This window comes from Xyrauchen texanus, chromosome 22 (genome assembly GCF_025860055.1).
Source record: "Xyrauchen texanus isolate HMW12.3.18 chromosome 22, RBS_HiC_50CHRs, whole genome shotgun sequence".
In the NCBI taxonomy this organism is placed as follows: Eukaryota; Metazoa; Chordata; class Actinopteri; order Cypriniformes; family Catostomidae; genus Xyrauchen; species Xyrauchen texanus.
Window position 1 is genome coordinate 8,665,767 of NC_068297.1, and position 67,794 is coordinate 8,733,560.

At 37.4% G+C, this 67,794-nt stretch overlaps 2 protein-coding genes across 3 annotated transcripts; one reads left to right on the forward strand and one right to left on the reverse strand.

The window, feature by feature from the left end:
* The first annotated feature begins 10,738 nt into the window (after nucleotides 1-10,738).
* Nucleotides 10,739-44,430, forward strand: clmna (calmin a). The gene is made up of 13 exons (XM_052154274.1): nucleotides 10,739-11,118; nucleotides 26,974-27,035; nucleotides 32,437-32,532; nucleotides 32,633-32,716; nucleotides 35,689-35,781; nucleotides 36,257-36,450; nucleotides 37,188-37,381; nucleotides 37,836-37,918; nucleotides 38,832-40,763; nucleotides 41,654-41,811; nucleotides 42,227-42,305; nucleotides 42,408-42,463; nucleotides 42,931-44,430. Exons 1-13 carry the CDS (start codon nucleotides 11,034-11,036, stop codon nucleotides 43,091-43,093), a joined length of 3,279 nt encoding a protein of 1,092 aa, XP_052010234.1. The 5' UTR covers nucleotides 10,739-11,033; the 3' UTR covers nucleotides 43,094-44,430.
* A 2,447-nt stretch (nucleotides 44,431-46,877) lies between these two features.
* On the reverse strand, nucleotides 46,878-58,346 carry map7a (microtubule-associated protein 7a). Of its 2 annotated transcripts, XM_052154068.1 has the most exons (15): nucleotides 58,087-58,346; nucleotides 54,686-54,799; nucleotides 54,403-54,477; nucleotides 53,913-54,076; nucleotides 53,199-53,310; nucleotides 52,947-53,060; nucleotides 52,603-52,751; nucleotides 52,355-52,470; nucleotides 51,989-52,221; nucleotides 51,417-51,567; nucleotides 50,538-50,709; nucleotides 50,238-50,339; nucleotides 50,040-50,090; nucleotides 49,767-49,959; nucleotides 46,878-47,817 (listed from the first exon to the last, which is right to left on the reverse strand). In XM_052154068.1, the coding sequence occupies exons 1-15, from the start codon at nucleotides 58,217-58,219 to the stop codon at nucleotides 47,807-47,809; spliced, it is 1,890 nt and encodes a 629-aa protein (XP_052010028.1). In that variant the 5' UTR covers nucleotides 58,220-58,346; the 3' UTR covers nucleotides 46,878-47,806. The 2 variants fall into 2 exon arrangements, with proteins under 2 accessions (XP_052010028.1, XP_052010029.1); XM_052154069.1 differs by lacking the exon at nucleotides 52,947-53,060 and having other exon boundaries at nucleotides 52,603-52,727; nucleotides 58,087-58,345.
* Nucleotides 58,347-67,794: the final 9,448 nt, after the last annotated feature.

Below are 67,794 nucleotides of genomic sequence, written 5' to 3' on the forward strand. Positions count from 1 at the left end.
GTTAACGTTTTTGGCCAATGAAACTTTTTGAAATTATTTAAAATGCATCTGATTACTCTGCACAATAATCTATAAACAATCTGAATTTATACCACAACAATTGAAGCAGAACATTTGCGAAACACATAAATGTATGTCACTATCAATACTTTTTGCCACGGCTGTACAGGAAGTGTGGGGTGAAATGTCTCCTGAGTATCTGGACAAACTGACAGCTAGAATGCCAAGGATCTGCAAAGCTGCTATTGCTGCACGTGGAGGATTTTTTTAATGAGAACTCTTTGAAATAGTTGAAGTTTTTGAATAATAGTTTAAAAAAATTATAATTGTAATTATAATTTTTCATGTTATTAATGTCCTGACTATACATTGTAATCAGTTGAATGCCACTTTGGGGAATAAAAACACCAATTTCTTTCCATAAGTGCAAAATCTTATTATTGCAAACTTTTGGCCACCAATGTAGGTCCTTTCCACTGGGAAATCTAGTAAATCCAAATTGACCGCTCCTTAAAACAAGAGTTTTAACTGGCCATAGAATTACAGAGAGATATATGAATGTAAATTCTCTAAAAAAGTTAGGTTTGATTTGCAGATTAGAGTAAAAATATAAAGTTAGTGGATGGTCCTTTTTCAGGGCCCATCCAGCTCAAGGATTATAACTTGCTATTTGAGGTTTCGAACAAACCCCTAGTGTGAAATTTGTCTCATGCTGTTTGTGTAACACACATGAATGATACATTCAATGTTGAGGAGAGATGTAATCTTTTCTAAGCAATTACAGCAAATACGATTTTCACTTGGCAGACAATAAAACAGACAAAAGAATCCCTCACATTTTCATTCAAGCAGGCTTTGTCATTTTGACAGACATATGTGTCCGGTTCAGTGCCATTAGATCAGCTTTCTGTTTGATAGTGGATGTCAGTCCAAAATGTTTACAAAATTATTTCCCAAATAAATTAAAATGACTCAAATTAGAGGTAGACCGATTTAACAGGTTTACCAAATAATATGTGCTGATAGTGGCTTTTTGTAGCTACCATTCTCTGCAACATAAAAAGAAACTATGCAGATTCTTCAGTTTCTTCATCATTTAGTCATTTCAAAATAAGAGTCCCAGAAGTTTTTCGGCTTGTTTATACTTAAAAGTCCCAAATTATGCACCAAATCTTAATTTTTTTACTCTTTATTTTGGTTGAACAATAAACTGTATCTTGGATTTTGTTCATTTAGAACTCTTTGTCTGTGCCTGTCATAGTAAGGAAAGAATAAACATTTTCTGACATTCTATTAGTCAATTTTAAAAACGAATCGGCCGATTAATCGGTTATCTGCCTTTCCCACCACCTTAGTTTTCTGTATCGGCAAAATCCACTATCGGTCGACCTCTATCTCAAATAATGTGACATCACAGGTTTAGATTAATATCTAGTTAGTATATCATTAACTTTTATTAAAATATATCATTTGAATTATAAATAAGTAATGTAAGTTGAATGTGAATTAGTAGCTATATATAGTAACTATGCATCTAGCAATAATATAATGATGAAATTCCACCTTTGTGTAATGTTATGAACTGCTGTAATACTGATAAGTGTGTTTTTACTGCAGTGGTTAGATATGGCTGAGAGCACTTTTATTTGCACATAATTTACCATGAGAAAATCACTTGATCTTAAGCTCTTTATTGAAGCTACTGGAGTTGAAAATTCTGCATACCAGCAAGTAGGTCCGCCTATTTGAATCTGCCTTTTTTAGTACATAGCAGGATTGTTTCATCTTTGGTGAATGCAAACACTAATCCAGGAGGGCTTGGGTTTGGCTGACCTAATGTCTTCCTCATTATGGAATGACCCTTTTAATTACATTTACATTTATGCATTTGGCAGACGCTTTTATCCAAAGTGACTTACAGTGCACTTATTGTAGGAACATTCCCCCTGGAGCAACCTAGAGATAAGTGCCTTGCTCAAGGACACAATGGTGGTGGCTGTGGGGATCGAACCAGCGACCTTCTCATTACCAGTTATGTGCTTTAGCCCACTGCACCACCACCATCCTTAAAAAGTCTTAAAATGTCTTCAATTCAGTTTTTCAAAATGTACGGTTATAAAAAGTCTTAAATATCTTAAATGATACAGCAAAAGTCTTAATTTTTATTTAAAGAGGTCTTCAATTTTGAGGCGGAGAGACAGGAATCGTGATATGACCTTTTGTGATTATCAAACTTCAAAAGAATATGATTTAATTAAATGAATGCATGTGCTGCCCTGATCGTTTATGTATGTATGTATGTATAAGTTCTGCAATAAAAAACAAAATCTATAGCTGACGCATCACATATACCATCTAGAGCGTTGCGCAACTTGCGAATTAAGTCGATAACCGCGCATCAAATGACTGTTTAATTTAGAGTAGAGGTGCTTATTGATGTTTTAGGAGAACTGTATGCCGGTATGAATGTCGAAGCACATCCTGGATTGTTAAACTCTCTGCAAAACTTCCCTGCATATTCCAAATCTGTGCGAGTCAGAGGGTGCTAAGGTGGGACGTCCATCTGCTTCTGATAAATAACATTGAGCTCTCAACCAATGATGCACTGGAGCTACGTAAGGATCGCCTCCCTCATTTCCAGGTTGGACACAGAAAAGTACATGTATAAATAAATAAATATATATGGGAATATATAAATATGGAAATAAATATATGTGGGAATAAAAAAATATAAAAAATAAATGAATACATAAATAAAAAATATGCACAATAAATGAATAAATTATTAAAAGTTAAAAAGAATAAAAATAAATATAGACAATAATAAAGGAATAAAGTCATACAATAATAAATTCAGGAATAAATGTAATTAAAAAACTAATTATATTTGTTTTATCAAGACATTTTTCTTTCTTTTTTTGGTATACATTTGTATATATTAATTAAATTCTGACTCTTGTAGCCTCTGTCTGGCACTCCCCATTACAGGAAGGAAAGACTAATAACATTTCATATAGGCTACCAATTTTAATTTGCAGATTAATTTTATTTATTTTACACGTTATCAAATCAGCACAATCCAATATCGGTCAACTTCTAATTTGTATTTAGTTAAATAATGGTACATAAACCAATTACAATGTGATATATATGTGGAAAACATGTCTCGAGTATTTTAAACTTGCATATCACCTACCCTGATTTACTGATAAGCAATGTTAAGGCCATGTTGAATGTGTCCCTGCCTGTTTAAGTAAGAGTCTGTGGTACATGATTCATTTTGAGATTGTGTTGGTTTGTTTCTGTATGTGGATACGGTATACATTTGATTTGTTCAGGACTTGAAAAAGGTCTTTAAAAGTCACAAATTTGATTTTAAAACTCGTTTTTAAATTGATCTTGTTTAAGGTGGTATGTGTTATGAGGCACATGAGGGCAGATAAAGGTGTGGCTGGGGGGCAAGTATTTTCCACTCCCATTTGTGGTGAACAACAAAAAAGGTTTAGGATCTAAGCACTAAACAGCTGCCAGATGGGATGATGTCAAATTATTTTGTTTGTCTAGAGATTATATAATACCATTAGTCTTGTGATGAATTCTCCAACTCAACAAAGTATTGTACTCCATTAGAGTAAAAAAGACATAAAGAAATCATGTCAGACATTAGAGGATGTCATTTTGTTCCCTGTATATTTTACAGTTCATAATCATATATTGGATAGCTCACCCAAAATGAAAATTCTCTCATCAGTTACTCACCATCATGCCTTTCCAGATGTGTATGACTTTCTTTCTGCTGCAAAACACAAACAAAGATTTTTAAAAGAATATTCAGCTCTTTTGGTGACCAGAACTTTGAAGGTCTAAAAGGGATATAAAAGTAGTATAGATGTAATACATATGACTCCAGTGGTTAAATCCCTATCATCTAAAGCGAAATGATAGGTGTGGGTGAGAAACAGGTCAAACTTTATGTCCTTTTTTTTTTTTACAGAAAATCTACACTTTCCCATTCTGGTATGGAAGTGACTCACTTTCACATTCAGTCACTTACTTTTAACAATTTTGTAGATGTAAATGTCTTGTTAATTATAATAAAGATATTCACTGTCAGTTATATGATAATTAATATATTTTACTTTAAAAAAAACTATTGCACAGCAATGCACAGTAAAGAGTACAGTATATGGTAAGGTAACTTGCAGGTAACCAATAAACAGCACTGTACAAAAACAGCTTTAGTTGCCAGAAATTTTGAACAAAAAATATTGCCCATGTTTCAGATATTACGGGATGTCATTTTGGTGTCAGCATTTTTTTTACAGACCACTGCCGTATATGTCATACAATTATTTAATGTTAATATACTAACTTACATACATTTTCAACATAAAAAAACATTTCATACATTTGCCCATCCCACTTCCACTGTGAAATCTCTGTACTCCTCCACATTACACAGAGGACAGATGGTCACCAACAGTGTGTTGGCAGCATTAGCAAGGCACTTGCTCTGAGCAGCAGAAAGAATAAATCCAATCAGAGCTACAGCAGCAACTAGTGGCACGCTGACACCACATCAGAGCCTCAGGTCAATACACAAGATACATGCACCAGCTGCGGCCAACATCAAAATAAGGTGACTGTCAACATTAGCCAAAGAATTTCTTTCTAACATAAATATAGAGTCACTTGATGTTGTCACTACTAATCAAAATCTAGAGCTTAGTGAAAATATTTCACCTTGATGTTTTAAAGGAGTCATACCATGAGGAATGAAATTTCCCTTGATCCTTTAACATTTAAAAGTCCATTATACTATAAAAACATACTATAAGTTTCAGAACTCAAAACGTCCTACTTAATGCAAAAAGAACATTGTTGAAACCAAGCAACCAAAATGACTTGTTCTCTACTTCCTCCACATTGTGATGTCACACTGCAGTAGACATTTACATCAGATCGCCTCCACAACAACACATTACTTTATCACTTCTGTAGCCCCGCCCAGAAGTGGTGTGCAATGAGATGGCAAGGAGAGAGTGGTTTAGTCAAGAGCAGAGAGCCAATCGTAACAGTGGGCGTTTACTGTCATGTCTTAAATGAGAAGACATTTTATACAGTTCATTTTGACCCTCATATCTGATTGATATGTGACATGCAATGTTTGATCCTGCTATAGCTTCATTTCGAACCATTTTCGTTAGTGGGGCCAAAACAAATAGACCAAAAACTGCTCATATTGAGTCCAAAATGTAAGTTACTATGTATTAGCTTCTTGTTAACAGAACTGTTGTAGAAAAGTAATATCACACTCACAATCGGGAATATTATTCAGCATGGTTGTGATTCTGCTGCAAGCACAAGACTGCAGACCGAGAGCTGCAGGTAATCACAACTGCATTCTTGCTTATGTGATGTTGCTCCATAAAAGCATTCACCTACACTGCAAATCAAACCAACAGATTTTATTTATAAAGTAATTTGTTGTTGGGCTTATAACCTGATAAGCATCGAGAGGAAAGCGAGTTCCAGTTGTGCATTAGTTATTACAGCAATGCAACTTTCTTTACTTTAGAACCCCTATTTCAGTCTGCCCTGGTTTTCTAAGAGATTGATTGACTGCATTAACAAAGTTAGCACAATACCTATAGTGAAGCCCTCAGGCTGCTGTAATTGAACCTCAGGATGGCTTATAGTGATTGGTTTCAAGTACAGCATTCATGTCTGGTTATTACAAGATAAAAGTATTTGCCGATAAGACGAAATGAGTTACTGAACACCATGGGCAATAGATGATTATCCCCAATAGATGGTTATTAGGTCCCCTAAACAGATGATTTCAAAGAATGTTATTTGTTCCTTCAATATGAACTGATATTCTTTCCTGAAGTACTGTCGCATTTCTTTCAAAAAGAAAATAGAAACTTGAACATATTTTAGCTGTCAAACTTCTGCTACTATTCAACTCGCAGAAAAGGCCGGAACTATATAGGTAAATCAAGGGAAATATCTCAAATGAATAACTATGATAATTTTCCAGGAAGCATGCTGTAAAGCCTTGATGGTCTTAAAGAATCTTGGGAAACTTGAAACTGAATCTGAATACTGAAGTCAAATGTGTCAAAGAATTTTGGATTTTGTTCAAGCTTTTGTTTGTGGGTGGTTTTACTTTCCATCTTTTTCCCTGTTACACAACAGCCGCCTCTGCCTGGAACAGAGGGCAGATTAACGCTGCTACCCATCAATCTTAATGAATATTCCACATAACTGACTCACACAGACTTGTTTCATAATATTCTTTGCGATGCAAAAACAAACAGTGCCGTTAGACCTCTTGCTCGCTCTCTTATGCACATGGAGGTTAGAAGAACTCAGTTGCACCTTTACAGGAAATCCCTGTTAATATAATGGCTTGCTTTGGGCCTAAGTTGTGTACCTTAATACAGTTGAGTTGTGTACCTTAATTTATATACCTTATTACAGCAATACATTTTCTAAAGGAAGCCGTTAAGTGCTGTTGTGAGGAATGGCTATTATTTGTAACTAAATCAAAAAGCTCTTATATCTTATACAGTATATGACATAATTTAGGGACTAAAGATTATATATATATATATATATATATATATATATATATATATATATATATATATATATATATATATATATATACCCCTAAAAAAGGTTTAATAAATATCAATAAATAAAGTCCAAGTACAACAATATGAGTATAACTTTGCACAACTTCACAATGGATTGTACTCATGTTCTTGTATTTGGACTTTATTAATTTGCAATGCATTTAAATTGTTATTTAATCTTAAACAGAATCAAACACAGTTATAAGTTGGAAGAAGAAGTATAAATGGTGTAAGAAGTACATTTCAGCATAGAGCTGCCTTTCTTCAAAAAATTATTCTGTGAACTACACAAGATTATGGTTAGGCATGGTGTGGTCAACTGTGGTGACCGATGAAAGCAATAATAGAAAGATGCATTATGTCATTATGTAAGGTGTCACAGACACGTTTTTATATAAGCAGAGGCCCGTTGCACTTGCAAGAACGTATTTGATGATTTAGAGCTTTACTACAGAGGAAATCTGTAGTCTCATGTTCACACGTGTAGATGCTTCTAGAGATTAAATTCCATCATGAGTAAAACGGGACAGATCAAGATAAAACATTCTGTAGTCACTGTTCTCTCTGCAGCAATAGCCAGTTCACTACACTGCTTTATCGATAATCCATAACCTTTACCGCGACTAGACTAGATCACATCGACGATCGTATTTGGATCTGTCATTAGAAAAGAGCTGCAGGAGTGGTCTCGATAATAGATGGTTATCCATGCGGGTTTGTGCTTGAAGGAGGGGGTTGGTAGGTGATTTGCACATGACATGAGCAGATTTAGACCGGTTTTGTAGAAAATTAGCAGCGAAACCACGTACGAACGACGACCGATATCCATCACGTTAACACGGCCAATATGCACCACAAAACACTGCATATACACACCGTTTCTTCAAGCTGTCTTTCTTCGCTGAAACAGAGCGAGTGATACAGCAACGTGGGGAAATCCACGATTCGCTTATATTATAGCGAATCGGTTCTTTCGAACGGTTCGTTCAAATGAACCGTTTAAAAACGATTCAATTATTTTACTAGTATTATTATTAATAATAATGCATTTTACTTGTATCACGCTTTTTTCATTCCCAAAGCGCTAAAACACACACAAACAAATAAAGAAATAGTAGCTCAACTGGTAGAGCATGGCCCTAGCAACACCAAGCAGAGACAGACTGTCTAGTGGGAGCACTGGGCATTTTTCTGGTGGGCCGCTGGGTAATTTGGGCCGGCCTGCTGCTGTTCAAGTACCGGCCTGTCCTACAGGCGATATAGGCGGGCGCCCTGGGCTTCAATATGCCCATGCAGACCTTAAAACAAAGTGAAAATGTCATAATCTCTGCTAGACAAGCCAGTTCTATGGCTTTTTATATTGAAATTACTATTGTTATGAGCAGTATAGAGTCAGTTGCATAGTTTATTCATCCAGCAAAGCATTTCTGGGAGCTGAAGCATGGCTTGCCTGAATAATGCTCACACCTGATAAATCAGTCATGAAAAATATTTACTTTGTGGCTAATTTGCATCTTTGAGTCTTAATTTGTTTAAAGGATATCAGAAACATCACTTGTCAAAGCATTGGGCTTTTCACTTTTCCCCAAGAATAATCTGGGGAAGGAATTAAAACACTGCAGATATAAAGATGCTACAAATTCAGAGAGTGAAAATACAAGCAATTAATCTAAAAAATATCTGCAAAGATCTACACTTTAAAAGTTATGTTTATTTATTTTTACATATTTATATTTGTATATTTATATATGTCCTTATTTTGGCCAAATTTCTTTTCACTGATTTTTTAAAAAGAAACATTTACACATAGTTATGTGAGTAATTGACATGAAATTTTAAGCATTGTCATCAGTGTCCTGCTGTGACATTTTCTTCATCTAACTACTTTAAACCACATTTTATGATAGCTATATATTTAAGCAATATCACACGAGCAAGAGTGCGATATGGCCCTACATCAGCACTGTTGTGATTTGTGCCATAGGTAATCACAGCAGTGCTGATTTAGGGCAAAATGGCATGATTGCAAGTGTGATATTGCTTATATACAACAGTTCAATGAACAAGTAAATAAAAAAAGAAATTTGGAAAAAAATTAGTACGGTCATAAAAACTAATTTGTGCATGGAACTACTTAATTACGAGGTGGTTAAGAATCTGCCATTGCTGGTTCAAACTAAATGACGTGTCCAAGCATTCGTAAGTAATTAAAAAATGTCACTTCAGAAATAGTAACAAGTTCATTCTAACAAGTTATTGGATAACTTGTGCAAGAGTCTTTCACTATAAAACCGGAATGTCCTCCGCCATTGTGCCCACACCAATGTGGAAAGTCTGATAAGAGGTAAGCGCCTTCAGTTTGTGTAATTAATCAGTCTTTTGCATGTCTCAGCTGTGATGAGCCGTAATGCTGAAGTTGTCCGTTTAAAGCTATTTTCTAGCTAGTAAAACAAGCGATCACGGAGTGCTGTATGTAAACAAATACTGGCTGACACGAAATTCACATCACCTAACTGGCTCATATTACACATAAAAATGATATTTTGCCACCTGCTGGATAACATATATAATGTACAAAAAAAATACATTTAAAAAAGACAAACCATATCTTTATTTTAGAATGGCACAAACACAAGTGGAGTAATACGCACAGTGAAGCGTCAGGGTGCTGATGGTGTCAGACCATCAGTGCTCATGGAATGTCTCTTGTCCAATCAGATTCAAGGACCGGAACTAACTGTTGTATATACATATATAATATTTTATTATTATAATTGTTGTTTCCACAACCTCATATTAACTGAGACAATAGTTTATTTGCACTTCTAGGAAAATGTTTATGGGTGATTAAGATATTTATGCTGACTTGTCACAGCACCACACACTTTCCCTTAACCTAACATCTGTGTGTTGGGAAAAAAGGTTTCTGACATGTTATTTGATTTATAAAGTACTTATTTTAGTGCTTTCCCTAAAAAATCCACTCAACACATTTACAGTGGTTTTATATATTTTAAAGTTGTGACACTTTTTGCACTAGTAGGGCCCGATGTCATGACTAGCAGTAAGTTGATATTTATTTATTTATTTTTTTCAACTCAAAAATGTGAAATTGAGCTGGAAAATCGAATCAATGAGTTATGGTGTGCTGTGCTGTGGGCCGGGTTTGGTGGGCCGCTCTGAGCCAGAAAATCCAAGGACACTTTTTAGTCCCAGTCCGCCCCTGACTCCAATATCATGGGTTCGATCCCCAGTGAACACACAAACTGATAAAATGTATACCTTGAATAAGCCACTTTGGATAAAAGTGTCTGGCAAAAGCATAAGTGTAAATGTAAAATTGTAAATGTAAATAAATAAATAATAAAAACCTTAAACATAATAGATCAAAACAGATTAAAAAAATAAATAAATTGAATAGACAAAATAAATAGGCCTATGATAAAACAGCAATTACAACATAGCCCTCAAGTTGAAAAGAAAGCAATTAAGCAATTACATAGAACGCTACACAAAATTGTTCCATAAAAAGTAGTCTCCCGCAAGCATTTTTGTAGTAGGCCTAATTGCTGTTTATTACTGTGCTTTTAATTAATTTATTTACGCTGTGCCAGATGTTGAATTGTTTATTGTTCCAAAAAAAATTAAAAATTAAAAACAGACTGTGTGTGTTTATGATTTCTGAGGCCCCTAAGCAACTGACCAGCCCCCCTTGACTGCCGTTGGTCCAGGGTGTTCCCCTTGTGAATTTTGCCGTCCAACCAGGGCCCCCCTGATGACGGTTTGTGTGATAGTTAACACCTCTACTGGTTCACAACATAGGCCTAATAATATTATGTTTCTAATCATCTTAAATTACTTTGTAATACTATTGTTACAGTTACTTTTACCAATATTAGATATATTAATTAACAATATTAATTATTTTCAACTCACAGTTTACTTTTAAAAATACCTTGAAAAATTGAAAACGTTGTGCGAATCGGTTCGATTAGATCATTTCAAAGAATCGGCTCAAATGAACGATTCGCCCGCGAATGGGAGAGAGACAGCCCCGTCCACATAGTGTATCACACAGAGGTAGTGGGCGTTCACAGAGAATCCTCGAAATATTAAACAGGTGCTTTTTCTTCGTACATTTCTCTTTCAATTTCCTCCTCCAAGCTGCGCCGGAGAGACTTCTCCTGCGTCACGGGGAAATAAAGTAACTTTAGTGGAACAATGCGGGACCCGAACAGCAGCACCTCAACGGATCTCGATCCCTAGGAATCTTACTCATGGCTACCGCCCGGCCATCCGCAACATAAAGCACTTTGAAACAGAGAAATCTACCGAAATCACGGGACGGGAGTTTTATAAAGCCAGGAGCGAGTCTATTCTGTGATCTAGATGGCGGGACACGAGTGGGATGATTGGTTTGAACGGGAGGAATTGATCGGACAGATCAGCGACATCCGAGTGCAGAATCTGCAAGGTAAGAGTGCTGGAGGCATGGGATGGGTAAAACAGCGAGAGGATTTCTTTTAGCCTATATCGGAAGAAACCACTCTGCTGATTGCCTTGAAATGCTGGTGATACATTGTATCAAAATGTAACAATTCACCGGCGGGATGGCAAAAATTGTGCCTATATCGCCGAGCAATAACTTGTAGGCTGTCAATAGGTATTCGAGCAGCTATTTAAAAACATGAATTATGGAATCTGTAAGTATGTGGAACATGATAATGGACAAACGGATCACTTAAAAAAGACTGAATGAATCGCATGGGACGTAGGGATGCTTTCCACAGGTTGGAGGCAACAGTTTCACTTGTCAGAATATAGTAGTCTAAAAAATGCTTGTTCACCTGCAAAGCAGCGGCTGGTCTCGCTTGTTCGACGCATAAACAAGAATAAATCATCCTGGGAGTAAATGGTCTAATGAGCGTATTGAGAAGCGGCTTTACACCCCAGTGATCGAGTGTTCGGATTTACCGACAATTACTTTAATGCGCACCGTTAATCACAGCTCAGTGTTGCCTGGTGGCGCAAGGGCTGTTAATGCGTTCCGTATTGCATGCCTATGAATGATTAAAACATGTCAAGCAAGATGAAAATGGATATCAGGGCATGTTCAAGTTGCTTTGAGTGTAAAACTTTCAGGTTATCCGGAATCTTAAGACCTCTGGGCAGCTCTTGTGTCCTAGTGTTGTTCATTTCAATAGGAATTAAGGCTGTTATGTGGGTTCTGTGGCTGGGAAATTACTAATGTAAATTAAGACTGCAGAAAACAGATGCTTGAAGCAGATTACATAACATCTTCTCATCACTGACAGTGCGATGCCCTTTGGATCTGAGCGCTGGAATTTGCAGTCTTCTCATAGTCTGCAAACCCAGTCATCTCAGTGCATGTCTTGTGCAGTTGTGTTTAGATATGAGCTGTAATGCAAAATCCATAAACACTCATTTTGTGGGTGCACATCCACACATGGTCTGTTCACCACCCCCCACCCACCCCCCTTTTCTCTATGCTTGATTATTTCAGACTTTTGTATGTAGTTGACCTAGAATGCTTATGAGAAGTTGAAATGTCCTGAGGTGTGACAGGCTTTACTCTAAAAACAAACCAATAATCAGACCTGTCTCCACCCCTTATTCTTATTTGCTAATAATTCTAATTCATGCCGTTTTTATGGCCTCATATTTATTGAGACTACATGGAACTTTCATTTGACACATCCCTTGATAATTTCCCACCCTTAACAGTTTAGAAACGTTCAGTTTTGATGCTGATTCTCCTTTAAGATTGAAAGTATACATTGGCTGTTGTGATTGGCTCTCTGCTCTTGACTGACTTACCCTCTCCTTGCCACTGCTCACCACTACTGGGTAGTGCCGGTCCTAGCCTTTTGGGGATCCTAAGCAAAGGTTCATGTGGGGGGCCCCCGTCAGTATGTTTGCAACAGTACTTATAATGTCTTTGACATTGTGGGGGCCCACTGGTGGATCGGGGTCCCAAAACAACATGCTTAGTTTGCCTATATGGAGGGCTATTGATGTGCATGGCAGGGCTATGGATGTGATAATGTAAAGTAGACTTTGATGTAATGTTGTGGAGCAGTCAGATGCAAATGTATACCGCAATGTGGCATCATAATGTGGAGGAAGTTGAGTATGATTAGTTTTGGCAGTGTGGTTTCAACAAATGCTCGTTTTGCAGTTAGAGGTAAGTTTTGAGTTCTGAAACTTGCAGTATGTTTTTATAGTACAATGACCTCTTATATGTTAAAAGATCAAGAAAATGGTGATTTCTGATGTCATGACCCCTTTAAGGTAAATGCATACTCGCATACAGTAAGTCTATATGGAAAGCATCTGTTTGCATTCAGGGACAGCATTTGGCCTGTAAGTGCCTGTAGAAAAAGTCAATATTAAAGCAAAAGTCTAAGAGCCTTCTAAACCTGTGATAAACCCACTTGCCACAGGGTACAGTGGAGCTGATGATGGGAGTATTTAGTATGAATCCAACATCTGCTGAAGCATTCTAAAGTGCTGAAACAGAGTCAGAGTGCACAAGGGTAGAAAAAGTGCAGTAACATAGATATCAGCGCGACTACATTGAATACTCTCGTGGTACATTGGCTTTAGAGCCGTAAAGCAGTACAGATTTTCATAGAAAGTGTTGAATGAAATGATGGCTCAGTTCTCCCCTCCCTCCCTGTTTCACATGCACACTTGCACTTGTATACTTGCAGACACTTTTTCAGGAAATAGCTGTTCTACATTAGAGGGCCTTTAAAGAACTGGCCTAGAGTGACCGTATAGGCTAGAATACTTTGTTATGAGTTTGCAGAAACTTCTGGAAACCAGGACAATCTCTCTCTCTCTCTCTCTCTCTCTCTCTCTCTCTCTCTCTCTCTCTCTCTCTCTCTCATCTGTACAAGACTACAAAATCCTCAGGTTATCCTCAGGCTATTGAACAACTGAGAAATCCCCTCAGCACAAATGTATCTTCACTTTAAATTCCCCCTTGAAGTCTGTCCTCTGTTTAAGCATGGAATCATGAAATGATGACTTCTAAGTAGTTCATTACAGAGGTGTAGCATGATGTTTGGAATGGATAAGACCTACACAATGTTACCCAACAGTGAAAGATAATCAATGACCTAGTGCATTGCTCAGTAACCCTGCTTTCCACACATAATAATGCTATTATTTGCTGATGGAAATCACAATTCAATAGTTTTTTATTCACAACTTGATTTCATTGTGTTTTATCCATTTAAATTTGTAAAAAGTTCACTTAATCCATTTAAATTGGGACTACATGAATACATATTGTGGAGTTAATGTAGCATTGATGAACCTGGGCATGGGTTTTCTAGTTCCCAGCATGCTTTGCATGAGACTCTCTGGGGAGAGTAATTGTGAGTTTTTGTGCAAGATGAATATAAAGGGGATACGTGTTAGTTTATTAATGTTTTGTTTATGTTGAAATTAAAAAGAGCATCTGTTATGTTAGAGTTTTGGCATTTATTATTATAGTGAAGAGTTTAGGATAAGGACTGGTGTGTACTAGCTATACTTTCATTTTTGAGCCATAGCATCAATATAGCTATAGCACCAAGCTGCACTCTGTTGTGCTTCCCAGCATGTATTTTTAGCATACTAATATGCATTGTCACTAGCCAGTAGAGATGTAACGGTATGAAAATTTAATATCACGATTATCATGACCAAAGCCATCATGGTATTGTTAAAATGTGCTGAAAATTTACAAATGTACTGATACACACACTGAAATCATTGAAATCGGAGGACTTCAGTATTTGTATTGGACGATTGTTTTGTAGACTACAATGGATTATAAAATAATTATAGAACAGGTAAAATTTGAGTGTCTCAAATCACTATTTCATTTCCCCATAATTATTTGAAAAGCCATGTATTAGTGGTATGAATGTACATCACTTAAATGTCTTGTTTTCTTGTTAATTTGTCTTGGCTCAAAGCGATGCACTTGCTAGGAACTTTTTCTTTGTGGAAGCTTGTTAGATAAGAAATTATTTGAACCCAATTAAATATTGTGTCCAACAATGTACTTTTCCCCAACTCATGCACTGTGCTAAAAGTTAACTTACCTTGCATGCACTATAAAGTGATGGATGGTTGTCACGGAGATTGCGCCATTTCGCAGCGACTTTCCTCTGGCAAGCTCTGCAGACAGGGTTACCATCTTCTACTAATTTTCCCTCAGCATTTTTATAAAATCCAAAATATGACCACACCTCTGTCATTGCATTCTGCCATGTATTCACACAAAAAAACAACAATGCTGCACCCATGCGTCAGACTCATGCTAGGTGTGTGTACACAGAATTACCACGAGTCTTACAAATCACGATAATCACGCACGGTTTTAATGATAAGTAAATATGACACGGTAATAGTAACCATCTGGAATTTTATCTTGGTTTACTGTGAAACCGGTAACCATTTCATCCCTGCTAGCCTGTATATAAAGAAACTAAAGAAATTCATTTGAGGTACTTTGATATGTCTAATTTTGTTGTGTTTACCTAATTCAATTAGGGTTTCTCTACAGAATATATTTAATTTGGTATTAATTTGGGATTTGATTTGGGATTGTCTAGTATTCTTTTTAAATTAAGAAAATTAATTTCAAAAATATGGAACCACTTTCCACAACTGAATCAAGTTAAGCCAAAGCGTTTTTTTGTGTGTTTATTTTTAGTTTTTTTTTTGAGTGATAGGGATATATACAATATATAAAGGGATAGTTCACCCAAAAATGAAATTGTATGACTTTGTTGGTAGATCTTAGGAAATATTTTAGTCTCAGTAACCATTCACTTTCATTGCATATTTTGCTATACAATGAAATTGAATGCTGACTGAGGCTGTGATAAAACATCTCCTTTTGTGTTCCATGGAAGGAAGTCATACAGTTTTGAAACAAAATATATGTGAGTATATGATGACATAATTTTATCCCTTAAACATAGTCTTATACAGTATATTCTCAGAACTTCCTGAAGAAACTCTGTTACCATAAGTAATGTTATCATAGTGCAGATAGAAACATAAATCACAGAATGTCGCTGCCATTTCCCATTATCTTCCATTTTTAGAACTATGGGATTCTGTTTGGCTCAACATGACTGGAGGAGGAGAGTCGTACTGTAGGTGTAAGATTATCTATATTTAGCCGGCACTTTCTCCTGCATGCTTGAGTGTGTCATCTTCCTGACATAGGCTGCATGTAAGGAGGATGCAGCTGAGTGCTAGAAACCTCCACAGCCAAATATTATGTAAGATCTGTTAACTCTATAGTGCCCAGGATGTTTGTAGACATCAGCAGCTGGTGAACTATAGCATCCTCCTTTTGTTTGATGCAGGGATTAATTTCATTGTAAGATCTAGTTTCTAACTGAAATATTTACTGTACACTAATCATACATTGCTTATAAGGTCTTTATAGTGTTTGTGATTTCGGCACGGTTAAGGCTATAAGTGACCTGGATAAAGTGCGGAATCTTAAAAATTTCTTCTTCAGTGTACTACCTTTGTATAAACATTTTATATATATATTGTTTCATTTAAAATAGTGTATTTCCAGATGTAAAAAGTAAAAATACAACACAAATCTCAGACTTATGAACCCCACTGTATATGTACCATCATAATGTTAAAGTATTAATATCTGATGCTATTACTGTACCTCCACAGCACTTTTTATGTAAATGATGAGCTTACTATAAATGTCACTCAAGCTGCCAATGTTTGTGAAATCACATTTATACAAAAGTGTGTCGGACAACGTTTCAGTCCATCTCTAAAACCAGATCTAATATTGTAACACGAAGGTTGCTGAAGATATTTCTTTTATTTGAAGGTGATGAGATCATGAAGAAAAGCTGTTTTATGATTTTTCTATTTTATTTTAGCGCTGGCACAGCTACAGTTCGTCAGCTCATCGGTTATGCTGAATAGTTTTAGTGTTGTAAAACCTGTACTGGCTCTGTCAGTTTTATAAGTAGTCTCTTTGTGTAAAAGAGCCTAGTTTTCCTGATTGACTAGTTGTCATGATAAAAAGATAAGTCTTAATCAAAAGAAAGTAACATACAGTAATGCCTTTTTATTATATGCCTATGTCTGAGAATGCAGCACATTATATCAAGTATTGTAATATTGACCCTTTCAAAAGAAGACCTAGTGTTGGCATGGAATGATATGAATGGCATTGCTCACCATTGCTGGGATTTAAAAACATCTCGTCTCTCAGAGAGAATATTGTTAGGTTGCATAAACGATCAGGACCTCTGCTATGGTTTGGTCCTCGTGATACACAAATTGTCAGCAGTCAAAGGGGTTTTCCATGGCGGTTTCACAAAAGCTGTCAACTTAATATTGTTAACACAAAGTTGCTTAGGAAGAGAAACGGGAACTAATTGCTCTTGCAAAGGAGTCTCTTGGTGTCAGATAGAGTTTGGCTTTGCAAAGGGATTAATTAAAAGCTTGCGCTTGACAGATAACAGTCCATTGTCCAACAATAACACCTCTATTCTAGAAAAAGAGCCAGCTGATACTCTGATCTAAGCACTCAACATTTACAAGGCCGAGAAAATTAATGATAATATGACTGCTGTTAATGTTTTAGAAGATAAACATATGTGCCTTTTTGCCATAAAACATCAATAAAATAATCTGTAATACCTTTGTAATGTTCTTCTTTTTCCCAGTCACTCTTTAAATATTTTGTATTTTCCATGTGTTCTGCACATCTGTGATTGGAGGTGCGCTCTTTTCTCTTTACATTAAACAGCCTGACTTGATACACTGTTCCTGTCTAGAGAGAGGGTGTTGGATTCCTTTGATGTTTGAAAGGAGTTTACGTTAAACATATAGAACCCATATGTAACTTTACCTTCCTTAAATGTGGGTCAAAAAAGACCCTGGTGAAATCTAGATGCTTATGTATTTTGCCAAAGATAATGAAAATGTAGAGTTTTGGAAAATAAAATATGAAATTACACAAATGAAGACAAAAACAATTCTATAAAAAAATATATAAAATAATTATAATAATGATGATAATAATCACTGAAATATAAATCATGGTTTGAGGTGAATGTGTTTTTGTATTATTTTATGTTGTAATTAGGGCTGTCGATTTAACGCGTTAATTCAGCGCGATTAATTTGACAAGAAATAACGTGTTAAATCGCAATTAATTGCAATGCCCCCGGACCATAATAGGGAAGATTCCTGAGAAATGCAAGCTTGTAGTACCACCTGTTTACTCCAGAGGGCAGTAAGTGAAATTTCAGCTGTATGAGCAAAGCGCAGTTTATACATTGAAGAAAACAACATTCAGCAGCAACAACACAAACATGCGCTATGTTCTTGCGTTCAAAACACTTGAAGGAGCGCAAATGCGAACTAAGGGATCTCAAGATGCGTTTAAAGATTGAGTATTAAACTACATTTAACTTGACACAGTGACCTAAACATTTTATGTTTATGACGCAACTCACCCGAGATGCTACATGAGCATGTCTGACGCAGGTGTAAATTGATGGGCTCTTAAACAAGCCCTCATAATAAATCTCGAACTGACAGACAAATTCACTTGTGAAATGGATTGCTGTGAACTGTGTGCTCAATTATGTTCAATAATATGGTAGTAAACAATACATTGTATTGTACATTGTATTCTAAAACTACCTTTTGTATTGTCTTATCAATGATTAACTCTTCTGCCACAAGAATGTAATGCATTTTAATTATCTGAATATTTTTATATATATATATATATATAATTTTTAAATATTTAAAGATAACTATGTATAATTAAATATTGATATTAATATGTTTAATCTTTATATATTGAATTATTGTTATATGAGGGGCTTTTTCAGCAAATATTTGTATATACGATTAATCGCGACTAATTAATCGGGACACCATGTAATTAATTTGATTAAAAATTTTAATCGATTGACAGCAAAGGATGGACTTCAAAGACATTAGTCATTAATCTTACAGTTCAAACAAAATCGATGTTTAAACACTGACCCTTAACACTTACTTAGTTTAATAATTTTAAAACATGACTTTAACTATACATAAGTAATATTTACATTATATTCATAATGTTAGCCAGAGGGGAACTGGCCCCCACAGTGAGTCTGGTTTCTCCCAAGGTTATTTTTCTCCATTAATCAACATCTTATGGAGTTTTGTGTTCCTTGCCACAGTCGCCTTCAGCTTGCTCACTGAGGTTATTAATACAATTATTATTTAATTACTTATTTTTAAACACGATTAACAATCGTATTTTATCTAATTACACAATGATGATTCATCGACATTATAGACATTACAGTTTTATCGTCTGTTAGTGCCTGATGTTCTGTAAAGCTGCTTTAAAACGATGTGTGTTGTGAAAGGCGCTATACAAATAAAAATGACTTGACTTGACTTGATCGATCTGTACAATTGTGGTGAGAAGAATAGCAGAATGCTATTCTGAGATGCAGGTTGGCACTGTTTTGGTGGCACGAGGGGGACCTACACAATATTAGGCAGGTGGTTTTAATGTTGTGTGTATATTTATACATATATATATTTATTTATAAACTGTTCAACTGGCCCTTGAGAACGCTAGTGGCCCCAGGTAATTTAAGTTTGAGACCCCTGTTTTAGATGCTTTCAAACGTCCATATTGTACATTTATCTGTCTATCCATATGTCCAAACGTGTACATTTAAGTGTTACAAATATGAACATACAAATAGCTATGTATATTATTAATGAGATCAGGCTGGAACATGGTATTTATCATGGGTAAATTTTTGACCCACATACGTATTCTAGGGTTCAGAAGTCATCAAAGGAATATTCCGGATTCAAAACAAATTGACAGAATTTGTGGCATATGGATTACCACTCAAATGTATTGTGGCTTATCCCTTCTTTTTAAAAAAAGCAAAAAACTTTGTTAGTGAGGTACTTACAATGGAAGTCAATGAGGCCAATTTATTAACATTTAAATTCTTAATGTTTCAAAAGTATAGACACAAGACATAAAGGATATGCGTGTAAACCTTTTTTGTGTTAAGTTATATCCGATTTTACTTTGTTGTATAAAGTTGTTGTATATATTCAATAAAAAAAATTATAAAGTAAAGAGAAGAGTAGAGTAAAAACAGAGTAGAGAATCTAATCACCTTTGAGAATAATGGGAATGACAAAAAATATTAAAGGAAAATGTTTACATGCATTATCGGAATGTGCATAACTGTAATGAATAAGTCACAGTGCAAAAAAATATTTTCTAAATACAAAAATACAATTTCTTATTTGTTTCTTTAGATTTTAGAGTGAAATGCAGCCTGGATGTGTCTATGTTAGATTCTGCCTTACGGTATTTTTCTATACTAATAATCAGAAAGTAGTTTTATGTTCTCCGCATGTGCCAGTAAAGAAGTACACATGCAGCAGCTCTAGTTGTAGCACATGTAGCCCATTGAGGGTTGCGGTCCAAGAACTAATGTATTTATTTACTTAGACCAGGGAAAACATTTACATGCTCACAATGACTGCTTTCAGAGTTTAGAAAAGAATGACTCAGTCACATTACTATGATCCTGTGAGCCATCCTTTAAAAGAACACAGTACAATTTTTGACTGCTCAATAGACAGTTTAACTTGTGCATGGAAAGCCTCCAAACAAATATTACAAGACCCTCTTTTGTAGTTATATAGCAAGTATTTTCCAGTTTGGCTTTTGTATAGATTTACACTGCAAATAATAAATCGCAAATTGCAGGCATGTAACTATAGGTGGGCTGGAATGGACGCAAACCCACCCTGTTGGCACTCATACTCACCCAATCACAGTTCACTATTTTTTAGAAGCCAACGTGGGGGACAATAGTTATCCAGCAAGTACATCTTCATTGTCTTTACTTTTGCAATGAAGAAAAATATGGTCTTTGTTGGTATTTGCTAAGGCAAGCATTAATTGAAAATTTTACCAAACGCTCTCTCTGTCTTCCTTTAGTTGGACAAACAGATAGTCCTGCCCAAACGTACATATTTCTATGGCGAGTCACTGAGTATTGTTGAAAGTGCCATAAAATCTCTCAGTACATTTACATGCAGTTTAAACGTTTTAAAAGCAATTAAAAAGTTTGAGGAAGTATTTTAACATTTAAAAAAAAAAATATTTACAAAATTACAGATAAAGTTAAATACATTTTTAATAAGCAGTTCCAAAAATCTTACCTTAAGTCAGTTTTGAAACTTCATGGAGAGTAGACTACAATGGTAAAGGTCTAATGAATAACCACATTATCTATGTAATAGGCTACATCATTGTTGGTGTTCCCATGTAACATTGAATCAAATGGTAGGAGCTGTAACATGTGCTCACAGTTTCGTGCCTTTTTCATGTTCTTTTTACTGATATATAACAATTAGTGTTGGGCCGAATCCGATATATGCCTGTATTTGGCCATTTTGAGACTATTAATCATTAATGTCGGAATCAGATCGACAAATGTTACCTACACTTTGTGACAATTCGAAAACGTAAGCCTATACCGATGGCCTTGTGAGAGTGTTCCAAGACAAGCTCAACACACGTTAAGCTCGATCGATAGCATTTGTGGCATAATCTTGTTGATGAATGAACGTTACATTTACTTTGGAAGTGTTTTCTGACACTGCACTCAAAGCGCTTTTCACAGTGAACAGGAGTCTCTCCTCAACCACCACCAGTGTGCATCATTCACCTGGATGATGCGACGGTAGCCATAGTGTGCGAGAACACTGACCACACACCAGCTGTTGGTTGAGAGGCTAGAGAAAGAGCCAATTAATGGATGGGGATTATTAGGAGGCCATGATTGAGAAAGGCCAATGGGGGAAATTTGGCCAGGAAACCGGGGTTAGACCCCTACTCTTTACAATGACCACATTGTATGATTTTGTCAAAATTATTTTTAATGACCACAGAGAGTCAGGACCTCAGTTTAACATCTCATCCGAAGGACGGCTCCTTTTTTAAGTATAGTGTTTCTGTCACTATACGTGGTGTTAGGAGTAGGACCCACACAGATCACAGGGTGAGCATCCCATGCTGGCCTCAATAACACCTGTTCAAGCAGAAACCTTAGTTTTCCCCAGGAGGTCTCCCATCCAGATACTGACCAGGCTCAACCATGCATAGCAGGCATTGAGTGAAATGGTAGCTGGATTGCCACATAAAATAATTTTGATATGGTCCCCAACGTGGAAATGCATGGGAACTGCCCATACATGATCAAATACATTCTCTTTCAAAAGTATAGCCACATAAATTAAAACATTCTATTTAAAAATTGTCAGTTAAAATGGGAATCCCATAGAGCCCTGCTTTATAGGTAGCCTAGTATCGGCTTCAGTCATAAAAAAAAACCCATATTGTTTTAGCAGTAACCAGCTTCCTATAATGTTTACACACTCTACCGATTGATTAAGTTTAGATAAGGCGTTTGGGTAAGTGCATAATATTAATAAGTATGTCCTTAACACCTCGTGGGCAGAACTCAGCTTACTTCAGCATTAGACATCCTGGAATTTGCACGTGATGAAGTCGTATGAGTTTATGTGAACAGAATTGTGCGAGATCATACAAAATGGGTTGGTCATTTTTCTGTGCACTTCTCTAAACAAATTTGGGAAACTTTTGTGTTTAAAATTCACAATGTTTCTGGGTGACATAAATGGCCCATTTCCTGCTGGATGATGTCTCACTTGGCAAACCCATTCTTTGCATGTTAAGCAAATAAGAGTCACATGATTTGGAGCATGCACATAGTTATCAGGTGAAAACAGACTGGAAGTTAAGGGAAATTAACACAAACAGTAATTAGTCTGTTTAACTAGAATTGATTGAGGACTGATTCTCAGTTTCTGTATCTCAGGTTCTTTGTGAATGTTATGCTCTGTGCATTGTGGATCTGATGATATTTGGCAAATCTTGAAACTCATACCTTAAGAGACGAGTTTCTCCCACGTTTTAAACGTCTTATACTATAAAGCATATAGAAATCTGCTTCAGAATTAGCACCTAAAACAAAGTGCAAAAAACATAGATGTCAAATGGTATAAATGTGTTTGTTTCAGATATTAAAGTGTATTGTTGAAGAACATGTGAGAGCCTAACGCTGAGAAATAGAGCACAGATTTTGTTAGGCAAAATGATTGCAAATTAGCTAATACTTAGCATATGAAAAACACAAATGATATTGCTAAAGCCCTCTTGTTATAAAGCCATTCAGCTTTTCTTTTTTTTTCTTTTTTAAACATGCTGTTTACGGCATATGTAATTCTGTTACGGGAAATCTAACGAAAATGCTAAGTGTTGATGACTACAGCAAAACAAAATAACTGTCTATACAAAGACTTTCTTATGAAAGGTTCAGGCTCTGCTCTTGGAGAACCTCAAGCCAGCCACGGTTCTGGCCCGTCTGTCATACTTGAGAGCTCAAAGCTGTCCCGCACTGCCAAGCAGTGGCCTTTTGAGTTTATGAGCACTGGCTCTTTGGAGCTGGAAGACGGCCCCATCATTAAACTGACATGTTCTTTGCAGAGAGACAGAGAGGACTGTGTTGTTGTCTGGGGCCTCTGGCCCGAAAAGCTTTATAGATCTTTTGGCAGGAAAGAAGAAAATGGAGGCTGCAGTGTTAATGGTCTTTGTGATTTCTACAAAGACATTTATTTTGTAGCACTGTAAAACTGGTACTGCTTCACAAAACATCAAAATAAGTCTTTGACATTTTAACCTCATGTATTTGATGTGTCTTCTAATATTCTACACATTGCCTTCTATTGGGATTTACAAAACTGCCAAAGCTCTGTAGGTGTATGTTCACTCAATTTAAGATTTTTGAAGAATTTCGCCACTCGTTTGGTCTGTACAATGCAAGTGAATGGGTGCCAAAAAGATTAAGCTCCAAAAATCACACAAGTCAGCATAGACGTATTTTGGCACCCATTCACTTGCATTGCATGGACCTTCAGAGATTAAATATTCTTCTAAAATCTTAATTTCTGTTCTGCAGAAGAAAGCAAGTCATACACATCTGGGATGGCATGAGGGTGAATAAATAATGAGAGAATTTTCATTTTTGGTGAGCTATCCCATTAACCAACCGCCAGTGATGTCGTACTGGGGTCAGTGATGCATGAACAGCCACTTGGAACTTGAACTGTTTAATGGACAGACAGGGGAAAAAACTGTTCTTGGGCAGTTAATGATCAGAAAATTAGGAAATTATTAGACAGCCGTTTTCTTTCACTAATAATTGTGTACAAGTGTTCTCATGTGCACAAAAAAGATTCTTGCTGAATTATTTTGCCAGATACACTATGAAACGAGGTTACAAATATAAATTTGTATATATTGTGGCGACGATATAAAATGTGAATCGTCAGAGATTTTGCTATTTTGTGTATATCGCGATACATAAATATCCATGTGCACAGCGTGGGCTTATCTATCAGTGGGTAGGGCTTCATGTGAGACTGAGGGAATTGGAGAAACATGGGCAGGGTTTTTCCGGCACTGAAAATTTTTCTTCGGCTGCCCAAACAAATTTAATGACCTTCATAACGCGTTTGACACTTTAAAAGCGTTACATGTTCTACTCGTCTGACACGTGAATATTTCACATGACTGTGGTGCGTTCTGTCCCTGGAGCTCCGAAGTGCCCACGAGTCCAGGAGGCTTTCCAATATTTGTGCCCCAGAGACAGGAGAGCTCAGAGTCGGATCACTCATGCTACTCAATCATTTTTGACCCAGGAAATCCCCAAATGGATAAAGAAATATCCACAGAATGGGACGATCCCAAACAGGTCAAGAAAATGAAGAGAAGCTTGTTATTAAAAAGGTAGTACAGAAAAATGTAACCTGCAAACTGATTTGCATGATGATAATCACTTGTAACACAAGCAATACATTTACCACTTCAAAAGTAAGCATGCAAAGAATATTATGAAAGCCAAAAGCTAAACTCTGCATTAATTCTGTCATTTAATTTATATTTAGATTCTTCAAGAAGGGTTTATTTTTGTTGTATTTTTACTTATGTTTTATTTTTCACAATGCTTTGAGAAGATCTTAAGTTTCTTGATAAACATTTATAATAATAATAACTAAACTTTACAAACAGCTTCAGCTTATGTAGATCCCAAAGTATGGGATCATTATAAAATAAATAAGTAAATTCAGAAGCACTCTTGTTGGGGAATAAGAGGAGTCGGAGCGCTTTAAAGGAAACACCCCGATGTTACATCTTAAATGCAGTTATATTTCATGCGTTATAGCTTTATTAAAGTTCAAATAATACAGAAGCAGAATATGTAAATAACTACTAACTCCGAAACTTTCATTTCATGTGCGGTCAGCGCCCCTTCTATGAGTTGCACAAATGTCCCAATCTAAGTGGGAGAGATTGAAACTGCACCCGGCTGAGGCTCACTCTGTCGCAGGGGCGCTCATCCCTCAAGCGCGGACTCTTGCTGTTACTAGATTAGAACGTATTGGCTCTCGACTTATTGAATCATAATATATGTCACTGTGCATTTCTTATTGTGAAGAAAATTGGCAATAAGCAGCTTTATTAATAAGAGAGACTTTGTTTTTAGTGAGTTAAAGATTGAAGTGAGCAGAAAGGTGAGAGAGGGTTGTCTTTGCCCCATTATACAAAGCAGCAAAATACGTTTATGATTTGTTTTGGCTCATTTCCAATAAAAATATCTAAAACTCATTTAAAACAACATAATTTTTTTTAGCAGGTATACTACAGAAGAAAAAAATTTTTTATCTGAGAATGTTAAATATAATATTAAAAATACAAATATTTTAAAATCTCAAAAAATCCTTTAAAAAGATGCATTCACCTGAGAAGCAGCATATAAGATATTTAGACTTGCTTTTAGAGAATAGATCTTAAATATGATATGATATATAGAAATAGATCTATTAAATACTGCACTCACAAAAGTATAACCAAGTGAAAAAATACACTTATATACAAAATATACATATATTTAAGATACATTCTCTTAAGTCTAAATATGTTGCTTCTCAACTATATGTATCTTGTTTTAAGGATTTCTAGACAATTTTAAATGGACAACAAGACAAAAAAGCTTGATAACAATAGGAATTTCTTTACTGAATTAAACTTAAACTCCCCCTTTAATTCATTGAATGTCATTTAGAGGTATTTTTAAAAGATAATTTTTCCCCCCTCTTTGTTGTTAGTAAGCACATTTATTACAACCTTTAAAGTCAGGAAACAAGCTGAATAATCGGTTAAGAGCTAATGATTAATCATTGCAATAATCGTTGAATAGTCGAATAATCATTCTAATAATCGTTACATTAAACGATTATAAAAGTAATCGTTAGTTGTAGCCTCTGATATGCGGACTATTTAAATGAAACTGTGTTGCACACCGGTCTATTATTGTAGCAACATGATGCCACGTAACAACAAAATGAACCGCGACTGGTCATTTACATGTCTCCGTCGCTTCACATGCAAGCAGGCGATTTTGGGTGCCCTCAAGAAACAAATCGGCTAAATGAGAAAATGTATCTGCCAATGCCGAAAATGTAAAAAGTCTGAATATCGCTCGATATATCAGCCTCGGTGATATATCGGTTGACCACTATACTTGGCCACTGGTGTGTTGGTTCATGAATATGAACTATTGTGCTGTTGAGTTTTGTGAATATGTTCATAGAATCATATGACCTTCCCCCCGAAATATAAAGTAATGGAGTTGCCAATAGTTACCTTATTCGTTTAGGAAATTGTGAGAAATGTTCAAGCCGCTATTCTTTAAAACGAATGCATACAGTGACCAATAAAGGTCAATCTGCAAAAAGCTCCATAAAAGTACAATAAAAGCAGTCCATTTGACTCTTTATACACTGTAGGCTAGAGCATTTTGCTGCTCAAGGGATTTAGCCTAACCAATTGCTGTGTAATGTATATTTGTATTGCCAACATTGCACGAATGGTCACTTTTTTTAAATACAACAGCTCAGTTGAGGTTTATTGGCCCTGATCATTCCACATGGACTATAATGTGTGTGCATTTTGCTCTTTGTTGCCATGGCGTGCTCACATGTGTGCCTTTAGGCCACGTGTGATTTATGACCTGCGAACATGGAGCTGATGTTTTAGATGGGGTGACTTATTGCTGTTTCATCTGTGTCATCATTTACTTCAATGAATCTGTTGTTTTTGTTTCTTCTCCAGTTGAGAGGGAGGTGGTGCAGAAGAGAACGTTCACAAGATGGATGAATTTACATCTAGAGAAGGTTTGTGGGAATTCATGAGGTTCTTATAGACCTAATAGACTTGAGATGTCATATTTTTCTCCTTGATGTTTCAATGTGCACACAGATATTTAAGACAGCACCTCACAAGAGTATTGCAAACAGGAAATGTATACCTTTTACTCACACATAAATTATTCATGAATGAAATCTTAAAGGTAATTTCTTTGCATGAATCATGCATGAACACTAACTGTAGGAAGGCTATCCGGGATGAGGAAAAGTACTCTTTGGGTTGTACTGGAAAAGTTATAGTTTATGATATGCATAGGGTCCAAAATTACAGTTGAATTAAGAGAATTTACTAGCCACCATTTTACCTTGCCTATCTTGAAATTATTTACATTATTTCATTTGAATTAATTTAAGTAAATATGATTTAATTAAAATATATTTTTTTAATGTAATATTTAAATCCATATTATGGATAATATATATTGAAGCCCCAATATTTTGTATGTATACAGTATTATGGGAAGGTATATATGCTAAACATAATAGAGGTCGACCGATATTGGTTTTTTCAGGCCGATGCCGATGCCGATCTTTTGAAATCCGGGTCGGCTGATGGCCGATTAATGCTGCCGATTTATTTTGGCCGATATTTGTCCGATATGTGCTTGTTTTTAACCTCTTATTTGAACCTTTTATTTGAAACATAAAATGTAACACAAATAATTACTTAAGATAAACAACATTTCTCAACAAATACATTTATTGAACACTTGACCAATCTGCACTTGTACACTTAAAATTAAAAATGTATAATGTAAAAACATATTGTATAAATAATGTATAACAAATATATTAAATAAACAAAGCAGGTGTTACGAACTGCTCTGAGACACGAAGGTTGAGATCCAAATGCAGCTTTAATTAAGGGGCAATCCAGACATGTAATCCAATGTTCAGAGCATCCAAGAGAAGCACAGGCATAACTAGGGATGGATATCGTTAAGGTTTTAATGGTATTACTATCTTACCGATACTGCTTATCGATCCGTACTTTAACGGTATTCTTAACGGTTCTTTTTGTTATATATATATATATATATATATATATATATATATATATATATATATATATATATATTCGTTATATAGGCACAGTGATTTAATTTCAGGAAGGTCTACTAACATTACTGTTCAGGTGTGGTCTAAAAGAAATCTAATAAAGTAATCAGTTGTAAAATAACACTGCATAGTTTATCATAGATAGATTAATGCTTATTAAAGCAGAAGTTATTCATTCAAGAGCTGTAAGTGATTTTCTCTTTGCCTTTTGTTGTTTGATTCGCAGTAATGGCTCAATCGTCACATGTTTAATAGACAGCTTCCCTTTAAGACCGAGTTCAGATCTAATAGGCTCCTGATGCAGCATACTTTCTCCCCAACTATTTCCATAACTGACGTCCATTTAAGACATAAACTGTGTTTAAGTGAATCTCCAAGCCGGTCGTTTTGACATATTTTTGTGTATAGTTGATCGTTTAGATGCATGAAACCCAAAGTAGCCTATAGTTTGCTTGTCTCTTTGTGGTGTGTTTCGGAGCGCGCGCCGCCTTGGGAACGGTATCTCTTGCACTCTTTTTATTAATAAACGCGTCCCGCAATTTAGCAACAGTACCATTTTACAACAATCACCGATCGTGCTGATTCTGACGTTAAGTTTGAGTTTTAGGGAGAAATGTCAGTGCACCGCTGTGAAGGATGTTGTGCTAGACAGAATGCGGCTTATGTATAAATATTCTTTTTATACTCTTTGGAAGGCGAAATCTAAAATAAAATCAGACTAATAATCACAGATCTAATCCAGGCTACGTTTGAATGTTTAGTTCTGTCACTCATTAAGCAGGGCTCATTTTGTGCTTGCTGTGGCACCGCGTGAGCGAGTTCTCTCTCTCTCTCTCTCTCTGACTGCCAGTAGCTAAATTGCATCACAGACAAATGGTTTCATATTTTATATATAGAAATGGCTGGCGAGATAAAATAACTTTCTGTTTATAGCAATAAAGAATGTATTTTCTTAATTTCTCCAGTACCGACAGCAGCACCGATAACGTCCGAGCTTACCAAAGCCAGTCCTTCAATAGCCTATACTGCGTTGGTATATTTTTATTACTTATTTCTCTGCATTGAGTGACAACCCTCTCAAATATAAGACACACAAACAGAACAAATAAAAGTCTCAGATTCACTGTCTGTAATTGCAAAATTCGTGCTTACTTATTGTGACATGATAGCAACCCTTCTGCTGTGATAATGCAACTTCAACTACGCTATCAATATCCAAAGTAGCCGAACGTCATGTCAACTATCGCGTTTGTCACGTTTTTTCTTGAAGTTGGCAGTAACATATCAAAAGTTTTTAATTAAATCTAAAGAAGTTATACAAATTTAACCCTTACTGTTTTCTCCAAGGAACTTAGCTCCTTCCTTAGGCACTGGATGTGGTCCGCTCTCTCTGCTGGAAAATAACTCTAGGGGCAGCGTGCGTCGAACACGTGTTCCACAACAACACTAGGCTGCCCACAGATGCGCCTGCCTAATAATCGGCTTGATATGCGTGGATATTGGCCGATGCCGATTATGTAAAAAATGCAAAAAATCGGCCGATTAATCGGTCGACCTCTAAAACATAATATACTGTGCATATACATGTACATATACAAATTTTAGAACCTGGTTATATGGAAACAAAAGTTCTCTCTCTCTCTCTATAGATGAATAATTTTACCAATAGAGCTTTAATTTATTTCTCCCATGCTTTCATCTTTTACTTTTATGTTTTCCCTCCTTTCTGTAGCTACTAGAAACTGCGAGACAGACACAAAGATTTGCATCAGGCATTAGTCATTGAACACAACAATAGCTTGACTTTTGTTAAATCTTGCTTCATTGTTTTCTCTGGCAGTGGTCAGCTGCACTTCTTGTGTTGTAGACAGCTTAAAGATTGTAATGCTCTCTTTCTTGGAAGCATCATATACACACCGAAAACTGTGATGAAGCCTTTGTTTTCATATACAATGTCACTCTATGCTTTGACCCCGGGTTTGGCTTCTCCTCAAAACTTCGACCCACTATTTGACAATTACACTTTGTTTTTTCTGTTTTGGTGGAAAATGTCACCTTTAACCCTCCAATTTCCACTGTTGTCTCATCGTATCCTTTAAAACTTGTGCTCTTATGAGAAATTGTAGAATTGTTGAAGAACAGTGGGTCTTTTATGATTGATAGCATATGCACACATACACACATACTTGTGGAACATAAACTAATTATTGTAAAATCTACATGCCCTCAAAGCATTTCATCTTTATTTGTTTCTCCAATAATATTTTGTGGTTTTACCTGTTTATTGATGGGCTACCCTCTTAACTTTTCCCAGGAGCATACTTTGTATCTAATGAGTGCTGCCTTGTTGCCTTGAAATTGCAGATCCTGTAAAAGAGATTGAAACCCAAAGGAATATTATTACTCAAAGGTGGCTTTCTTAGTGCTGTGAAAAATTGTTTGCACCCATTTCTTCTGTTTTTGTGTATTTCTCATTCTGATTTGTTTAAAAAATTCAAACAAAATCTAACATAAAACCAAGGCAATCTGAGTCAACACAAAATACAGTTTTTCAAGGATTATGTTATTTATTGAAGCAAAAAGGTTATCCAATACCAACTGGGCATGTGTGGAAAAAGTATTTTTGCAAAATTTGTGGACTAGACACACCCAGGACTAATTACTGCCAGTCCTGTTCAATCAAATTAACACTTTAATAGACATTTTCAGCAGCATGAAGTTGGCTAAAAGGTCTCATCAATAGCACACGATGCCATGGTTGAAAGAAATTCCAGAAATGATGAGGAAAAGGTGATTGAAATACATCAGTCTGGGAAGGGTTGCAAAGCTAGGTTCTGAGACTCCAAAGAGTCACAGTATGAGCCATTATCTCCAAATACTTGGCACAGGAGTGAACCTTCCCAGAAGGGGCCGACCTTCCAAAATTCCTCCAAGAGCACAGCGATGAATCATCCAGGAAGTCACAAAAAAGCCAAGGACAACATCCAAGGAACTGCAGGCCTCTCACGCGTCAAAAAAGGTCACTGTTCATAACTCCACTATCAGAAAGACACTGGCCAAAAATGCCATCCATGGAAGAGTGGTGAGGCGAAAACCACTGCTAACCCAAAATAACTTGTAAGGCTCATCTGAATTTTTCCAAAACGCACCTTGATGATCTTCAAACCTTTTGGCAGAATGTTCTGTGGACTGATGAGTTGAAAGTGGAACTGTTTGGAAGAGAGTGGTCCCGTTACATCTGGCATATATCAAACACAAAAAGAACATCATACCTACAGTCAAGCATGGTGGTGGTGGTGTGATGTGTGGGAATGCTTTGCTGCTTCAGGGTGACTTTCAATAATTGAGGGAAACATTAATTCTGCTCTCTAACAGAAAATCCTAATGGAGAACGTCCGGTCATCAGTCTGTGAGTTGAAGCTCAAGCACAACTGGATTATGCAGCAAGACATTGTTCCAAAGCATAGGAGTACGTCCACCACTGAATGGCTCAAAAGAAGCTAAATTAAAGTTTTGGAGTGGCATGGTCAAACTCCTGACTTGAACCTGATTGAGATGCTGTGACAGGACCTTAAACGGGAATTCATGCTCAAACCCTCCAACGTGGCAGAACTAAAGCAGTTTTGCAAAGAAGAGTTGGCCAAAATTCCATCACAGTGTTGTGAAAGACTGATCTTCAGTTATCAGAAGCATTTGGTTGCGGTTGTTGCTGCTAAAGGTGGCACAACCAGCTATTAAGTTTAAAGGGCCAGTTATCACATGGGTGATATAGGTGTTGGATAACTTTCTTTGCTTCAATTAAATCAGGACTTTTCCACAGTACTCAGGAAACTTAATGGAGTTCTTAGTTAAGTGCCATTTAAAGCTGCTGCAACCTATTCCTTTTGGGAATATCTCACATTTAAATAACGCTTTTCCTCCAAAAAAAGAAAATTGGAAAAAAAGTCTGCCCAAAGTGGAAGCTCTCTCTCCATGTTAATTTATAGGTTTGTGACAGTCTTTGTAGGTTGGGGTTTCGGAGAGAAATAAAATGGAACCAATGAGGCAATTGTTGACATACAGTAAGTCTGTAACTCTATAAAATTGATATGGATAGCATTGAACTGATCATTTTGGTTTTAGAAGAATCTTGATGAGAAATGTTTGAGTTCAAGTTAGGGATGCACTGATCCAATGATGCACTGATTTTTTTATTGGCTCTGATACTGACGTTGTTAACCAGATCAGGTATCATCGATCTGACGAGCCTGAGTCAAATCCGATACTTGTGTTGGCAAATACTGAACTGCATTTGTATTTTGCTGTTCAGTGCAACCCTCCAATGGAGGTAAGGGATATTTTCCGTGATATCCAAGATGGAAGGATTCTGATGGCACTGCTTGAAGAGCTCTCAGGATGCAAACTGGTGAGAGTCCTTTAAGTAGTTCCACATACATTTCTGAATCTATCTTATTAAATAATTTTAACATGAACGACTAAACAAATTCTGACCCTTGACCTTTCAGCTGCATGGGTTTAAGCCATCCTCACATCGCATTTTCAGGCTCAATAACATCGCCAAAGTATTGACGTTTCTGGAGGAAAGAAATGTAAGTATTATTTGATGTCACACCCTTTCAAAAGAGTAAATGATATGCCCTTAAAGGAACAGTTCACCCAAAAACTTAAATTCTCTTATCATTTACTCACACTCATGCCATCCCAGATGTGAATGACTTTCTTCTGCTCTACACAAATTAAGATTTTTAGAAGAATATATCAGCTTTGTAGTTCATTTCAATGCAAGTGAATATTGGCCAGACCTTTGAAGCTCCAAAATGTAGATAAAGTGAGCATTAAAGAAATGTATTTGACTCCAGTGGTTTAATTCATGTCTTCTGAAGAGGTCCGGTCAGTTTTCATTGAGCATAGACCAAAATATAACTCCTTTTTCACTGTATATCTTGCCATATGCAATCTCGAGGCACGATCATAATGTCAAGCTCGATTACACTGCCTAGTGTTTGACCAATGCACAGAGCATTAGATGGCACTATAGGGAGTGTAGTTGAGCTTCAGATCAAGATCGCCAAGGAGACTGTTCTCAAGATTTATAGTGAAAAATGAATTATATTTTGGTCTGTTCTCACCCAAAACTTATTGGATTGCTTCAGATGACATTGATTAACCCACTGGAGTCTTATGAATTACTTTTATGATGCCTTTATCTGCTTTTTGGAGCTTCAAAGATCTGGCCACCATTCACTTGCATTGTATATGGGCCTACAGAGCAGAGATTAGGGGTGCACAATTAATCGAAAAACTAATCACGATTATGTAAACATAAAAACTGATGATTACAGTGTTCAGTTTAGCTGTGCTCCTGTTGCATCAATGGTTTCTATTTACAACTTATTTTTTCAGCGGTTGAATATTCTAACCAATAACTAACATGTCCATTGAGCAATGAAAAGGCAATGGCCAATCAGAGCCCCTTAGATTAGTCCTCTGTCCTATCTGTAATGACAACTGATCCTAATGTGCAAGTTTTAAACCATCTGAATGCCCAGATGCTGGCTTGATGTTCTAGCTCTGTTCAAGTGGAACACGAAAATTAATACTGAAGAAACATCACCTGACACTTGAAAAGAAGCTGTAGAACAAGATCGAACAGCACTTTGTAATTATTTTGGATTCATTGCATATTGCACCGCTTGCTTTGAACGTAGAGTTAAATACACTGCAAATGAGCAACACGACAAAACTAAAACAATCCGTTCTAATCGACGCACAGACGCGGTGTAAATAATTGATTTATTATGCAGATTAGACAGCTATGTTTTTAATGAGAGCATTTGCGAGAGTGCAGAACATTGTGCAGAGCGTCATGAGCTTGCGTCAAAATGCAGATTTAAAACAGTGTCTACCTGCAGTGAGTGACAGCAGTCATTGTAATGGGAGAGTTTGTTGCGTTGCTCGATTTCTGTGTACAATTTATTAAAAATGTAATAACAGTTTTGTTTTATCATGTTAATAAGTAGGCCAATGTGAATTTGATTTGTACAAAATAGCAAATTGTCATTGTTATCGCATCTGCTCTAATAAGACCATTTGCCAGGCAGCTGGTATTAGTAGATTTAACATTTTCACGAATTGCACAAACTCCGATAGCAAATTAATGTTTTTAATTTCCAAAGTGCAACCACTGAGGCCACAAATGATCTAACGATGATCTTACATGAACAAGAGCACCATTGAAGATCTAACGGGATGAATGGTCCCCTGTCGAGCCACCAAAGTTCTTACTGAACGCAGTAACTTGGTCGATTTAAATCGGCTGTTTATAAGTTTCAATATTGAATATCCCATATTATTTACTGTATGTGGACTAATAATTTAAGCAGTAATTTAGCAATAATTCAATTTATTCTATACCATAGATATCAATTTACAATCATTTTCATTTGCCTTACCTTAACAGAAATTATTACAATATAAAATACAATACAATATAATATAATGCTTAAAAGATGCTTAAAAGAAACTGGAGTGCAGCTCGTATCACCATTGAAATCTGCTACTCTGAAGAACCTTGCGGTTGCTTTGTGACATCACAGTAATTTAATATTTTAATCAACATTGATAATTGTGATTTACAATATCAAGAGCAATAATCGACAATTATGATTTTTGCTATAATCGTGCAGCCCTAGCAGAGATCTTCTTCTAAAAATCGTAATTTGTGTTCTGTAGAAGGAAGAAAGTCATACACATCTTGTATGGCATGTGGGTGAGTAAATTATGAGAATTTTTTTATTTTTGGGTGAACTATTCCTTTAATGTTTTTCCTGAAAGTGGCCCATTTATGTGACAAAGACCCCGTTTACACCTGGTATTAAGATGCGATCCGATCACATGTGGTCAGATGAGACACGTCGCTGTTAACACCTGGTCACTTAAATGCATCTCCTGTGACCACGTGTGATCGGATTTGGAGGGGAGGGTCTCTGTCAGTGTGTTAATTCAAGATAATGAACCGCAATAATGTCAGAAAAGACAAAGAATATTTCTCCCAGATGCAGCCACAATTTAATCTAAGCACAAAAGCAGCATTTTGAGCAGAATTATCTGATAATTTAGTAGATTACGTGGATTATTCTGAGCTGCAGATGTTTGTGCTTGTCATAAGTCCCTGCATGTTGATTTCAGACACACTGAAGAAGATCTGTTAAGTTCTCATGTTTGTGTATATATCCGTTTTTTTTACATTTCTGATCAGATGGTTATTTCCTTTTAAAGCCGTTCGTAACCAGCAAAACTTAAACTTTTGTTTTAGCGCAGCGGGATGGGGCTTTGCTGCTGCCGAGATGCATACAGGACGGATTAGCGTTTACACATCAAATGTGATGCAGTCAAATGCGTTTTTGACCACATTTGTATGTGATTTTTGTGATCTGATCACAAAACGTGTTAGACCCTGTTTAGACCTGTATCTAGCGCAGACCACAAGTGATTGGATCACCAAAAAACGCATCTTAATACCATGTGTAAACCGGTGTGATAAATCTCCTTCCTGATTCAGGTGAAATTAGTCAGCATTGATGCAGCAGATGTCGCAGATGGCAATCCATCCATAGTGCTTGGGCTTATCTGGAATATCATCCTCTTTTTCCAGGTAGCTAAAAATTGTTTTCTCACTAAGTGTTTTTTCAGTCCTACACCAGTGCTCCTCTTGATGCTTTTGCACAAAAGACCACATCAGATTGGATTTAGTTAGGTAAATAGTTAAACAATAGATTAATTGAGACTCAAGAGTCTTTTCAATGTGCCTTTCAAGTGGCTGTGGTAAGGGATTAGGTCCAATTGGACCAACGGTTTCATTTTAAAGCACGTATTTAATCTCTTGGCCATCGCATAATGCTGGAGTAAGGCGCAATTGTGCTTTCGCTTCTCACTAATCTGATCAAGGTTAATTGTTTGAGCCACGACGACTGTTATCACTTATGTCTTGTCAATGTTTAGACAGAACGACAATGTTTAGACAGAACCATAGAGTTTACTTAGCAGCACAATACAAAATGCCACAAGGCCACCCCACTGAACAAACATCAGTCATTTACCCATTTAGTAATTAACTGTTTGTATTACAGATCAAGGAACTCACAGGGAACATTAAGAGTCAGTTCCCCTCCTCCTCCAGCCTGTCATCCATCCCCACCAGCTCCGATTCAGATACTTCTCACTCCAGCACCCCCTCAGATGAGAGGAAGCCCACTATTGCTCCAAGGGGTCAAGGGAAGGTGATCAAAACCCTCCTGCAGTGGGTCCAGAGGCGTACAAGAAAGTAAGACTTTTAGTGAGCAATTGGAATTTTTAAAGGGATATTTCACCCAAAAATTACACTTCGGTCATCATTCCCTCATGTATTTCCAAACCCATAGGAATTTCTTTCTTGCGTAGAACACATAAGATAATGTTAGGGAGAATGTTAGCCACTTTCACCATCTTTTTTCTATACAATGAAAGTTAATTTTGAATGAGAATAATATTCTGCCTAACATCTCCTTTTGCATTCCTTGGAAGAAATAAAGTCACAGGGGGTTTGGAATACCATCTACTAAAACCTAAAATATTTTATGAATTATTGTTTACATCCTGTGGCTACTTTTGAAACAGTGAGTTTTTAATGTTTACGGATTGTCCCCATCCACTTCCATTGTAAGTGCCTCACTAGAACCCAGAATTATTTTTAAGAAAATGAGGGACAAGTCGAAATAAGTTTGTGGCAATCAACGTTATGCATTTACATATACATTTACATTTATGCATTTGGCAGACGCTTTTATCCAAAGCGACTTACAGTGCACTTATTACAGGGACAATCCCCCCAGAGCAACCTGGAGTTAAGTGCCTTGCTCAAGGACACAATGGTGGTGGTCGTGGGGATCGAACCAGCGACCTTCTGATTAACAGTTATGTGCTTTAGGCTACTACGCCACCACCACTCCAGCTGCTGCTTAACTTGAATTGAAACTGGAATATACCTTTAAGGTCCAGCTGTTGGTTACTATGTTCTTCCAGATATGGAGTTGCTGTTCAGGACTTCAGAAAGAGTTGGACAAGTGGTCTGGCGTTTCTTGCTGTGATTAAGTCCATTGACCCCAGTCTGGTGGATATGAGGAGAGCCCTGCTTAGATCACCAAAAGAGAACATTGAGGAAGCCTTTAGAACAGCACACTACAGTCTTGGCATCCCAAGACTCCTGGAACCTGAGGGTAAATATTGAAGTATTGTTTGATATTTGAGCTCTTTACACTGATCTCTGGGATACCTGATTCTGATTGGTCAGTCACAATGTCCAATTTGCTACATCGCTGTGCTAGTTTCATATCACGCAACAGTATTGTTCTTCTCATAAAATAAAATAAATTCAACTTAAATTCATGTTCATTTATTTGTTTGGTAAGTAGCCATGTAACAAGCAGGACTATGTACAGTCAGCTCATCATTACCATAAAATAAACCTTTCAGGGTGTCATGTCGAGTTCCTGAACAACCTGTTGGGGTTTATTTTGTGATCACGATTGGCTGAATATCCCTTACCTATTTAATGGAACATAACAAGTAACTTACTTGTGCATAAACACTTGTTAATATGATAATGAAGTGTATGTTTTCTGGGCTGACACATCATCTCAGTCGAACTAAAACTGGAACATTTCATTACAGATGTGTTCTTGAATCCCCCTGATGAACAATCCATAATGACCTACGTATCCCAGTTTTTGGAGCACTTTCCTGGAATTGAAGAGGTACGATCCATTGCATGTCTCCCAATGAAATACAGCATCACACAACATGGCTCAACAAAAAGGTGCCAGTGTGAGAGAGTTTTGGACCAGTTGATGGAACTGTTCCTCACCCAGTCTGGTCGTTTATCATGAACTTGTATTTTTATGTCTTACCAATTTAAACATTTGGAGGTGCATTCACAAAGAATGATTTGCGCAAGGAAAAGTGCTATTTGCACACATCCCCGTCCCCCCCGCTGGTTTAATATCCAATTCACCAAATTAATTATGCAGATCAGGCAACAGTGTGAACACGCCCACAAAATCTGTACAGTGCGCTGGCTTTCATACATTTTTGGGGTTTGTTAAAATTGCAACTGTGACTTTTGATAGTCATAGAAACATAAGTTAGTGAGTGGCGGTGGCGTAGTGGGCTAAAGTGCTGAACTGCTAATCAGAAGGTCGCTGGTTCGATCCCCATAGCCACCACCATTGTGTCCTTGAGCAAGCCACTTAACTCCAGGTTGCTCTGGGGCTTGTCCCTGTAATAAGTGCACTATAAGTTGCTTTGGATAAAAGCATCTGCCAAATGCATGTAAATGTAAAAGTTAAAATGGGCTGAAAATTTGTAATGTAAAGAAACATAAAGAAGTGATGTGATATGCCTTGGTTTTCCAGTATAATGCCATAGAATTACATTAAAGATTAGTTTTTTTGCTGCTTAGTTAATGTTAAAGTTCAATGTTTGCTTAATGTTCAATGAAAATACTACTTTGTAAAAAAAAAAATTTAAATAAATAATCTTAAATCATAAATATAGGCAGACTGGCCTGCACATAAAAATCCTTATTGTTGAGCACTGCACAAAGTTAAAATAAGTGTATTATGTCTTAACTTGTGATGATTCATGTGCTATTTTATTGTGTTTTTGTAGGATGAGACATCAGATATTCTGGAAAGGAGTCAAATCAGTGCTCGAACGAACGATCCTCCTGTTCGGAATGGCGTACAGAGGAAACGGGAGTCTTGTACAGTCAAGAAAGACTTGGTTCATCCGCCACCCAAGATCTTCATCTCCTCAATGTCTGTAGATCATGAACCAATCACCTCTCCTGTCCTCTCACAGCCCCCCGAGGACAGACCCTGGGCTAGTGAAAGGTCATCCATGGGTTCAAGCACTAGTCCTGCAGATGACAGTCCCCTAGACCTGAACAAATATTGTTCCACATCTAGCTCCCCACAGCCTTCATTCTCCGACTCTGCGGTTAACTCACCTGACTTGTGGATAGAGGAACCAAGTGAATCTACTCAGCAAGAGACCTCTGAGCGGATCAAAGATGATCCAACAAACAAGAGCTGTGTAGCTGTTGAGAGCTATTCTACAAACCCTGGGGAAGCAACCTCAGACCTGGGGTCACCATTTTCACCAGTTAGCATGCCAGAAACCAAGTTGGACTGTGAACTTTTCATAGATGAGGGTAATTATTCCATCGGGTCCATAGATAGTTTACATGCCAAATCTACATTGCCATCTGAAGAGGAGGATGCCTACAAATTTATCTTGGATCTTAACAAGAAGGAATCTGCTAATCATTTGCCTAGAAAAGACATGAGGAATAAATCAGATGCAGTAAGCTTAGAACAAACAGAAATGGATCATTTGGAATACCAGGAATCAGAAAAGCCATCTTTTGATTTGAAAAGTGACTCAGGATACTTCCAAGATCATAAGGACGCCATGCCAGCTCAGCCTGAGGGTATCAGCGAGGCTCCATTTATTTCTGCCATTGATGAAGAAGTAGGTGCACTCGAAATTAAAATTGAATATGAAGCTTTTCAGGACAACAAGTCTTCCAATACAGAAGCCATACAGAGGAACCGCCTCGGGTTTACAGGTGGACCTGAAGAAAAGCCAATTGTATTTGAGGATGACAGTGAGCCTGAATGTCCAGTTCTCCAGTACGAGAGGGTCTCCATATCAAGTGAGGAGGACATTAAAATGTGTGCAGATCTGACTGAAGAAAATACACAGGAACCAAATGCAAACAATCTTCCAAATATCTTAAATGGTTATTCTGAGACCAAGGAGGACCTCCATGACGGGGAACCAAGTGGTCTTTTAGAAAGTGATGAGAAGAACCAGATATCTCTTAACCAAAAAGAACCTGTGTTGGTGTCAGATACAAGCCAGATAGAAGCAGAAGTTTCTGATGAAGATCACATGTGTTATATGTGTGGAGCTCCAGTGGCAAAGAGCTTGACTGAATCCATTGAACAAGATGCCGATTCAGACTCGGTGCATTCAAATGAGCTAGAATCAGGTGGAAATTTTAAGGACAAGCCAAGAGAGAATGATGCATTAAATGGAATTGTAAGTGATATTGAGAAGAAGCCCAGAGAGATTAGTATTTACACAGATCCTCTTATTCAAGGTAAGAGCAAGTTGGAAAGTGGGTCAGACAGCAGAAGGGAGAAGGAGTTTTCCCACAATATGAATTGTGAAAGCCAAGCTCAAAATTCAGACAACAGGGAGCCTGGCTGGGCCAGAAATAAACAGTCGGTATCTGTAATTCCCTGTGATGTAGTGGACTATGATGTTCCAAAATCTGACAGCAACATCCAGGAGGGAGATAAGAATTCCTCTACCAACAGTAAGCAGACTGTCACAAGTCAAACATCTGGTGGTCATTCCAATGAGGAAATTACTATTATGGGTGTCCGCCCTGAAAGACGTCCAACAGAGTTTCGTTTGGCCCTAAGTGTTACTCCACTCCAGCCTGCACCTCCTAAACGCTCACTTACTGAATCAGACACAGACACCGAAGATACGTCAGAGAGTCACGGCGACGTGTTTAAGCCGAGAAAGGTTATTTTTCATTCTCACTTCCCTTTTGCCTAGAAAACAAGGCTTGGTTTAATGTACTGACCCACAATCAGAAGTAGTGGGATCAGCATATGTGCTCTTTCAAGGTCACAACCTCCTTTTATGAATGTAGTTCACTTGAGTGCATTACTCAAAATGATCTCCTCTGGCTTTAATGATGTTATAGTAGCTATCAAGCATTCAGAGCCAGAATTATTATTTTCTTGATGCACGCTTACTATGTTGCATACATTGCAGCCCAGATTAAAGATTGATAGTTGAGAGGAGATATTGAAGACTGCAAACAGAGAAGAAAACTGGGTTACTGGAGGGATAATTGTTTGTCCAAGTAGATTGGGTATCAGAAAATTGGAAAGCCAATCTTAAATCACTTTCTATAAAACTGGCCTCTAAATGAATAAATGTTAATGAAAATGGGTCCGGAACAATTAAATTTTGGATAGGATTTGATACATAATGCTATTACAATAATTATAATAAAATCAGTTATTAAATCCTATAATGGATGCATTTAATTTTTGTTTGTCAGATCAATGCATTGCAATGGATTAAGGGATTTTTTACTCCCCTACACCTATACAGTGATTTCAGAAGCGTTTACATTTATGCATTTGACATGTGCTCTTATATAATAGCTAGTTACATTGCATTTAAATTATGATTTTTTTTTTTTAAACATTTACATTGCCTTCTGTGTGAAATGAACCCATGACCTTGATATTAGCGCTTTGACATATTACCACTTGAGCTATAGAAAGACCCCTATAGAAGGATGTGATATTAGCATAGTGTAAATTCAATAACTGTTACCCCAGATATTGATCCTGCAATCCTGCATTATAAATTCACTCACCTCTACTGTGTCTGTCTAGGCAAGAGTTAGATCTTTGCACCTCCAGGAGCAGAGCCCATTTGACAGGCACCCAGGAGAATGGGGCGCGGTGGAACCTGATTCACCCGCTGAGCACTGTGAGCTCATTAAGACAGTTGAAGGCTTTACCGGTGCCAGAGAAAACACTGGGACTCTGAGGTACTACTCTATTATTAGAGTCTGCTACAGAAACACAGCCCGTGCCACAGGGGAAAGTTCTGTTTTCTGAAGGACATGACCTCACAAGCATGTCTTTTAGAACACTTGTAAATTGCCTTAAATGTTCTTAATAATGTTTAGTTTGAAGACTTGATTGGCGAACAGGTCATATCCATTTTAAATGAATGATGCAAACGTTTTGATCCTGTGTTAGTTTTGCAAATGTGTTTAGTGTAAAAAAAAAAGAAGTTCGAACAGGCTGATGTCATGAAATTCTGCCTCTTTTCTTTGGCTGGGATTCAGTCTGTCATTAATAAATCAACTTATGTGTAACTAATGCCCATATAAGGTTCAGTCAGGCATATGAAAATGGTTTATTTTATCAGCTATAACAAATGTGTCTTTCTCGTAAAAGGGAAGGAACCTTCACAGACGCAAGTCCCCTGTTGACTACTATACACTTGAGAAAGCTTGTTGACACCACTGAATCAAAGGTTTGTTAATGCACAAGACTACTATTTTAAGATTACATGAATGATGCCTTAAATAATGCTGCTTACTGAGAAGACACTAATCTATTGTTGTTGTTATTCCAGGGACAAAATAGGAATGCCATAGATGGCAAAGTGGACAATTCCATCATAAATAAAAGGTAACAAAACTTAACATTAGAACATCTCATAGACTTTTTACTAGGATACACCTAGTATTTGTTATACACCTCTTCCTGGAATACAACAAGTCATTGGGAACATTTCACTGGCAATTTTCAATATTAAATTAAAAGCTTTCATAATCCAATACAAGACTCGTCATTTTCTGTGGAAACACCCTATAGTGTGGTATACAGTAGTACACTAATACCTTGTCTTACTGTCAGGCCTTGTTTCCACCCTTTTCTCACACAATGCAGCAATAATATTGTAAGGTTGACCCAGTAGACTTGAAACCATTTTATCCCTGTTTTATTAGACCTTCTTCCTGGTGCTCCTACAACTGGAGTGTATTTATACAATGTTCTTTATAATACAAGCAATAAAAGTTACTTTCTTTGAATTTCTGACCATTTTTTTATATTTGGGATTCTAATACTACATGCACTTGTTTGTTGCATTACAGTTTGGAGAGCAAGACCGCTGCAAGTCCAGAAAGTGCACATGATTTAACCTGGGTAGACATCTACATTCTTTTGGCTTCTTGGCTCTTCGTGTACTGCCTTCTTGTCTTGCCACAGATTGACTCACAGACACTTCCTAAACTCCTCTTCAACATAGATGAATGACCCTAACGATAACACTCACACAGCTCTGATCATGATTCTTATAAATCAAAGACCCCTGATGACTGTTTTGATCTTTTAAGAGTAAATGAAAAGGATTGGACACATATTGATCCGTTCTGTTGCCTTTTTATTTTCTTTCATATCTGCTCACTAAGACTTATGGAAAGTGTTTCTTTCTTATTACTGGTAGTCAGTCAACTTATACTGGGTTCCCTTTGGATACATTTATATGCTATCTGCACCTAATTTTTAGGTGCACATGCTATGTAACGTTTTGATTATTTATAATGCTTCTGAAGAACATGCTTTTTTGGCCATTTCTTTTGTTTGTGGTTACACTATATGAAGAAACGAGCATCTGCAAGACTGTGCAACTGTTTGTACAAAAATAAGTGAATGTTTTTGGTAAAGCTGTTGTGCTATGTTGTTTTTTCTTTTCTTTTCTTTTCTAATGTATCTTTTAAAAAAGTGAACACAAGTCTTGCCCCTCAGATTTTAAATAACATTATATAGTCAGCAAAGGTTTTTCAGCACATACAGATTTGATAAGATAAGGCCGGTGTATTTATGGCACATATTTTAGAAAGGAAAACCACATAGGGCTTACTAAGTTATAATAGAGCTTTATGGTGTCAGGAGCACTTTTTTAAAGCTCAAGACAAGAACTGCCAAAGAGTCAGTTAAAGAAACTGAAACACCCCCGACACAGTGAACAAATTATACATTTGCCTATTCTTTTAAATATAAATTCTGCACTTATTCACAGTATATGTTATATGCATTTAACAAAATGCAAGAGCACACAATATATCTTTAAGACATTTATTTGTCATTTTACATGTTTATAAATGCAGTATATTGACAGAATTTGTAATATTTTTGGACACTGAAGTTGTTAGTGGCGTTTTTTTAGGTCTCTGGACTAATATGAAACCCAATAGGTCTTCTGTAGGATTGAATTGAGATTGTGGGGTGTCTCCTTATATTTTCTTTAAAAAAAATTATAATACAAAAAAAAAAAAAAAAAACTGTAATTTACACCTCCATCATGCAGAACAGGCACAATGGCTGCATAGTGCTCCTCGCATGATCATTGCAAATTAAAGCGAACTCTGGACATAGAGTGAATGTAAATGCATCCTGTTAAATTTGCATAGCCTACAAAGTATGTCCAACACCGCAAATAAGCCAAACTTTAGACTGCAATTCTGCATGAGAATGTGTATGGGAAATAACTTGTCTTAAACTTTTTTTTTCAAAGTCACCAAGTGAATTTCTGTCCTGCTTTTGTCATGGAAATGATTCATGTTATAATGCACCAGAGTGCAATAAATGATACATACTTTGGTTGCTGTGAGTGCCGTCTGCTTTATTTTACCCTGCTTTAAGCAACTTGTATCAACACGACCTTTTATCTACAATGAAATCTTGACATTCATGTTTAGATGAATTTAGCCTCTCTCGGTGTCCATACTTTTGCACAAAACGCCACCACGAGGACAAAAGCAAAGTAGGCTGGCAGCTCAATTAAAATGATTCATCATAATTTATTTTAGTTCTAAAAACATTGTCGTAATAAATAGCTGCACATATAACGCTTAGCTAACGTGTGTGTGTGTGTAGATTGTTCATTTATGTTGTATATGGAAGTGGATATGATATAGGCCTACATATGGATTAACATACGGGTACTATGGAATTGAATTAAGTGGGACACTGCATTTGGAATATGATGTATTTGTAAGAGATTATCAAATAGAGCATCACACCAAAATAATACAAACACTGCATTTCATATGCGATAACTTAAAATTAAGTAAAATTAAGCAGTTCACTAGACAATCTGAGAAACGTGATCGTACATCTATCTATCCCATAGAGCCTATCGCCATCTGCTGGTATATGTAGTCCATATCCAACTTTTTGGGCTGTCTACACATCCCGAACTAATGTAGCAATTTCTGAACACATCTAAACTCGACACAGTCTGGAAAGTTCACAATTAAATCCCATATAAGTTTAAGTGGCAGTTGTGGTCGCATGCATCTACATTGGTCCAGCTCAGAATTTTAAAGGTATAGTACACCCCAAAAAAAGAAAATAAAATTCTGTTATGATTTGCATCATGGCATTTCAAAGACATATGCTGTAATTTTTTTATTATTATTATTTTTAAGTATCATTTCTGAAGAATCTATAATCTGCTAATAGCTAACTTCTAGCTTGCGTTCAGTTACAACTCTTGCAACTGTTTATGCATCTTAGAGGCGACATTTTTAAAAATTCTGGTCTGATGCCAGCTTTGGCCGAGGCAAAGGTTATCAGTGAATAACGACTCTACTTTCGATCTGTTTCTCTCACAAATCTATAGTATTGCTTTTGATTACGTAATAATATAGCTCACAAGTCAAATAAACTACTTTTATTATGTTTTTATGGTGTTATTTATTTTGTTCAAGTGGTGTATAACGATTCTTCAAAATCTTTTACGTCATTATTCCACAAGAGAAAAATATTAGGATCTGGAATGACGTAAGGAGGAGTAAATAATGACAGACTTTTCATTTTAGGGCAAACTATTCCTTTTATGTTGGAGTTACACAACACCCTTTTGAATTTTTCTATTTGTTTGCTTTTTCTACATGAAGCACAATGGGTGCTGTGTGTGAATATTGCGATATTCCAGTCCTCTTCAGACTCTGAAGTTCAATTACTTCACTGATATTCTTATTTACATTGAAATATTTGATATGCAAGGCATTGAATTCATTGAACTGAATTCAATTTAATTAATTCATTAACTGATTTATTGTACATTGTCCTTAAACACTTTATCTTTACTCAGTGTGTTGCATTGCAGCTCCAGAGCATCACACTAATTATTGATCTACATGGGGAAAGATTTCCTGCTAATACTTTTGTCATTTCACAAACCCAAGGTAAAGTTTGCCACAATCCAATTCACACTGCATGAGTCACCAATAAAAAAAATTATTGAATCTTGAATTCTAAAAAAAGAGAGCTTGCATTATATGCAAAACATCAGCTGGAAATTCAGCCCCCTTGTTAAATATACTGTCTCTCATCATTTGCTTTCCCTCATGCCATCAAGATGTGTATGACTTTCTTTCTTCTGCTGAACACAGAGATTTTTAGAAGAATATCTCATCTATGTAGGTCCATACAATTCAAGCCAACAGGGTCCAGACCTTTGAAGCTCAAAAAGCTTAAAGTAATCCATATAAGTTCAGTCATTGTCTTCAGAAGTAACATGTCAACAGATCATGTAATATCAAATGTAATATATAAAATAACAGATCAACATTTCAGTTCTTATTTTACTATAAATCTACACTTTCAAACAGCCCTTCTAAGCACTCTTCTCTCCTAAGAGTTATTGACGATTCGCATTCTTTGTGCATATCACCACCTACGGGGCAGGGAGGAGAATTTATTGGAAAAAGCACTAAAATATTCATCTATTTCTCACCCAAACCTATCGTATTGCTTCTGAAGTCATGGATTTAACCACTGGAGTCATATAGATTACTTTTATGCTGCATTTATGTGCTTTTTGGAGCTTCAAAGGCCTACTCTTCTAAAAATCTTTGTTTGTGTTCTGCAAAATAAAAAGTCATACACACCTGGATATAACATTTTTTTAGACAAGGATCTTAAAAACCTTGGTAGAATTTGTATTTTATTAATTTGGGTTGTGTAAAATCTGTATGAATGGGTCTATTCTGAATAATTTTTTAGAACAAACACAACAACGAGTTTGGCTTTTGAAGATTCTTTACTTACACCAATAAAAAACATGAGTCAAACTGTTTACATCTTTTCACCTTATTTGCATACGCCTCTATCATTTCACAAGGTCAGCTGGTATCAGCACACTGTATGAATGCTCATAAAGGCAGACGAGCATGTAATCAATCATCATAGTCATATCATAATCAGTTTTGATTTATGAAAGAGAGGTGGGGGGAAATGATCTTATTTGTAACAGCTAAATAGCAGCAGTGCAAAATCATCTACTCAAACTAGAAATTCATGAGCTCACCTGTTTGGCACTGTGAGGCAAAAGCACAGGTCAGCAATGAGGACAAATGGAAAATTACTTCTATACAAGCTTTTAGCCTCATGACTAGAAACAGCAGCATTGCAAAGAGAGATTGTGAATTAAATGAATGGTTTCCACCATAGTTATCTGGCGATAAATACTAATTTGCATGCAGATGAATTGTTTTGCATCATATAGCTATTTGTATGTGCCAATATATGTATTAGACTAATATCTCCATTGTAGATTATAACATCAAATCTGCTTCTAGATTTAATGATGAAGCATTTCTCTTTATAACCATAAACATACTGACTAAAATAAAATACAAATATGACTAAATTAAAACTAAAACATAAAGCATTCAATGTTTGTCTGGTGGGTAATGTACCTTTAAGACATAACTGTATAAGTGACTCTTACCACATACATACCCAAAGTTATCTAGTTACTGAGCAATGAGTGTTATGTCACCATAGCAAATCAAGCATTAATTAAGTTTTATTTGGGCATTAGAATAAGGAACTGTAATATGTGATTCGTTTTTATAGTCTAAGGGAATAAATGTGCATATGTTGTTTTCTCGCAGAAAGACAAGCTTGCTGAAGTTGCTCCGAAGGTTGTGGCATCATTTGACAGATCCATGAAGGTTAAATGACCTCTAAAGCATGAAAAAAAAAGCATGACAATTTTTGTAATCATCAAATTAATTCATATAGATATTTATAATAATGCTACCAAAACAGGTGGTATTTATCCATGTAACAGTATACTACACCAATTAATAGACTCCCATATGGAAAAAAATGTTTTGCCTTCAGACAGCATTAAATTATGTTTAGGTACAGGTGAAACTCGAAAAATTAGAATATCGTGCAAAAGTTCATTAATTTCAGTAATTCAACTTAAAAGGTGAACTAATATATTATATAGACTCACTACAAGCAAAGTAAGATATTTCAAGCCTTTATTTGATATAATTTTGATGATTATGGCTTACAGCTTATGAAAACCCCAAATTCAGAATCTCAGAAAATTAGAATATTGTGAAAAGGTTCAGTATTGTAGGCTCAAAGTGTCACACTCTAATCAGCTAAACACCTGCAAAGGGTTCCTGAGCCTTTAAATGGTCTCTCAGTCTGGTTCAGTTGAATTCACAATCATGGGGAAGACTGCTGACCTGACAGTTGTGCAGAAAACCATCATTGACACCCTCCACAAGGAGGGAAAGCCTCAAAAGGTAATTGCAAAAGAAGTTGGATGTTCTCAAAGTGCTGTATCAAAGCACATTAATAGAAAGTTAAGTGGAAGGGAAAAGTGTGGAAGAAAAAGGTGCACAAGCAGCAGGGATGACCGTAGCCTGGAGAGGATTGTCAGGAAAAGGCCATTCAAATGTGTGGGGAGCTTCACAAGGAGTGGACTGAGGCTGGAGTTACTGCATCAAGAGCCACCACACACAGGCGGGTCCTGGACATGGGCTTCAAATGTCAAGCGTCTTACCTGGGCTAAAGAAAAAAAGAACTGGTCTGTTGCTCAGTGGTCCAAAGTCCTCTTTTCTGATGAGAGCAAATTTTGCATCTCATTTGGAAACCAAGGTCCCAGAGTCTGGAGGAAGAATGGAGAGGCACACAATCCAAGATGCTTGAAGTCCAGTGTGAAGTTTCCACAGTCTGTGTTGGTTTGGGGAGCCATGTCATCGGCTGGTGTTGGTCCACTGTGCTTTATTAAGTCCAGAGTCAAGCGCAGCCGTCTACGGGACATTTTAGAGCACTTCATGCTTCCTTCAGCAGACAAGCTTTATGGAGATGCTGACTTCATTTTCCAGCAGGACTTGGCACCTGCCCACACTGCCAAAAGTACCAAAACCTGGTTCAATGACCATGGTATTACTGTGCTTGATTGGCCAGCAAACTCAGCCTGACCTGAACCCCATAGAGAATCTATGGGGCATTATAAGAAGAAAGATGAGAGACATGAGACCAAACAATGCAGAAGAGCTGAAGGCCGCTATTGAAGCATCTTGGTCTTCCATAACACCTCAGCAGTGCCACAGGCTGATAGCATCCATGCCACGCCGCATTGAGGCAGTAATTAATGCAAAAGGGGCCCAAACCAAGTACTGAGTACATATGCATGATTATACTTTTCAGAGGGCTGACATTTCTGTATTTAAAATCCTTTTTTTTATTGATTTCATGTAATATTCTAATTTTCTGAGATTCTGAATTTGGGGTTTTAATAAGCTGTAAGCCATAATCATCAAAATTATATCAAATAAAGGCTTGAAATATCTTACTTTGCTTGTAATGAGTCTATATAATATATTAGTTTCACCTTTTAAGTTGAATTACTGAAATTAATGAACTTTTGCACGATATTCTAATTTTTCGAGTTTCACCTGTAGATGCAATTGCCATCTACAAAAAAAAAAAAAATACAAAAATAAAAAAACCTTATGCGAGGTGTATTAATGTGATTTTTTAATAATCAAGTTTACCACTTGAGTTGTGCCAGATGTTACATTTTTCATTCAATTATGTTAGATTTCAATGGCAAATTCTAGTTTGAATAAATTCTTTAGTAACTTTCAAGATTATTTTTTCCCCAAACCTGTTTGCTGATGGGCCTGTATCTCATCCAGGCCAGAGAGAGTGCGGAAAGATCGACGTTCCTTGAAGGCCACTGTAGGAAGCATGTCCTCCTCGTCCCTCAGCTCAGGCTTTGGAGTTTTTCCTGGACTTGATAGCCTGATTACAGGCCTTCCATTCTCACTAGGCAAGGTGCCCTTCACTGATACAGGTTTCTGCAGTGCACAGATCATTAGCTCTGCTTCAGGGCCTCTGGATCAGGCAGCAACATTGAGCATTTTAGAAATAGCCTTACCTTCTCTTCAGAGTCTGTCTTTCGTGTCCTTTTCATGATTTCATCCAGACGCTGATTGGGAAATGTTTAAAGCACATTATACATTGTAATATTAACTTGCTAATCTTGCTCATCAAGCTTCTTTTAGTTAATTTCCACGGCCAGTTCCACTATTTCATTAAATCATAGGCTGAACAGGAGTCTTTCATTTTCTCATACCTTTTTCCTCTGTTGGCGCTCAACCTCTTCTCTCTGGAAGTGTCTCTCTCTTTCCAGTCTCTGCTGTTCTGCCTGTGCCTTTTGGCAAGCTTCTTCCTCTCTCTGAGAAGACGTTATAGCACAGATAATGGATTTTTTTTGTATTGTACAACCATGATCCACTTAATATGATATTGTATAGGTGTATGCTAATGTTACGACATCCTATGAATCGGAAACCCTAAGCCTTCTGAGAAGCAGCAGCTTTGAGAAAAGAACATGTAAGATGGTAATGTAAGTGGGAAGGGCTTATTTAAATACCTGTTGTTGAAGCTTATTTTCCTCCTCTTTTTGTCTGCTAGCATTCTCTTTCTCAGCTTGAAGTCGCTCATCCTCTTCCCTCTTCCTCATTTCCTCCTGCAGTCTGAAGGCCTCTGCTTCTTGTCTGGCTCGTTCCTCAGCTCTCCGACACGCTAGTTCCTCTCTGCTTCTTCTGCAGATATGAAATTAAATGACGTGCAGAAAATGTCCCTATTACCTGTCAGATATCACTGAGATGGATGCCATGAATATCACACCTGTCTCTGGAACACCCCAAGGCTCTGAAAACAGCTTGGGGGAAAATGACCGTAGGCCACAGTCAGATTCTTTGCTTAACCAATCAGAAGACTTTGAAGCACTTTCTGCCTGTCAATCATTCTGCACATTCACAGGGCCGCCCTTATATGGGCAAAAGGGAGCTGAGAGCGTCAGTTTGAGAGTTGTCCATTTGTAGCATGTGAACGCTATTTTGAAACCATTGCTTTTAACAGCTAACGTCCTAGTACCTATGCAAGGTCAGTGGAACTGTTTGGGTTTGCTGACATCAGATTGCGTATTTATTTTTGTTACCTGTGAAACTAAGATGCTTTACTGCTCCATCTCTGATTATAACAGTTTCCAAGCATATCTGTAGCAGCTGTGTCCCAAATGACGTACTATACATGATTATGCACTTACACTAGTATGCACTGTGCACTCAGCCATGTAATGTGAATTTTTAAAGTGTAGTACTGTCCCAAATGGAACACTTCATGGTTATTTACTACATGGAAGCAGTCACCTTTAACAGCTGATGAAAGCACATGAGATGTGTTGCTGCTATAGCTTTAGCCTTCAACATTTGTATTTCAAACAATGTACATATTCACACAGCTGTACCTCTCGGTGTCCTCTTTCTGGCTGCGTTCCTCTTCCTCCTTCTCTCTCTGGAGCCTGGCTTGTCTCCTTTTCTCTGCCAGCAGGCGAGTGGCCTCCTCAGGGTTTGTGGTCCAATAAGCAGGTCGGACCAGGACTTCATCACCATTGTGACCTTGTCCAGAGAGAGACATATTATAAGAGGGTAAAATAAATTAGGGTTCTTTGACTTGTAGCAATAGCACCATTTTAGGTGCTAAATAGAGCCTCTTTTTACAGAGCCCATACAGAACAGCAGCCTAGTGAAAGTAAATAACCTTAAGCCTAAAAACAATGAATCATTTAAGCATAAAAGTGTGCTTTGGTTGATGTGGTTCTAAATTGAAATTGAACAGGATCACATAACATCTCTATTCTAGCTTGTTCTTCTCTAAGCAGTCTCTTTGAATGAAGCTCTTATGTTGTAGCATTCCTCATTTTTTAGTCGCATTGTTGTGTAAGTCTGCCAAATGAATACATGTAGGGAGCTATCCTTTTGAGCAGATTTGCCTACAGTACCTATTGAAATAACAAAAACTTCTCAGTCTTCTACTAACCATTAGGAATCTGAGAGCAAGATGGAGAGTTCTGAGGTCCATTAGTTACTAGATTTAACTGAAGTTGGCCATCCTGTTTAACATCTCTGTGCAGACATTGTGGAGTTGTTTCCTTTGGTTGTAGAGGGGCGGAGGAGAGTTCATGCGCTGCCTCAAGATCCTCCTCTTCTGGGAGTGGAGGCAAACCAACTTTTTTAAGTGTTGTATGTGTGACATGTGGTCTGTTCTGCAGCCTTGGAAATGGGAGATACATGGAGAGAACATGTCAAAAGTCCCACCGTGTGATTTTAAATACAAGAAATAGTGAACTACATCAAAATTTTCTCCCTGTAGTTAATTGCTCTTTACAAAGACAATCAAATCTACCCCAGTGGTGGAGGTGCTGCATTCCCCTGTGGGTTTGTGTCTGGTTTGGCCTTGCTTTCAGCTGATGTTTGAAGGTGCATTTTCAGGTCTTTTCCCTCAGCATCGCTTTTTGCCACCTGAAACCCATTATAACAATTCACATAAACATATTTTTTGTAAAACTCTTTCCAATGCTGGAGAGCAATGCATTTTGTTTACGTATTCAACTAATTCAAATAACTTTCATAAAACTTCATGTGAACTCTCACCAGCTCTCTGTTGGTGGTTCTGCGGATGGTGGCTTTTGGACCTGAGCTGGTAGGCCTGTTTACCATTTTCCCACAATGGAACTGTGGCTTTTGTGTGTTGCTGGAGTTCGTAGAATGGCATGAGGCTGAACGACGACAAACATGAACAACTTAAAATATATGGGGATGATTTTTTTTTTTTAAGATCAAGAAAATTAGTGGGGGATGAATGAGTACAAAGAAATGAGCAAAAGAAAGAAAAGGAAGCAGAGATTCAAGTACACCCAACTGCAGCCAGTTACCTTTAAATATCTAAATGAATGGCAGATTTTGTTATTTTTGTTTCATTTTCCCTAAAGTGGTACCTGTCTCTCGGGACAGACACATAGCGCTTCTACTCCTGGCTAGATAGGAGAAGGTGGGAGTCTGAAGGCGACTTACGAGTTCAATCTCCCATTGGCTAATAGAGCGGCGTTTAGCTAGAGAAAAGCAGAAAGCAGAAAGACTAAGAAAAAGTTGTTAGAACCGGAAGAGATTGAAAAAATAGGTGCGACAAGCCTGGAATAGAGTTTTAGTATGTTAGTTATTACATTTTGAATCATGCATTGAAAATTCACCATTTGTTTTGCTCCCAGTGTTGTTGGTGACCCGGCGAGAGCAGTGGCCAAGTTTCTGTTTGGCCTTCTGACTTTTCTCCATCGTCTTTCGCATCACAGACTCATAACGCTCCTACAACATGAATGGAAAACTGTTCCCGTAATCCAACTCTACATAGACTACCAGTCAAATGTTTTCTCACATTTGATCTAATTTACGTTTCTCATGATCTGAAAAATCTTTTGATCTAAAGACTAATACTTAAATGTTTGCAGTTTGTTAAGCTAAACTGGATAGTAAAGGAAAAACAGTCATGGGAACTCCTTCAGTATTAGTTAAAAGGCTTTGTGTCCCCTGATGAAAATGGTGGCTACTTTGAGGAAGATAAAATATGAGATAGCTTAAAGTTTAAAAAACCTTTCATTTTCAATTTTCATTTGTGATAGTTCATATTTTGATGTTTGATGCCTTCACTGTTAATCTGAAATGTGGAAAATAGTAATAGTAAAGAATGAGTTAGTGTGTCCAAACTTTTGATTGGTAGTGTACACATATGTTTTTGATCATTATGGCAGAATCCTGCACAGCGTTTCAGATCATATTTCCAGCCACTTTGCTGCAATCAGTGCTGCAGTATTTACATAATTCACATGAACAGATGATTTACATAACCTCTACAAACAGAATCTCTCTCACCAAACATCATTCACCATTTATGTAATTTAAAAACTCACTCTGTCTTCTTTGTGCCTCTGTCTGCGTTTCTCCTCGACAGCCATCCTCCTCCTTTCCTCTCTTTGTCGCTGCTCCTCCAGCTTCTTCCGTCGCTCCTCCAGGTGTTTCTCGTAGAACTGCTTGGCCCGTTCCTCTCTTGCCAACCATCCATGTTCACGCAACGCTATAAAGTTTAGGTACATCATAGATGATTGTAAAACTTTCATTATAGTACTAAACTTTTTTCTTCTAATCAAATGTGCACAAATTTGTGACATAGACCATGTTAACTTTGTACAAGATGTCAGATTTCCTTGGTTCCATTGAAGCACACAAGATGCTCTTGTGTTGAGAAACGGATTTGGAGAGATTCTAAAAATGTATGTACATTTTCAGTTAAACTTTTCACTCTAATTGTTATGCTGACAATATATAATTTTTTAACAACGTTAGAAAAAAAAAAGCATTTTTACTAGTGATCTCTGACTTTTAGACCAGTAAGAAGAATACCCAGCTGTTTTTGGTATGCCTCTCTTCGTTCTCGGGCCAAACGCAGCCTCTCATCCACCTTTAGTGCATTTGACTCTAAATTACAAAAGAGTCAATCAGAAAATATACTTGTGCAGTGTGCAAGATGACAAATGTATTCATGCTGGAATAAAGCCTTTTATCAAATAAATGTACTTAAAGCTTAAGAACCAACAACTGGCATGTTGTCCATGGCAGCAGTGTAGGATAAATTGCAAGTGATATTGATGGATAAATCATTTTAAATAATATGCTAATTTCAGACCTGCAGTATGTCCATTTCTTTTGTTGATATTAATCTGTGCTGATCTGATATGCAACAGAGCACATGCTTTTCTCTTATTCTCTGAGGCTGTGAGTTTCACGTCAGAGCTGGGATCTGAAAGAAGAAAAAAAAACAACAGGCATAACAGAAAGTGTGCAACCTTACCTTAAAGGGATAGTTCACTCAAAAAAACAAATTCTCTCATTTACTCACCCCAACTCATGCCATTCCAGATGCGTATGAGTTACTTTCTTCTGTAGAACACAAATTAAGATTTTTTGTAGAATATCTCAGCTCTGTATGTCCACACAGTTGGACAAAAATGGTGGCCAGAACTTTGAATCTCCAAAAAGCACATAAATCCAGCATAAAAGTAATTCATAAAACTACAGTGGTTACATACATGCCTTCTGGAACAATATGATAGAGGTGGGTGAGAAACAGATCATTATTTTAGTCCTTTTTTTACTATGAATCTCATCCCTGCCTAGAAGTTGGCGATATGCATGAAGAATGCAAATTGGCAAAAACAAAAGTATAAGAATGTGGAAGTGAATGTGAAAGTGGAGAATTATAGTAAAAAAAGGGACATAAATATTGATCTGTTTCTCACCTACACCTATCATATCGCTTCTGAAGATACGGATTTGACCTCTGGAGTCGCAAGGATTACTTTTATGTTGTCTTTATGTGATTTTTGGAGAGTCAAAATTCTGGCCAACATTCACTTGCATTGTATGGACCTACAGAGATGAGATGTTCTTCTTAAAATCTTAATTTGTGTTCTACATCTGGGATAGCATGAGGGTGAATAAATGACGAGAGAATTTCTGTTTTTGGGTGAACTACCCCTTTTAATAGTTACTTAGTAAGGGAAGTGACCCAATTAAGCCCACCCAAATCTAGGTTTTAAATGTTTTCTCATAGAAATATTAACAGCCTTCCAATAAAGTGAGTATAAAATCAAAGATTAACCCAAACACTCACAATGATATTCAAGGTAAACACATAATAGTTTTTTCATGAATGAAAAAAACACTATATTTTACAATTTAGAGCATGTTTTTTATTTGGTTTTAAAACAATTATAATAAGTATGCTGCTTTTAATCTATGAGCAAACATGCTTTTCAAAGGCAGTGTTCCTTATAAGCCCACAAAAATAAAAGAAGTTATATTTCTGGATCATAATTACAGATTGAACACTAAATCTTGTTTGAGCTGAAGAAGCTACTTAAATATTTTCATTTATTGTGGTTATCAGCAGTTATTTATTTATTCTTTTACTGCATCTCTCTGTGTGGCTATCACTCAGGCAGTGTCCTGCACTAGCTTGACATACTTTTCAAATAAAAAGTATTGCTGTTAAACACAAAAATAATAAATTATATCAAGTTGCATTTGATTTATTATCTCTAAATGTATTTTTTTTTAATCATTCCTCATGCAGTTTGTTCATCTGACTAAAAAACTTCTTCAAATTTCCAAAAATGGGCGCCAAACTATTGTAGCACGTGGTCCCAAATAACTACGAAACATTTGACCGGCTCCAAATAAAGAGTAAAATGATACCAACAAATATTTACCTTTTCTCTGCAACAATATTTTTTTTCTCTTGCTTCAAAATAAAAAACGTAAGTGGGCTTATATGGTATGTGGTCTTCATAGGGTCACTTCCCCTAATCAAATAGTCAAGCACTAGTACCACCCAGAAGATTGCACATTAGTTAAGCAAATCAGCATTTATATTTTATTTTTTTAATTATATATATATATATATATATATATATATATATATATATATATATATATATATATATATATATATATATATTGTATTTAAAAAATCAACCTTTAAACTCAGTATTTATTAAGATTTTCCCTAAAAACTGGAAACCTTCAACCTTAAGAGATCATTTACTGCACTAAATCAAGAATGAGGAATGCTTGTTATAATGAAAGCCTTTTAGTAAATTTCTTAAAACAAAATTCTGAAACAAGCACACAAGCTTATTCAAACATTTGTGCAAGTTTGTTTTTAAAAAAGCGCCTTAAAAAATGTTAAACGGGGTTTAAAGGGGTCACAGAAGACATTGTTGTGTGTAAGTCTACGACTGTACAATTATTTTCTTCCATCCCAATTTAATATGCAGAAACAATGTTAACAATTTTCATTTGTAAGTTGGTTCTCCCCCCAAAAAGTTGCTCAGTGACACTATCTAAACATTTCAAACATTGGTGTGAATTTGGTGCGGGATTTGTTTTCCAACCAATTGGAAGACTGTGTTTAGGAAACCTGTTTGAAAGCCATTATTTTGCAATTCCATTTGGTGTAACTATTGGTGCAGAAATGACACACTTCACTTTAAGTCTAGTGTGGAAAGCATGTCCGTGTAACTGATGAGCGGAGTTTAGTGAATATACTGCAATGTATGTGTTTGACCTACCGTACCATTAAACATTTATCTGTCATTGTAGTGTTTTTAAAACACCTTTATAAACCCACCCTCAGGGCCAAAAGGCAGAAATGAACATGAGGCCTGTCTCATGCCAGTTTTGAGACAGCCTAAGGCCTGTACACAACTACAATGGGAGCATTTGTTTTGCTGTTGCTGTGTAGAACAACAGATTCAGCGTGTGACTGAAGACTACGTGACAGTGAACTCATGAGGTGCACTTAAATCTCAGAAGCAACACAGAATCCAATACAGTGATACTGAGAGGTGAAGTGTAGATGCAATACCTATCTGAACTTGAATACCTGAATTTGCATGCATTAATTGGTTCTGGCACTTAGATATGAAAGCAGACATGCTTGTCATTGAGGCACATTAAATAACAGACAATCTAACATGTGATTCTGACATAGAAAGATCCTTAAAATAAAGTGTGTCATTTCTTGAAAAATAATGGCGTTTTCAAATAGGTTTCCCGAACACACCCCCGTCTTCCATTGGTTGTACAAACAGGTAGTCTCGCCTCAAAAATGGCACACATTGTCTTTAAGAATAAACACAGTCAGCGCCTCTATTGTAGCAGGCCTCATCACACACACACACCGTGCTTATTACGTCACCATTTGAGCATATCAAGATTAAGAATTGAATTACAAACTATATACACACACAGCATATGTCTTGGCTTTAAATACCTTTATGGAATATAATGAACATAATATACATCTTAAATGCATATTCTAATATTTGCCTAACTTGATCACATGCCTGGATCCTGCATTTTAAGACGCATGCATATAATTGTAAGTTACACGCAGTATATTGTGGATCCTGCATAAGCAGAGTACAAACATGAGCCATATTCACCATTATAAAGGGTGAAACACCACATGCTATATATACAGTCTGCTTCATTGTAAGTATGGCACTTAGGCTGATCACCAACCTCTCTGCCTGCTTGCAGTGTCGCACATCTTCAGTCGTCCCTTCTCTGTGCTGATAGAGATACCCAGCTCTGCCGCCCTGCCTGTCTTTCTCCACTCCCGCTCCTGCTCTGCCAGGCTCAGATGAGCTGGCATCTTTTTGATTATTTGCTTATGCTCCTGTGTGTGTTCTACTTCTAATACATCTTCAGCATCTGTGCTGCATGTGCAAGTCTTCCACTCTAGCTATCAGCTTTTCAGTGTATCTCTAATAGCGAATGGGCTGGTTGAGAGAGAGAGAGAGAGAGAGAGAGAGAGAGACAGAGAGAGAGAGAGAGAGAGCAAGATACCTTTTTCCTAAGGGAAATTGTGGGAGCAGCTGATGTGCTCCTGTCTGTGTTGCACCCAGCACACGTGCCCAGCAATCAAACTCAGTCACCATCCGTATGTACAAGGTGCACATGTGCCATACTGTCACTGAGCTCCTCCTCACAAAAGAAACCATTCAGACATCTGTGATCTCTGGTAACAGCTGTGATTATTGGAAGTGTGTTTCCCTTTAAAGTTCCAGCTAAGAACTGCAGCAGAGTCTCTTCTATTGGTCAGTAACATTGACGGCATGCAGGGCCGAAATATTCACAGCACAACAAAAGAGACTAAGCTGGATGCAAGCGCTTCTTCTTGGTGGTTGCCTGGGTGATTGTGATATGCAAAAAAACGTGGGAGTGAATAGAGGCATGACATTGCATGTGTGTGTCCAGAAATAGCAGACCAGGCAGCCTGGGAAGAAAATGTGCTTTCAATCTTGTCAAAGATCAGCTGTTTATGACAGTTACAGAAAATACATGACAGATCACAGATCAGATCGAATGGGCAAGTTATACCTCAACATCATGGGCAGAATGCAGTAACAGTTTTTTTTAAAGTTTTTTTTTTAATTATAATTATGACCAAAATCGAGTCTCTTACACTATAATCAGAATTATCACACTAAATTCGAAAGGGAGTCAAAAGTTCTGCTCTGAATTTGGTTCTGTGCATACCAAAATTCGAACCAATTCCCCCAGTGGCGGTTGCTGGAAGGGTTGTTGCTGAAATGTCCACAAGGTGGCACCAAAAGCAAGTAATACAGTGAACAGGAATGCATATTTTATTAACCTTGTCCCCAAACCCAAACCTAACTTTCACACAAGAACATTTTTTGAATTTTAGCAAAAATGCAACCTGCATTATTTATGGAGACGCAATTACTTCCTGGTTTCAAAAGACCTGTACCCATGTGTCTGAGGCAGCTTGTGCAACACACTATTAGTAGCACCAGAGGAAAAAACAAACACATTTGTAGTGATACAAAAATGTCTGATGTAATGCAGAATGGGGTTGATTTCAAGGTACATGACCATTCGTAATCAGTTTCAGTAGTTCGTATGTTAATGTAATCTTGTGTTGAAGTGGTAAACGTATTTGACTTGTACGTATACTGAAGGTACCCCCAAAAAAAAAATATAGCCTGTAGAGTGAGCGCTTAACACATTTATTTGAAGGTGCGTTCTTGTACGATGGCTGGTCAAGAGGGGCTACACTGCGATTCAAACGGGAGACCACCACTCATCTTAGAAGTAGATGGGCTCATGGCATTCAAACGGGGAAGGTGAGAACAAGAGTTGGCCCACACTGCATTCGAAAGGGAGGGCTCACACTGCTTTTCGAAACGGGAGACTGCTCTGTAGAGAGAGTGGTTTAGCTTGCGGCATTCAAACAGGTAAACCCAGCATGCATTCGAACAGGGGGTCCACTCTGCATCCGAAATGGAAAGGGCCATACATTGCCTCGAAAGGGGGAGCCCAGAATGAGGCGAGAACGTGAATGAGCTTGCGCGGCATTTGATCAAAAGGGGCTACGTGGGGGCCAGGGTATTTCAGCGATTATTTAAGCTGACCATCACCCCGGAGCCACGAGTTTGAATCCAGGGCGTGCTGAGTGACACCAGCCAGGTCTCCTAAGCAACCAAATTGGCCGGGTTGCTAGGGAGGGTAGATTCACATGAGGTAACCTCCTCGTGGTTGCGATCAGTGGTTCTCACTCTCAGTGGGGCGCGTGGTAAGTTGTGCGTGGATCGTGGAAGTAGCATGAGCCTCCCATGCCGTGAATCTCCACGTCATGCACAACGAGCCACATGACTGTCTCAGAAGTGGAGGCAGCTGAGACTTGTCCTCCGCCACACGGATTGAGGTGAGTAACCGGACCACCACGAGGACCTACTAAGTAGTGGGAATTGGGCATTCCAAATTGGGAGAAAAGGGGATATAAAAGGGGCTACAAGGAGTTTGAATGGGAGACTGCTCTAAAGAGAGAGTAATTTAGTTCACGATTCGAACGGGCACCCCAGCATGCATCCAAACACATGTCCACTCTGAATCCAAACAGAAATTTGCAGTGCTTGGACAGTGCATTTGCGCCATTTGCAGGAATTACGCCACAGTTGTGGCACCTGTATGGCACGTTTGTGCTACAATGCGGTGCCGGGGGAGTTTGGCCCGAAAGACACTGCAGTAGTGGTGCCTGGACAGCCCATTTGTGCTACTTAGGGATGATTTGAGCCAATGTTCAAGCAACTTTTTTTTTCCTCCACTTTTCTCCCCAATTTGGAATGCCCAATTCCCAATGCGCTCTAACTCCTCGTGGTGGTGTAGTGACTCACCTCAATCCAGGTGAATCTCAGTTGCCTCCACTTCTGAGACCACCACGTGGCTTGTTGAGCACTTTACCGAAGAGACCTAGCACATGTGGAGGCTTCATGCTATTCTCCACGGTAATGCGATCAATGGCGGTCTCAGAAGTGGAGGCAACTGAGATTCACCTGGATTGAGGCAAGTCACTACACTACCACGAGGAGTAATATCGAATCCACGCAGAACTCACCACACCCCTAGAGAACCACATTATAGTGACCACAAGGAGGTTAACCCAACATGACACTACCGAACCTAGTAACCGTGGTAACTGGTTGCTTAGGAAGCCTGACTGTAGTCACTCCGCATGCCCTGGATTCGAACTTGTGACTCCAGGTGTGGTAGTCAGTGTCTTTACTTGCTGAGCTACCCAGGCCCCCTGCTTTCTAGCAACTTAAATGTTTGCCGTCTTTGGCTCCTTGGAAGGTAACGGTGAAGTCTTGGAGTGAACTCTAGATAGCAAATACAAGAGGAAAACCTGTGAACAATCCCATGGAAGGGGATCTCTATCATAGAGACCTGCTGGAAGTAATATTGGTGAAACCCTTGCGGATGGGGCAATTTCAGGCATTTCTGTAGAAATTAAAAATATTCATATTTATGTGAAACATACACATTTCATGACCCTAAGAAATCTGTGAAAAGTTAGATCCATGGCCACTGGAGTGTGGGCTGCACTTGCAGTATAGGGGTAACCTCAGGCTGCTAATGCTTATTTGAGGGGAAAACATGCAGAATAATAATGCTTATTAGAGTGGAAAATATGCAGTTGATGCTTTGGGTACATGATTCTAGAGAGAAGAGAAAAATTAATATTAGTCACATTTAGAAACAATGTGACCAACAACATAAATTATTTAGGAATAAATAGAGTTGAAGATCTGCGATGCATATGGAAATGCAGGAGAAATGTGCTGCGAAATACATCTTAATAAACAATGTGAAAAAAACATAAAATTATCTGAGAAATAAAAGAGCTTTGGCTCTGTACTGTATACTGATATACAGGAGAAATGCAATCATTTTTGAAGGATACACTTGAGGTCATTCGCTCCTTAGTAGCGTGAATGCCACCTGCTGTACAATATATGTATTGCATGGGAAATGCATCGCAGAGCAATAGGTGTGAACAGAATGAAATTATCTAGGAATAAGGAGGGTTGCATTTCTGCATTGCATACGGAAAAGCAAGATAAATAGATTTTGCATGTGTGAAGCGTTTGTCCTGACGAGAAGAGGGAAAGTGATGAGTGGAAGTTTGTAGCAGCGCTTGCTTCGCGTTACCGGGGCTGTCCGGCGAGGCAATCTTGAATGCTGAGAGGAGACGAGACACGTTGCAGCGTGATTATGAATGAGTTGGGACACATCGCATGATCTGCCTCTTGTGGAGCCGGAATTCGGCTCGTGTCTGTTCGGACAGATGCTGCGTGTAACTGCAGTGTGCTGAATGGTCAGAGCGAGTGCTGCGTAAAATAAATAGTTCATCTTCGTTTCTCACGCTTTCGAATAAAATGGAAACTGTACTGGATCGAATGTAATGGCATGCCATTCGCAGAGGCAGCTTGCGGATGGAAAGTTTAGATAAGACAAGAGAAGATAGGAGCAGCCGTGGACATCTGTTTCACATTTGCGGAAGCAACTTCATGCTTGAACTGCTTCAGCGAATGGAGCATAGAAAGAAATAGTAAAAATATATAACACAACGTGGTAGCTGTCAATAGCCTACTGCAAAAAAACTTCTGTTGGATAACGAGATTATTTGGATGAAAGAGCTGATATGATGAAAGCTTTGATGCGAAGTTGCATCTTATGATCCGACTGCCTGTGTCTGTTCGTGGGCAATGGATGGGGCTGAATGCCGGAAAGACTCAGTGTTGCCAACTATTTTCAATGGAAAGTAGCTAAAGCCTGCTCGAAATGTAGCTAAATGTCGCCAGATGACGTCATCGCGTCGTATTTGCATTCTGCCTAATTTGTCGGTACTGTAGCCTACTTCAGTTTATAATAACGGTTATCTCCCCTAAACCGTGCTCATACTGTTTTTATATACGTATACAGCCGAATGTCCAGTAAAACGGTTCTCAATTACATATTTTCTGTTAGACAACGGAATGGAACTTAGCTAACGTTACGTTAACCAGCAGTTACTTCCACAGCACTGACAAATTTCCAGATTTGTAACCTCGACGTCGTTGGACAAAATCACTATACATGTAAGTTGAAGACAGCATATCTGCTGTGATATTATCAGTTATATTTACATGTACATTGATAACTCATAGAGACAATTAGATTCCACAGAATGTGTTTCTTATTCTCTCACAGCATAGGCCTATAAGTTACAACAATGATATTCAGTTCCAGTCAGAGACGTTAAGGATAATCTGCCCCTAGAAGGTAAACCTTAGGTTGAATTAATTACATATATTTACAAACGAACTATGTGCATATTTACAAAAAAAAAAAAAAAAAAAAAGAAACTGCACATTTACAAATTATGTGCAGATGTACAAAAGCAAACCTGGGCACATTTACAAGCAAACTGTGTTTATATTTACACACAGATAAAAAAAAAAAGAAACTGCACATTTACAAATTATGTGCAGATGTACAAAAACAAAAGCAAACCTGAGCACATTTACAAGCAAACTGTGTTTATATTTACTAAAACAAACCTGTGCACATTTACAAATCAACTGTGTGTTTTACAAAAAAATCTGGGCACATTTACAAATTATGTGCATATGTACAAACAAACTGTTTGTATATTTACAACAACAAAAAAACTGCAGTTACAAACTAACTATGTGCATATTTACACAACAATTCTCACAATTCAGTCAATCTAATCTTATTTTATACTAATCTGATAATTTAACCGAACCACACATTTATATGTTATAATTTGGCAGACACGAGTGCCACAATTATGTACATAGACAATGGAAAATATTTGTAAAATTTTTTACAACTTTTCTTTGATTCATTCCAGATCACATCATTAGAATGTTGAGACCGAATTCATCTTCATCCACAAGATCCATACCCTCAGTGCTCTCCTCCTGTGGGGTGATATTGGATGCAGAGGATGAGCTAGAACCTGGACAGGACTTAAAAGAATAAGCAGCTGAAGTTCCAAAGAGCTGCAGCACTTTACCAGGCACTTTGTGCTCATAGCATGCTTCTCCAGCCAACCTCAACCCATATCGGATGTAGAGAATAGAGCTGAGGGTCTGCGGGGACATGCGGTTCCTCAGCTTGTTTTTAACGACACTTATTTGACTGAACAGCCTTTCTACCTCAGCGTTTGAGTGTGGGAGGTAGAGGACAGAAACTGCAGCAGAAGCCAGGTCTTCATATGGGTTTATGCCAGCTGAATCTCTGTACTTTTTAACTTCAGCCCAGAATGCCAATGTGTTTGTTGTTTCCTCCCATTTCTGAAGGTGAATATACCTCCACTGATTGATAATTGTATCAATTGTGTCCGAGCAATATCCTAAAAGATTTGCAAATTTTACCATGTCTGTCAGGCTCTTGTTGCAGTTTAGTGTCTCCCCCACATTGAACAAAGACATGTGCTGCAATATCTCCAAATTATCTGGGAGCCTCGCTCTCTGTTCATTTGCTAAGGAGATGGTGTAGCTCACACATCTCCTTCGAACACAGTCCTCATCCTCTGGAGAGAGGTTTAGCTGTGTTGCCTTGGACTCAAATATATAGCCAAGGTATGGCTTGGGAGAAATGTGGCCATCTATTGAGTCTTTTAGGACATCAATTTTTGCCATTGGGTTAATGACCCTGCTGCAAACAGACTTTATTAGCCTTATTAAACAGTCAAGCAGCTTAAGCGGATCTGATTGTTCCCCCTCAAAAGCCTTAACAGCGGACTGCACCTCACTAATAATAGATTTTAAAAAAGTGAGATACAGTAGGTTCTGTGGTTCACTGTACATGGACTGTAGAACATCTGCCATGTAACAGTGTTCACTTGACATGGTAAGGCTGAAATGCAATTTTAGCTCCTCCCACTGATCCAGGATTCTGGACACAGCAGGCTCTATGGAAAGCCAGCGTGTGGCACAGACCTTTGTTATCAGCAAAGGCTTCTCCCCACAGTTTATTGTCTGATAGACAGCCTTGTATGCCTCTCTGCGCTTTGGAGAAATAGAGAACCAATTATATGTTTCTCTAACAAGAAATTCCACACTACGTGGAAGTGTTTTTCGAGGCAGAGCTTACAGCTAACTGCAGTGAATGACACACACAGCGGATAAGGACAAGATGTTGTAAGCATTCCTCCTCCCTAAGAATTTTGTGTACACCATTGTACACTCCTGTCATTACAGATGCGTTATCTGTGCCAATGCCAAGCAAGTTCTCCTTCTTGAGGCCACACTTCCCAAGAAAAGCTAGAACTGCTCTGGCTATTGATCTAGCATCCCCTCCCTCCAGCTCAACAAGGCCTAGGTAGGTGGCCACCACATTTGCTTTCTCCTCACTAAAATATCGAATCACGATTCCGAGGTATTTAGAGACACTTACGTCTGTGCTCTCATCAAGGAGGAGGCTGTATTTGGAGTCCCCAATATCAGCCACTAGTCTCTGAATGAAATATGGGGCCAACACACCATTTATCATTTCTGTACACTTGGTACGGTGCATCCGAATATGTTGGGCTGCAGTAGAATCAGAAAAAGCAGCTTTGCATGCCTTACCAATGTGGTCACAAGAAAGAATGGAACAATGCTCTGCAATCGCCATTGCCATGGTTGCCTCTGCATGTTTGCAAGAGTCTGCATTTTTAGGAGCAAATGTTAAAGTTTTTTGCTTGGATTGATTGAAAGGCTTGGACTTTTCAGTGTGCTTTTGAGTTGAGGCATGCTTTTTAATATCGGACAACTTGGCACAGAATTCTGTCTTGCAGTACAGACAGTAAGCCCTTGTGTCATTGCCCACATAGGGCTTCAGCCACCCCTTAAATTCAGGCATTAACTCCCATTCTTTCCTGTACTTTTGTAAATATACCTTAGAGTGTGACATGTTTGCTATTTAAAATGTTTGTAATGTTCTAGCTGTGTGTATTTGTATTTATATTTGCTTGTGCATATATCTGCCTTTTATATTTATATTATATTCATATGTTTAATAAAGTTGAATTTATATTGTGTGTATATGTGTTTTTGTATGTGTATAAGAGTTTGAGGGGAAAAAAACGGTCAAATTAAATGTTTTGAATTAAAACAAAGGAGAAGGCAGCTGATATGTGATCACTGATTGGTTCCTGCTAACACAGCGTGCACATGCGCAGCTCATTCATGTCTATGTCCGCTGGCGTGCAGTCAACGGAATGTGGTGCTGCTCTCAGCCGCTCACTGAACAGAGCAGACGCAGCGGGGAAGTAAGACCTCACACTTGCAGTACTGGCGATATTTGGAAAGTTGCTAAGGTTTGTCCAAAAAGTCGCTAGATTTGTCGCTAGTCGCTTTTTTGAAAAAATGTCGCTAAAGGGGTCTGAAAAGTCGCTAAGTTGGCAACAATGCTTATATATGCTCCTACTTGCGGGCTGTGATTTGTCAGATAACAATTATCATGTACCTTGAAACATGCCGATAACATTTTGCGTGTTATCATGTTGGAGAAAACAGTGTAAAAATTGCAGTAATAACTAAACCTACCTTACAAAACCGACTTTGAAGCCATTTAGCTCAATTTAACTTTTGCCATAGTTACTGCATTTTGCCTTTGTTGGGGAATAGACTCGAGTGATGTGTTTTTCCACATCCCATAATGCTTTACTTCAATATTCATAGCATATTTTGACAATCTGGGTTGCTGGTAAATAAGGATCTGCTCTCAGATGTAGCAATCAAACCATGTCATACTGGCTTTACATGAAATCTTGACTTGTATTATGTTATTCTGCTTTTAACAGACACTGTCTTATTCAAATCAGCATTATATTTTCACTACAGGTGGAAAATTCCCCTTGGAGCAATGTTAGATGCCTTGCTCAAGGGCACAATGGTGGAACCTCATCAACCTTTTGGGTTGTGATGCTTCAACCTTGGGGTTACTTACCAGCACAACAAGCCACATCACCCATTTAAAGGTGCATTCAGTAATTTGGGACTAATTTAAAAAGTTAATGAAAAATTAACATCGTGAAGAGTGATCTGAATGGTGTACACTTGCATGAGATGAAGATTATTACTCATAATAGTTTTCTATAAAAAGTGTTTTTATTGTACATAGAAGAGAATCCTCCCGTTCATTGGCTGCCGCTAGGGTTGAGGAGTAACGGAATACATGTAACGGGATTACATATTTAAAATACAATATATAAATAACTGTATTCCACTACAGTTACAATTTAAATAATTGGTAATTAGAATACAGTTACATTCAAAATGTATTTTGATTACTGAAGAGATTGCTTTGCATTTTAATGTCATTTGTTTAATTTAATATTCAGTCCCTTTTAGATTGAAAACATTTATACATAGTCAGCTTTACGCTAAGCTAAAATTATATAGCCATTTTACCAGGCACAATCATATTTTTTTTTATCAAGAAAATTCACTTATGTAATTTCTTTTTTCTAGTAAGACCTTTGATATTAGTGCAAAAATCATATTCTTGATAATACTTTTTGCATTGTTTTCCTGTAAAAATATTTAAAAATCCTCAAAACAAGATCAATTTGATTGATCTTGTTTTAGAAACAACACTGCATAAGATATTTATTTTTTTCAGAGAATGTATTTTTAACATGTATTTTGTCTTACTGTACTGGCAGAGTTTTTATAGTCAAAACAAGTGAAAATGTTTTGAATTAATGCAAAGTATTTAGAATATGTTACTGACCTTAAGTAATCTAATGGAATATATACAAATGACATTTTACAGCATGTGTTCTGTAATCCGTGGTGGAATACATTTAAAAAGTAACCCTCCCAACCCTGGATGCAAGTGGCTCGCTACCGGCTGCCAGTACGCAGA

What these genes read in the sequence shown, in the direction of transcription:
- map7a (XM_052154068.1), bottom strand. Translation starts at nt 58,219, where the DNA reads ATGCCAGCTCATCTGAGCCTGGCAGAGCAGGAGCGGGAGTGGAGAAAG. An exon ending in AAGAAATGGACATACTGCAG is followed by an intron (nt 54,478 to 54,685) that starts GTCTGAAATTAG and finishes TTTGTAATTTAG; the next exon opens with AGTCAAATGCACTAAAGGTG. An exon ending in GAACCACCAACAGAGAGCTG is followed by an intron (nt 52,471 to 52,602) that starts GTGAGAGTTCAC and finishes AATGGGTTTCAG; the next exon opens with GTGGCAAAAAGCGATGCTGA.
- clmna (XM_052154274.1), top strand. Translation starts at nt 11,034, where the DNA reads ATGGCGGGACACGAGTGGGATGATTGGTTTGAACGGGAGGAATTGATC. An exon ending in GTCCAGAGGCGTACAAGAAA is followed by an intron (nt 36,451 to 37,187) that starts GTAAGACTTTTA and finishes ATGTTCTTCCAG; the next exon opens with ATATGGAGTTGCTGTTCAGG. An exon ending in TTGACACCACTGAATCAAAG is followed by an intron (nt 42,306 to 42,407) that starts GTTTGTTAATGC and finishes TTGTTATTCCAG; the next exon opens with GGACAAAATAGGAATGCCAT.